Genomic DNA, 71,053 nt, shown 5'->3' on the forward strand with positions numbered 1-71,053 from the left:
AGGCTATCCACTGGTCAAAAGTTAATTTGACATTTACAGAATCACCCAAAAAAATTCCCTTTTCTCTTATTGGACATAAATATATCTATTTATTGACAAAAAAACATAAATTATCAGAGTTATCATATATCAGCTACAGTCATTTAATCAAATTCTGGAGCAATGTCAATCTGCTTCAAATAATTACATACTACCTGCAATCTGTTTGATCTCAGGTACAGTCAGATCTCGCATCTGAAAACCATCAAACTTCTGCATCGTTGAAAAAATGATCCTAGAGATGTTTAGATTAAGGCCCATTCCAATGGCATCACTGGCCACAAGAACATCAAACTCGCTACTTGCATCATTGAACATGCTTGCCTGCAGTCCTAATGAAACTTTGAACTCAGCAAATCATTGGCAGATGGGGACAATACAAAGGAAAGGTGAAACATTTATCAACATATCTTGATAAATATAGTAAGTTAATTATGGTAAGCCTATAAGTGCACAGGAAAGGAGAAGGAATTTCCCAACAAAACCATGAAATAACACTAAAACCATATAAACTGATAATAGCCAACATGAAGGTTTTTGTCTGAATTAGAAATACAAAAGACGCAAAAGAACAAAACAGAGGAAAAATATTATTGTATGGGATGTAAACGTTAAAACCTAAAGATCAAATTCCCATGAAACAAGTGTAATTCAAAAGGGAAACCTAAAACTTCTAAGAAAAAGGTGGGAGCTCAGACCTGTCTTGTTCGAGTCTCTGGTGGCAGTGAACCATATACTACCGAACAAAGATGCTTTCCTTCTCTCTCAATTCGTTTCTGAGCAATATGAATGTCCACTTTAACAAGTTAGTCCACAGTACATAAACAAAATTTCCAAAATGCAATTAAATTTGTTGAATTCAAAATAGGTTAGCAGTCTGTCTTTTTTTTTTTTTTTTAACAGCAAATTTTATTAATAATGCAACAATCCGAATATAAGACATTATCAAATTGGGCCAATACAAAAGAACAAGTACTGCTATAGCAGTAAACACCCGAAAGCAACAAAGAAACACAACAAGCACCTAAATAACAAAAAACTCCAACACAAGGCAACTCATGATGCCAATATCCACCACCATGCTGTTGCACACCAACACCAAAGAACCTCCCACATAAACCCCAAAACAAAACCACATTATGTTACAATACATCTCCCGTATTCCAATTCAAATTCCCAGGTTCCAAATCACCTATTCAAACAATCAGTAGGATCAAAAGATCCCACCCCACATAACTCTTCTCTTCTTCCCAGTCACCAACCGCCCTATCCACAGACTGATTCCCCTAACACCAATTGAGCGAAATCCCGTAACTATCAACAACAAACACCTCTGCCTCAGCAAAGACCCTCTGATCCTCATCCTAACCAACTAAACATCCCAAATCGAACTACTCTCTCCCTACTCCTCATCCTTCCTACACTCTTCAATCTTCTTCAACAACCCATCAATTAAACGCCATTCCCTCAGACACAATCATCGCCCTTTCGTGACATAGCAAGGGAACGAAACACCAACACAGTTTGAGAGTGAGTCTGCACAAAACAACAAAACCCCAGTCCGCCGGATATGACACCGTTAACAAGCCCAAAATCTAGAATTTAGAATTTGATTCCCGATCTCGAAACAAAAGCGATCGGCCCACCAAAACTCAAAAATAGATTGTGAAGGAAGTCAAGAATGGTGGTGCAGTGGCGCAATGAACAGAAACAAATCACTGAAGGAGTCCAGATTCGGTGTTACTGTTTGTCGAAAAACCAGTTCAGGCAGAAGAGAGTCACCAGAAGGAGCTAGATAAGGAACCAGTCGCGGCGGCACTGGCTACATAAACCACCTATTCAAAGCTATAAATCACCTATTCAAACCCCTATAACAGCCACCGGCTTCAAATAGCCAGATACCCACGACAACAAACAGGCCGAAAGCAACTTATAGATAAACCACCAAACGAGCTTCCAGTCTACAATCCTCCAATTGTCAAATCACGATAAAACGTGCTATGAAATCAATAGACACGGATATGGTCTGGTAGAAGAAAGCATAGAATGGGAAAGAAAGATGAACAGGAACTAATGATTAAAAGTTTTTTTTTTTTTAAGGAACTAATGATTAAAAGATTGTTGAAGCGAAGTTGAGAAAAATATTATATCCCATCATTCCATCTTCCAGCACATAGAATTCTGGCAATTTATCTATTATCTCCATTTCATATATTCATTAGCAGAAATAGCACCAGCAACATGACTACAGACACTTTAAGTTGTAATGTTCAATTAGATGCTAAAAGATTGGAGTGAATTAATTTCTGATTCTAGTTGTGAACTATATCATAGTAGAGATAAGACAATACAATCAAGTGCTAGCTAAATTTAGTAGTGGGTCGATGTTATAGAAAAAATGCAAAGTGCATAAGGAAATTTATAATTAAAGTTGCAAACTGATTATTGTTTTGAATTCAGAACACCAAAATAGCAAAAAAATAATATATATATATATATATATATATATATATATATATATATATATATATATATATATATATATATATATATATATGTTCACGTGAATTTTCTACATGTATCTCCCGTATCTCGTACTAAATAAATTAAAAAGATGTTAAAGTTCACCTTCAATTTGTATATATCCCGGCGTGAAAAGGTAACTATGCAATCACCGTTTCTTACATCAGACAAGGATCGAAGAGGAACCTTCATTGGGACTAAAGGTGACAATCTCTCATAATATTGAACCTGCAGTACATATGAAGAAAAAAAAATCCGTCGGAGAGATTCAAACTGCATTTTAATAAAACTAGTATAAAGCATCATGAGCAAACAGAGAGCCTCAAGAACAGTTTTTACCATAATGGTCAATTCATGGTGTTGAAATTTGGGGCCTAACTCATCGTCACAAAACCGGTTTGTAAGGTGAGGAGTGCCTCCTCTTTATAAACTCTTCTCAAGAGTGCTATCTATCCGATGTGGGACTAAATCCACCCCCTCAAAGCCAACACAATGAAGGTGTTGGAGGCTGCAATGTAGGCTAACCAAAGGTTGCAATTTAGGCGACTAGGGGGGACTGCAATTAAGGCGGAATTTCCAACACACCCCCTCACGCTTCAGCCCTGCCCAATGGGTCTGAAGCGTGGACGATGCGGGAAGCCCAACGATAGATCTAGGATAGGCTCTGATACCATGTTAGAAATGGTGGTTGGGCCTAACACAACCCCACAAATTGCCTCCTCTATATAAACTCTTTGGGCTCTGATACCATATTGAAATTTTTGGGCTCTGTTGGGTCACTGAGGGGAGCTAGGGGGACCGTCCACATCGAGGCTAGAACAACCGCACAAGTGAGAGAGACGCCACACTCTTACCAAAAACCTTAAGGTTATAGGTTTATGGGTCCTCTTACTTATAAAGTGTTCATCCTTTACTTTTCTATCCGATGTGGGACATATAACTCACACTTGTACACAACACATGGGAATGAAGTTACTATAACTAATAATTTATCTAGTATTCTAGTTTATCTGTCCCATTCCCACCCCCTTATCCCAAAAAAGATAATGTTTTCATAGATTATTCCGAGACTCAATGGAGAACATAAGTTTCAATACCTCAAGCTCATCACCAGTAATATCCAATATCTCTTGAATAAGAGGAACAGCAGCTGGATCACCACAGAGGTGAAGTTCATCGGCAGCAATGCCTAACAAAGCACGTGTAAAAGAATAGCCCCTTGTATTACACCCCAACATCTAAATGCAGAAAGCAAGATAAAGATTAACATAGAAAATTATTCACAATAACAAGCATAAGGTGAAAAACCTATATATGCTTATATTTTCATAAAGTAACAAGATATGAAAAAATGACCAGCAACGCTCACAAAGCCATCTATGTTTTCCACAATGCAGATGCTTCAATCATGAATAAATTATTTTAACTCTAAACTAATAATAGTAATACCATTAAAATAGAATAACTGATGTGACATGATTATGATAAGAACAAGATGTTTAAGATGTGAAATAATTATGTTGGCTCATATAAAACCAAAAAGGAGTCTCAAAATGAAAATTTAACTTGCCTGAATTTCATCAATAACAGCACATTTATAATCAGTTGATACATCAGCCATTTCAACTGTAACAGCCTTATGATGTGCACCCTCAACTTCATCTCTCTCCTGACCTGTTATGAGATCACAAGGAACATTTGCCTTGTTCAATCGCTTTGCTACCTCCCAAGCCAACAATCTTAAAGGGCCACAATATATTCCTACAAAGCAAAAAACGAAACTACTAAATTACCCAGCTTACCATATTTTCATCAACATTACAGATTAACCATTGCCATTTCAAAAGATTGAGAAGCAATTTACCAGAAGCACTCGACTGAAGTTGCTTCAGAGCTTGATATGTTTTACCACTATTAGTGGGACCAACATGCAGGAAAACCCTGCGACGTTTCCTCCTAGCCAACGGATACCATGTATGAGGGCAACTAAAACAAACAGGAAACAAACATCAGCTTTCACAACCATTAAATGTAAACAAAAAATGACGATATAATCATGACCGTTGCATCACATCTTTAGCACAATATACAATATTAAAAATTACCCATAATCTCAACTTATAGAAAGCAAGCATAGGCAAAAAGAGATTCCATCTGAAAGATAACACACTTCAATGGCAATGAAACATGTCTCTAAAGATTTACAAGTATATCTAACTTCATATAACAACCTTTGACATAAAGAAAAAACAAACTAGAGTTGTGTTATTTGAACATCAAAATTCAGACACCAATGTGACACAATATATGTTTATCTCTCTATCTCTTACTTTTTATCTTCTACAACCTATATGCATTAATATACGGTATACATAAAAACTAAAGGACAACGATTTGACATGAAAATATCATTTCTCTTCAAACTAACATAACATGGCACATTGAATACCTATGGAACATGCATGTATATATACATACTTACGTCATGTCGGTAATTTCATTTCGGATGGAACCGGAAGCAGAACCATAACTGCGACTATATGGATGTAAACTGTTTAAAGCAGCACCTAAACATTCAAATTTGGCTTGAAAGTACGGGCAAAATTGCTCCTTATAATTACCTGATATACCAACATAATAGCAATACGTAAGTATTCGTCGGAATTCAAACATAATAAAAAATATATATAAAAATTGAGAAAAATTGATTTGACGGTGAACTTAGGAGCTCACCGGTAAGAGAACGAGCGAGGAGGTTGGAGTTGCGGCGAAGAAGAAAGGAAGCCATTGTTGTAGGAAAGGGTAAGAAGATTGAAGTATAATAGAGTCAAATAGAAGAAAAAAGGGAATGAAATAATATCATGCGATAACGGTGCCGCCAGTGGTGGTGGTGGTGGTGGTGGGTGGATTTCCGAACCTCACTCTCCGCCTCTTCAAGCAACGTTAATTGTTTTTGGTTGGACCAAGCAACATTAATTAATTAATTAGCAAATTCATTTTTTTTAGGGGTATTAGCAAATTATTTTTTCTTAAAGAATAATTAGCTAATAAATTATAAACTAACATGTTATCAATTGATCACTGACATTTTTTTTTGGCTTAAATGCTATTTTGGTCCCTTAATTATTTAATTGATATCGCTTTGGTCCTTTAACTAAAAAAATATTGTTTGAGGATTTTAAGTTTTTTTTAGTCTCATTTTGGTCCCTTCTGTTAGGTTTCCGTTAGGGTTTTTAAAAAAAGTTAACTCCTGGACACGTGGCACCTTGTCATTGACTCTGAGTTTTTCTTTTTACAAAGCCAATGACAAAGTGACACGTGTCCCAGAGTTAACACGTGTCACCTTGTCATTGGTTCTGGGATTTTTTTTAAAAAAATAAAATATATATATTATAAAAAATTATTATTTTTTTATATAAAAAGTTTATATTTTGTAAAAAAAAAAAAAACAGAGCCAATGACAAGGTGACATGTGTCCACACTTAACGTTTTTAATTAAAACTAACGGAAACCTAACAGAAGAGACCAAAACGAGACTAAAAAAAACATAAAATCCTCAAACAATTTTTTTTTAGTTTAGTTAAGGGACCAAAGCGATACCAATTAAATAGTTAAGAGACCAAAAGAGCATTTAAGCCTTTTTTTTTTATTTTTTTTTATAAACCTGTCAATTTGGATTTGAGCTTTTATATAAAACAGTATACGCAAATAAATTAGTTTGTATGTATTATTTATAAGTTTGTCAAAGTAATTTTGGAAAAACTATTTTATAAAAATATAATTTTTCATTAGTGATAATTAATGAATTAACATTAAAACTTTTTTATTTGTATTAACTATTTTTCATAAACTCAAATAAGTCAATACACATTGACCCTAATACTAGTAGTACTATTGGTTTGAGAGTGTTCTTGTTCGTCTCAATATCTCACTTTCAAATACTAAATTTCTAAAATAAAATGGGTCTTGTTAATAAGTGTTTTGAGGCACTCTTTAAATATTCTAAAATAAGAAATCATTATATAAAAAAGTCCAGTATTTCAATTTCCACTTGATTAAAACAAAATTCTAAAAAAATAATTATCACTCGACACTCTTTAAACTTATGAAACTTATGAAAAAAATAATTCTAAAAGCCCTTAATTTATTAAACTTATGAAAATAGTTTTTTTAAAATCAAACTTTTTGTTCTTATATTTTTACATTTTTGTTTCAGGCACACGATTTTTGAAAAAAGATTAGACACTATTTAATTATTATTTTTTCTAACTTTTCAGCTTTTTGAGTGCGGGTGTAAATATTGTATCTAAAAATTCTACGTGCATTATCATACAAAAATAAGCTCTCTTTTTTTTCTTCTTCTAAAAACATGTATCCATATGAACATAATTGTGTTTACATGCACTAAAGTAAAAAACAAGCATTTCCTTTTAAAGACAGCAGGGAAACCGAGAAATTAAGGAGAAAAGAAGGAACGTGGACGGTTTAATGGAGAGGTACAAATAGAAACAAATAATAAGACCTTCCTCTTCAATGGGGACAATACGCCAATAAGCAACTATAGCAACGCAATGGCACACGTCACCAAAAAGTTTTTGGTGGGGTATTTGACTTTCCAGCACATACCATCCATATACTATAAATATAGATGCACCGGACCCTACCAACCCCCTCTCAATTTGAATTGCATATTTGCATCAAAATTTATTCAGTTATCACATTAATTTGATTTAATTGGTATCAAAATGGAAGCTGATCCCATTCCTCTTCTTACACCTTACAAGATGGGCAATTTCAGTCTCTCTCATAGGTACCTATTATACTTTCAATTTCAATGTTATGTTTATTTCACTTTCTATTCAATTTCAATATCAATATCAATGCTTACCTTGTCTTGCTAATTAACCTCCCATTTTCAGAGTTGTTTTGGCACCACTCACTAGAATAAGATCATATGGCAACGTTCCTCAACCTCATGCTGTCCTCTATTACTCACAGAGAGCATCCAAAGGTGGTCTTCTCATAGCTGAAGCTACCGGTGTCTCTGACACTGCTCAAGGGTATCCAGACACACCAGGTATATGGACTAAAGAGCATGTCGAGGCGTGGAAACCTATTGTGGATGCTGTTCATGCCAAAGGTGCTACATTCTTCTGTCAGATTTGGCATGTTGGAAGAGTTTCTAATTCTAGTATGTATTTATTTCCTCATATAAATTTGAAGATTATTTTAGTTCGATGTTGTTTGTTATTGTTGGATTTAGATTGTGTGTCAGCGTGCATGCAGTCAACCACATCAAGATCGGCTGTCTAGATTTCAATGAAAATTTTGACTTTTTTAAATCTAAATTAGTGAGCTTGAAATCCGGACTGTCCAATATTGATCGGACGTGTCTGAATAAATGCAGTCACAACTCCTTGATTATACACAACCCAAATCTGTTTTTTTTTTCTTTTAGTATTACTACTATTAAGAGGCAACTGCTTTCTGATTTTTTAAGTAATATATATGCACACATTTATACAAATAAAATACTTACTCTGTGTGTCCATGTTATTCTCAACAGGTTTTCAACCGAATGGACAAGAACCGATATCTTCTACAGACAAGTCACTGACAAGCAATGATTTTGAAAAATTCTCACCACCGAGAAGGCTAAGGACAGATGAAATTCCTAATATTGTAAATGACTTCAGACTCGCTGCAAGAAATGCTATTGAAGCTGGTAAGTTTGTGGATCTGTACAAATTTATTCCAAACGAAATGTGATTCAATCATAGTACAATATTGATATTTTTCAGAAACAGGACTATTTGTTGCTTTAAAGGGCAGTGGGACATTTTGAAAATCAACTAACATGCTCAATGTGATGCAAATTGCAGGTTTTGATGGTGTTGAACTTCATGGAGCTCATGGCTACCTACTTGAACAATTCATGAAAGATAAAGTGAATGATAGAACAGATGAATATGGTGGATCCCTTGAGAATCGTTGTCGATTTGCATTGGAAGTTGTTGACGCTGTTGTGAATGAGATAGGAGCAGAAAGAGTTGGAATTAGATTATCACCTTTTGCGGAACATTCAGAATCTAGAGACTCCAATCCCACAGAATTGGGACTTTATATGGTTAATGCCCTCAATAAGTACAATATTCTTTACTGTCACATGGTGGAACCAAGAATAAAATCAAATGATGAAACGATTGAAAGCCCTTACAGTCTGGTGCCCATGAGAAAGGCTTTCAATGGTACTTTCATGGTTGCGGGAGGTTATGACAGACAAGATGGGATCAATGCTATAGCAGATAATAGGGCAGATCTTGTTGTTTATGGTCGTTTGTTCTTAGCGAATCCAGATTTGCCGAAGAGATTTGCACTAAACGCTCCTCTCAATAAATATAACAGGGAGACATTCTACACTTCTGATCCGGTTGTAGGTTATACGGACTATCCCTTTCTTGAATGAAGAAAACAATGTTGTATTGTAGCATCCAAGGTTGGAAGTGGAACCTCCATATTTAATAAGTTTTTTCTCCTTGCAAATTTGTTCACTTAATTAAGAATTTTGTTGCTTATAGTAGCATTTTTTATCCATACTAGCTTCACTGCTACGACACACAGTGTGTAAACTATTATGTACCTGATATTTTATACCATATGAGCTTTGTGTTTGATAGGTTCCTGGAATTAAAGAGAAGAAGTGTATTAGAAAATGGAGAAAAACTCATAGTAGCCATCATTTATTTTTCTAGCATTGTTTATACATCTAGTTCGAGCATAATAGTAAAGGAATAGAGACGAGTCCTTAGCAGTTTATCCTAATTATCTTGGTGAATTGACAAAAAAGGAGTAAAAGCTCAAATTTAATTTTCTCTTCAAAGTTCTAAAGTAAATGGAAGCTTTTCATTTTCTCTGCAAAATGCCACTAGGCAATTGCTTGTTTGCAAAATCAGTTTGAAGCAGAATGTGTAATGAGAAGTAAATTAAAAGTACAGGTTAAAATACTACAACTAAGAGTAGTTTACTACTACCTTGATTTAAATAGGAGCTGAAAAACCAATTTTTATATAGTATTAGTTTCACCATCCTTAAGTCATATATACGAAGTCTCATGGAATTTCTTGTCCAATTTGAATATAAATAAAAAACAAATAGAAATCAGAAGAACATTTAAATTTGAAAGAACTGTGATTTGTGAACACATTTGTACATTCGATGGTTCTTGTCGATGCCATAAATTACTTACATGTTATATTTTATGAAAAATCATACAAAGAAATATTATACTGTAACAGCAAATGAAAAAACAAAGAAACATGCACTGAAGATTATCTATTGTTCACAATGAAAAATATTTATGAATTAAAGTAACACTAATGACCATTTTACAAGGGAGAATTGTTGTTCCCACGTGTGATAAGGCTGTGCCACACTAATAAAATACGATTTTACCCCCTCGGCAGTTAACTGCCGAGGAATTTGAATTTCGGCTGCAGTTAATTACCGAGGAAATCCTCGATAGTTAACTGCCGAGGAAATGTTTCATCAGATGAAACAGCCACCTGCTCCCCCTACACACTATTTTCTTCATCAACTTCATTTCCACCTCCATTCAATCCCAAAATCCAATTTTTCTTTAATCAATTCTTGATCCAAAATCATTCAAGCATCAAGCATAGGAGGTATCAACACACTTTTGACGTAAAAAAACAGGTATTGTGCATTTTATTCGATAATGTATCAAAATATTTCTTGGAAGCATCTTGCTCTTGGTCAAGTCACGTACAATATTCTTGTCGTCCTCCTTTAATCTACCGGCAAGAATGTGTCCTTCTAAAGCCGGCTCCATGGCATGGTTGTGAACTCCATTAAGAATGTTCAATCCCCATTCCTTTGTTTGCTTACTTTGATATCCACTAATCATGAACAAGCACCCACATTTTCTTGAGCCCGTTCTCGCATGCTTCGGTTTTTTTTTCCGGCACTTTGTGAGTTCCACTCCTTTCACACACTAGCCGGAACATTGGATTGATCAAGCTTGATCTTTGTGTGACAATTGTAAATCCCGCCTTATTTGCTTGATGACGCACCCACTCAAGCAATTCATCTCTATCTTTCGATTTAACGTCGTCTGAAAAAAACCTAGCCGTGTCGACCTCGTGGGCTTGAAGTGGGAGGACACCGGAGCCGCCAACATACTTTGAAGCTTCAACATGGACGGAAACTCCATCAATGTTTGGTTTCGCTTCAACCTTAGGCGGTTTGACATCTCCGGAATTTTCGACAAAATTTTGTTTTGTCTCTTCCGGAACATCTTTTGCGTTCTCTACCATTACTATAATTAAACAACACATAAATATGAATTAACAACTAACTAATGTATAAACATCAATGCCATAATGAATTAAAACAAAAAAAACAAAAGAAATTTTTTTTTGAAAATCTGGCAGTAGCTGCCATTTTTTCGTTGTGAAAATTTTTCACCAAGAGTTCCTCGGTATCTTACTACCGAGGTTTTCCTTAGCACTACACTACCGAAGTTACAAAAGTGTGTTGATACCCATAAAATAGGCAAAAAATATTTTGATACGTGACTTGACCAAGAGTTCCTCGGTATCTTACTACCGAGGTTTTCCTCGACACTACACTACTGAAGTTACAAAAGTGTGTTGATACCCATAAAATAGGCAAAAAATATTTAGATTAAAGGAGGACGACAAGAATATTGTACGTGACTTGACCAAGAGCAAGATGCTTCCAAGAAATATTTTGATACATTTGAAGAACAAAAGACCACATTGCATGACAAATGTGACACAAGTGTACAATGAACGTCAACAAATATGGAAGGAAAATAGAGGTGACAAGAAGCCGTTGCAATATCTAATCTCGAAGTTGGAGGAGCACAACTATACTTATTACTCAAGAACACAAAGTGAAAGTACTACAATCGAAGATATCTTTTGGGCTCATCTAACATCCATTAAGTTGTTTAACAATTTTCCAACGGTTTTGGTTACGGACTCAACCTACAAAATCAACATGTATAGGATGCCAATGTTTGAGGTAGTTGGGGTCACTTCGACCGATTTGACATATTCGGTTGGGTTTGGATTTATGACACATGAGAAAGAGGAAAACTTTGTTTGGGTTTTAAAAATGTTGCATAAACTTCTTTCGTCAAAGATGAATATGCCTAAGGTGATTGTTACCGATAGGGATATGTCTTTGATGAAAGCGGTTGCAAATGTTTTTCCCGAAAGTTATGCAATGAATAGTTACTTTCATGTGCAAGCAAATGTTAAACAAAGATGTGTCTTAGATTGTAAATATCCTTTGGGTTTTAAAAAGGATGGGAAAGAGGTGAGCAATCGCGATGTTGTCAAGAAGATAATGTAGGCATGAAAAGCTATGGTTGAATCACCCACTCAAAAGTTATATGCAAATGCATTAGTGGAGTTCAAAGATTCCTGTAGTGATTTCCCAATTTTCAAAAATTATGCCATGACCACCTTGAATGAAGTGAAGGACAAAATTGTGAGGGCATGGATAGACCATGTGTTGCATCTTGGTTGCAGGACCACGAACAGGGTCGAATCGGCTCATACTTTATTGAAGACATACTTGGATAATAGTGTGGGTGATTTGGGTACTTGTTGGGAGAAAATACATGACAGGTTGTTGCTTCAATTCACTGCTATACAAACATCCTTTGGTCACAGCGTTAGTGTGTTGGAACATAGATTCAAAGATGTCACTTTATACTCGGGGTTAGGTGGTCATGTGTTTAGATATGCTTTGGACAGCATTGCTTTGGAAGAGACACGTTGTAGGAAAACATTGTGCATGGACAATGACATTTGTGGTTGTGTTCAAAGGACATCTTACGGGCTACCATGTGCATGCGAAATTGCTACTAAGCTCCTTGAAGAGAAGCCAATTTTATTGGATGAGATATACCACCATTGGCTTAGGTTACGTATGGGCGAAGAAAGTAACGAAGTTGCTTTTTGTGTCGAGGTTGAGTTGAAGGCTATTGTAGAATGTCTAAAGAAACTCCCTTTCCAAATGAAGCTTGAGGTGAAAGAGGGTTTGTGGCAGTTGGCATTTCCTGAAACCACCTTGTTGTCTCCACCACCACGAAAAGTACCAACCAAGGGAGCAAAGAAAAAAGTCGACATTGCGAGGTCTAAAGGAAAAATTACATCGACTAGTCGGATCCCTTCTTCGTGGGAGGTTGTTGATTCCCAAAATCCGGATAGCCAACCATCACCATCACCATCACCAACAACATCATCGTATAAAAGGAAAAAAGGTGCTCGTCTTGGTAAAACATCACTTTCCCCACTTCTACCACCTACTCGGTATCCAAAGCCTAAGGATATCCCGATTATGAGTCCTATTGATTATATGCCACGCTTCATGCTTCCATTTATTGAAAAAGTGGTGGATGTTATCGGCGATGGACATTGTGGATTCCGGGCTATAGCCGAGTTCATGGGCTTGACCGAAAAAAATCATCTCATGATCTGTACACATCTTATTCAAGAGTTGATAGATCATAGAGATGATTATGTTGAAGTATTTGCGGGTGAGGATCGTTATAACTACATTTTAAACGGCTTACATCCTCCCGCAAATACAAAAACTTGTGCACATCTTGTTGATAAGTGGTTGACTTTTCCGGACATGGGGCACATTGTTGCTAATTATTACAAAATGTGTGTGGTCGTGTTGACAAATCTTGAAGTTGGAAACTCAAAATCTTTTTTCCCACTAAGAGGGCCACCACCGCCGGGTAATAAAAAAACTCCCATCTTGTGCCTTGGGGAAATTCCGAATCATTTCGTGCTTATTTATTTGAAGAATGGTTGTCCACTACCTCCATCATCTACGGAGTGGCACAATCACAAGAAAGAAGATGCGGTGACTTGGGAAGATGAGTATTTGGATCAACATGAGTTGTTCCGAAAGCTCATGGCTATTGAAAGTGGAAACAAACCGCCGAAACCACAAAAGGAGTCAAACAAAGCGGCGCCTATTTTGTTGGACACTCCCGAAAAACCAAAGCAACAATTTGAAGTTATTGCGGAAGATGAGGAAGATTCTATGTCATTTGATCTTCTCCAATCACTTGGTCTTTAATGAGTGATTTTTTGTCGGTGTTAGTCCTTTTTTTTGGTAGAAATTACACCGATGTATATTTTGGGGTCGAAATTGTAACGCCAATTTTTTGTGGCCAATATATAACTAACATTATGTAATTTATATATATATATATATATATATGATAATATGACTTTTATGTGGTGAAACTAATGCAATACTTATTTATAGCTTATTAATGTTTATGCATTTGATTTATTCGTTATTACATTCCATTTAATTTTGTTCTAATATATAATTCTTTTCTTAAAGCTTTTTTCAAGTGAGACATGTCTGAGGTTGCACAAATTGAAGGGTGCGTTAGATACTCCGCGTTTAAAAAGACGGTTAAAGTTATGATAACGCCGACAGACTCTCTTGACGATTTGAAGGCACGATTTAACACTTATTTTGAGCATCTTGGTAAAAATTAATATACACGTCACTTGTTTGGTCAAATGCCATGCATAGACCTAGGAGAAGATAGAGATGAATACGCATGGAAAACGGCAAGCTATATGCCTTTGCTTATTCGCGACGACGGCGACATCGGATTTATGTTTGGAATATGGTGGAAAATAATATGTTATATATGTATGTTCGTACCATATGCAGTTGCGTTGAATGTAAGTAGGGATTTAATTTAATGATATGTAATGAGTTGTTAAATTATTGACACTTAATTATAGACACTTTGTAATGTTTTGATGAATTTCAAACGTTTGTTTAATTTTAACCAAATGTCGGTTTAATTTAATTATGGACAATTGTAAAAGATATTGTATTTATCGTGTTTATGTCCGAGTTTCAATCTTGTATGAATTATTTTGCCTTTGAAAATGCTCTGGTTTAATTACAGGTAAAAACTGACCCAAAAAATGGCTTGGAAATATTTAGGATTATGCAGAACTCACTGTCTGCATAATCAGTTTTCCTCGGCAGTTAACTGCCGAGGGGGTAAAAGAGTAAAATACTCGTGTGGCACAACTTTATGTAAAGTGTAAACATCAATTCTCTTTACAAGGAGATTCAAACTCAATACCTTAAGGTTATAATTCTGAGTTCTTGCACCGAGCTAGAAGAACCTCAAAGTGTATAATTGTCATTTTCGCCCCTTAGGAAGTAACAAAATAAAACAGCACGGGGATCCATAGCATGACTATACTTCTAGTGGAAAAAAAATAAACTAATTGTTTATTTTTCTAAATAGGTAGAAAGTTTTCCTTAAAAATCATTATTGGGATGTGCACTCTTCAATTCTTTGAGTGCTTAAGTTAAACCAAACTAATTCATCGTCGTTTTTTCTAAAGAATATATCTTCCTTCTTACCGACTCCAATAGGATGCTCAACACAATCCAACAATGAAGAATTTGGTCCAAGATTCCGTCACTTCAACTTCATCCAAAATTGATATGTGTAAAATAGTTGAGGTAATTTTGAAAGTACGAGAAAAGCAAGATCATCATGTACATGTTTATTACTAACCTTTCCATTTGTCGCAGTCACTGATTTCCCCATTGAGATTTGAGAGAAACCGCCGATGCCAAACAAACCTAATCAAGCTGCTGCTACAGGTGTGGTTAACTTGTAGAAATTGGATTGAATTTATTCAAAATTTAAGAGATTTTTTTGCTCCTATTATGGCAGTACGCGGAGTTTATGCCTGAATTTTTAGAAATTGATTTTTTCTTCATTTTTTGGATTTCTTATTATAATGTAATGAAAAGATTTCTTGCTTCCAATTAGCTTTTAACATCCTTAACAAAACGAAGGCTTAAATATGCATTTTGTCCTGTAATTTGGGTGTGTTTTGATTTTCGTGTTTGTAAATTTTTTGTTTTAAAAAGATCCCTGCCCAACTTTTTTACTGACATGGGATGGTTTTGGCCACATGGCAATTGTTGACTGTGCAACTTTTGCCACGTGGCAGTCCACGTCATTTTACTCATTTTTTAAATTAAAAAAATAAAAAAATCATGAAAAAATTCCAATTTTTTTTTTAAAGATAGAAAAAAAATTGGAAATTAGTTTTTCGAAAAAAAAATGTAATATATAATTTTCAAAAATTTAATTTTCACTTTTTTTTCAAAAATTTTAATTTTAACAGTTTTTCCGAATTTTTTTTATGATTTTTAAATTTATTTTCATATTTTTTTAATTTAAAAAAAGAATTTTCAGAATTTTGAATATTTTTTAATTATGTGACATGCCACGTCAACGACACGTGATAAAAGTTGCACAATCAGCAACTGACATGTGGTCAAAACCATACCAAATCATAACTGAAGTGGGATCAGAGACCTTTTTAAAACAAAAAAGTTTTTGGAGGGATATTTTTAATTTTTGTTTTTTACAAGGACGAAAATCAAAACGCGCTCATATCACATCCACGAATTGCATATTTAAACCTAAAATAAAATTAAAAAAAGCTTTTAACATAGGTCGAGTATAATTTTAACAGTTTTTGTTCATATTTTTTTTTTTTTAATTTCGTTTTCCACCTTCATCATACTTGTTAGAGGGCCCTTCATTTGATTGGATTTTCTCCTCCAATGCTATTGAAGTCCGTAAATTGATCCAAATTTGAAAAATGCTTCAATCACTGTACAATAATATTTTCCCGGAAACAGGACTAATTAATTGTTGTTAAGGTCATCTAACATGCTCAATGTGGTGCAAATTTCAGGTTTTGATGGGATGAAATCCATGCAACTCATGGCTACCTACTTGAGCAATGTGTATAACCATTTAAACATCCATTATTTTCATATAATCATTCAACATCTTATTTTTTCAATGTCTCCTCCAATCGCATCATCGACATATTATATTATATGATATTTATATAACCAATTTATGACAAACTTTTGGGACAATCTTATTTTTTTTTTCTTTTTAAGAGTAATAGTCATTTTAGTCCTTAAATGCATAACAAGTATCTACAACAGTCGTATCAAAATTTTAAAATAGTCTTTGCACTTCGTTTGTCAAAATAGTTACTAATGTTAAAATGTTTCATTAACATTGTCATATTAGTCTTTTAATATACAGTAAAACTTAGTCTTGAAAATATAAGTTTTACTTTTTTCTTAGCAATTATTACACCAATTTTCGATACAAACTTACTTTTTTTAGTACTTTAACTAATGCCCCAAGGGCAATGGTTATAAGTTTTACTTTTTTCTTAGCAATTATTACACCAATTTTCGATGCAAACTTACTTTTTTTAGTACTTTAACTAATGCCCCAAAGGCAATGGTTAACATTCTTCAAATAACTATTACCCCTTCTTTTTATTTGTAAAAAATAATAGAGAGAATAAATTTAAAAGAGATAGTAAAAACACAGTGAAATATAAAAGAGTTATTCAATTGTCCACAAACTATGCCAAAATGATTGTACAACTATCATTTCAATATCTATAAAAAGAGGAGAAAAGTTTTTTTTGACAACCTACAAGTTGTGTCATTTAATAATAATAATAATAATTTTCTCCTTCCCTTAATCAAATTCACATTTGTTTTAGGTGTATTTTCACACATATCTCAATAGTTATTCTACTTGTTCAAATATCACACTCTCAATTTCTTTTCTTCAAAAGTGTTAATGAGTGTATGCGAATGGGGTTCAATTCTTTTATTTTATTTATTTCCTTGAAAGAAAATTTATTTTTTTAACAAAAAGAAGTGTGAACACAAAAGTCTTCATATTTTAAACCACTTCCTTTTAAAGATAGCTAGGACATTGACCAATAGTAATACTTCTAAATGAAATGGGAAAAGAACGAACTTGGACGGTTTTAATCGACAGGTACATACCTGATACCTACCTATGCAATGGCACACGTCACCAAGAAGTAGCACAAACGTTGGGATTTGACTTTTCACACCTTACTTTATCAATAAGACAAAAAAGTATTTCCACTTCTAGAACATACCATATAGTATAAATATCCATACACCAAACCAACCCCCTTCATATTGAATCACATATTTTTCATCAAAAGAAAAAAAATGGAAGCTGCCAACATCACTAATTCAATTCCTCTTCTTACACCTTACAAGATGGGTAAATTCAATCTAGCTCATAGGTACATACTACATAGTATACCATTTCATTTTGTATTCTATTTCATTTCAATTTTTTTTTGCTCTTGCTAAATAATTTCACATAATTTCAGAGTTGTTTTGGCACCACTAACAAGAATGAGATCATACAACAATGTTCCTCAACCCATTGCTGTCAAGTATTATTCTCAGAGAACCTCTAAAGGTGGTATTCTCATAGCTGAAGCTACTGGTGTTTCAGACACTGCTCAAGGCTATCCAAACACGCCAGGAATATGGACTAAAGAGCAAGTTGAGGCGTGGAAACCTATCGTAGATGCGGTTCATGACAAAGGCGGTATATTTTTCTGTCAGATTTGGCATGTTGGAAGAGTTTCAAATTCAGGTATATCATGTTTATTTCATCATATCATTATTTATTATGAAAATAAAAGTTGGAGTGAGCTGAAGGTCTAACCATCAATGTCAACCCAAATTGGTTAAGATCATCAATTTTTAACATAGACCTAGCATAATTTTAGCATTACCTAGCTCAAATATAACATGATTTTTAAGCATCAATCAAATAACTTAGGTCTACCATCATTGACAGTAAACCGAAGATGATTTGGGTTTGAGGTTGTTATTATTGAGAATTACTATCAAGGTGTAACCACTTTCTAATGTTTTAAGGTCTACTCACATTTATGCAAATAGAATACTCACTCAATGTATGTTCATGTTTTTTCCTTGTGAATCGAATAGTTTATCAGCCAAATGGACAAGCACCGATATCTTCTACGGACAAGTCACTCACAAGCAATGATGTACAACAATTCACGAAACCGAGACGGCTAAGCACAGATGAAATTCCTCATATTGTCAATGATTTCAGACTTGCTGCAAGAAATGCTATTGAAGCTGGTAAGTTTACAGGTTTTTACAAATTTTGTCTAAAATTGAAAAATGCCATAGTACAATATTGATATTTTTTCAGAAACATGACTATTTGTTGCTTTAAAGCACAAGGACATTTTTCAAATCTCCTAACATAATCAATGTGGTGCAAATTGAAGGTTTTGATGGAGTTGAAATCCATGGAGCTCATGGCTACCTACTTGAACAATTCATGAAAGATAAAGTGAATGACAGAACAGATGAATACGGTGGATCCCTCGAGAATCGTTGTCGATTTCCTTTGGAAGTTGTTGAAGCAGTTGTGAATGAGATAGGAGCAGATAAAGTTGGAATTAGACTATCACCTTTTGCAGAATATGCAGAAAGCGGAGACTCCAATCCCAATGAATTGGGACTTCATATGGTTAATGCCCTCAATAAGTACAATATTCTTTACTGTCACATGGTGGAACCAAGAATAAAATCAGCTTCTGAAACGATTGAAAGCCCTTACAGTCTGGTGCCAATGAGAAAGGCTTTCAATGGCTCTTTCATGGCTGCAGGAGGCTATGACAGACAAGACGGGATCGATGCTATAGCTGAAAACAAGGCAGATCTTGTAGTTTATGGTCGTTTGTTCTTAGCAAATCCAGATTTGCCAAAGAGATTTGCACTTAATGCTCCTCTCAACAAGTATAATAGGGAGACATTCTACATTTCTGATCCGGTTGTTGGTTACACTGACTATCCCTTTCTTGAATGAAGAAAACAATGTTGTATTGCAGCATCCAAGGGTGGACCTCCATATTAATAAGTTGTTTTTCTTCTTATACATTGGTTTTGCAGTGAATTTGGTCACTTAATTAAGAATTTTGTTAATTATAGACATAGTTATATTTTTTATTCATTCTTCTCATACTAGCTTCTCTGCTAGGACACACAGTGTGTAGAACCATTATGTACCTGATTTTTGTAATACCATTTGAGCTTTGTGTTAATGAAAAGGATTGTTGTAGTAACCAAATTTTTTTAATTGCTATGCTATGGTAACTACCGTGATACTAAGAATTGACATTGTTATTGATTTTGAAAATATCTGTAGTGAATTTGATTCCTGATTTACTCGGTTGAACCACAAAATCTTCAAATCGAAGCCTAATTCAAGTACTTTCAAGTATTGTTTCAACTTGAGATATAATTCAGGTACTACTGATTGTTTCGGTTTGATAAGAATCTTATCAATGTCATGGTAACACCGCTAAACGGTGGTTGAAGCTTCGCACCTATGGCATGGTAACAAAAAATAAGAAAAAGAACAATCATGGAAGGTTTACGATCCCTTTCTTCGAAGGGGAAAATATGAAAGACCTGTGCTATTATAATTTGTTATGAAAAATTTTGGTTTTGACTGACTGTAGAAGAGTCGTGCCATGTAGAATTTTTACATTTCTTGTCCAAGTCTAACGATAAGAATTTTTCAATATGAAAACGATATATACCAGTAATGAAAGGAAAGGTCAGCAAAAAGCATAAATGCTGATACTACTTTCCAGTTTTTATAGTATATAAAAACATATCCTCCAACTTCGTATTCAAGTGTATAAGAAAAGTGTATATTTTCCTCATTATATATCAGTATCAGTTCATAATTGATTAACTAATCAAATGGAAATTATGGTTGGTGATCCCATTCCTCTTCTTACTCCTTACAAGATGGGCAAATTCAATCTATCTCATAGGTATATAATATGTTTTAATTCCATTTATTATGCTTGCTTCAAACATATATAAAGTTGTTTAAAATATTCACTACTCATCCTATTCATTTGATTTTAGAGTAGTTTTGGCACCGTTGACCAGACAAAGATCATACAACAACATTCCTCAACAGCATGCTGTCCTATATTACTCTCAAAGGGCCTCTGAAGGTGGTCTTCTCATATCTGAAGCTACCGGGGTCTCTGAAACTGCTCAAGGGTAACTTGCAATTAATACAAACCAATTTCATAACTATCTTTAACAAACTTCAACTAATTAATTCTAATGTTATATATGTGAAGGTCTTCAAACACACCTGGCATATGGACAAAAGAGCAAGTCGAAGCGTGGAAACCTATCGTGGATGCTGTTCATGCCAAAGGTGCTACATTCTTCGATCAAATTTGGCTTGTTGGTAGGGTTTCTAATTCTGGTATGCATTTAGTTTAATCAAATTAGCAATTAACTAACAAATTTTTTGATTTTTCAGTATTTTTTTAGGTAGGAATTGAATTTTTGTTACAGAATGATATTGATTTATGTTCACTAGTTTAATTACAAATTTACATGTATGTATTCTACACATTTATTATACACATGTAATATTGTATTCTCATTTTCCATATAATTCTAACCAGTTTATCAACCAAATGGACAAGCACCAATATCTTCTACAGACAAACTACTCACACCACGAATTGGAGGCAATGGTATTGAAATATCACAATTCACACCACCAAGGAGGCTAAGATCAGAAGAAATTCCTAATATTGTCAATGACTTTAGACTTGCTGCAAGAAATGCTATTGAAGCTGGTAACTTCACCTATCTTTACCAATCTCTCCAAAAATTCAAAATGCTTCAATATAAGAGAGGCCGGAATAACAACATAAACTAAATACGAAGAAAAAAATCACAAAATCCGATGTCTCTAAGTTTTCATCGTTATTTTAACATTTTATATCAGGAAGGCATTTTGTGTACTAATTATGGTGCGCATTGTAGTTTTGATGGGGTTGAAATTCGTGGGGCTACTGGATACCTACTTGAGCAATTCATGAAAGATAAAGTGAATGACAGAACAGATGAATATGGTGGAACTCTTGAAAACCGTTGTAAATTTGTTTTGGAAATTGTTGAAGCTGTTGTAAATGAGATTGGTGCCGAAAGAGTTGGAATAAAACTATCACCTTTTTCAGATTTCGAAGAATGTGGAGACTCAAATCCGAAGGCATTGGGGCTTTACATGGTTAATGCCCTCAATAAATATGGTATTCTGTATTGTCATATGGTAGAATGAATAAGTAATGAAACTATTGATGATAAAACAAAATGTCTTCACAACTTGGTGCCAGTGAGAAAGGCTTTCAATGGCACTTTCATGGTTACCGGAAGCTATGAAAGACTAGACGGGATCAATGCTATAGCTGAAAATAGGGTAGATCTTGTTGCTTACGACCGTTTATTCATAGCTAATCCAGATTTGCCAAAGAGATTTGCACTTAATGCTCCCCTAAACAAGTATAATATGGAGACATTCTGCACTTCTGATCCAGTTCTTGGTTATACCGACTACCCTTTTCTTGAATGAATAAACATATGTTGTACTTGTAGCATGTAAGGGTGGCCACATTTTTGCAATAAAGTTGGTAATTGAATGTTTGAATTGATGGTGGATTTTCAGAATCATAATGAATAATCGTGATTCAGATAAAAACTACACTTTTTAATATCAACTAAATCACGGTGTTGTCACAATTTGACCTAACTCACCGCACATTTCAACATGCATTTGGCCCTTATATAGCCTTTTACACACTTTCTTACACTACAAGTAAACTTCTAATTGCAATGAATCCTAATAAAATCCTCCCCTAAACTGAATACTGCTATAGCAGATCAGTTTACACAAGCAACAACAAATCAATCTAGGAGGATTCACGTAGTGGTAAAAAGAAACATAGAATATGTTCTTACTGTGAGGAAAAATGATTGTACATTCATTGAAATGTGAAATACAAAGAATGATACTTATTTATAGTAAAGTATCTAAGTAATTAGAGTTGTCTTGCATTGCAAGTAACCTCTACTAAACAAGCCCTAATTACACTAAAACATTATTGAAACTTAAGCACAAAATATAAACCTTCTAACACTTACATCACATGAGTCAAATTGGACTGCTAATTAAGGTCAAAGGCAAGAATGCAACGTAACAGCAAACGTTAGCAAGAGCCAAGAAGCATAAAGGCCCACAACCTCTTTCATAGCCATATTATTTCAACATCAAAATAAGTGCAGTACTATACTAGGGTTCACACTTCAACCTTACACACATAATACAATGTCCTATCAATTGATTTAAGTTCATGTATCAAAAAACTAACACTTTACATGTTTATTTTTATTTCTCTCTTGCTTTTTATCTTTAAATTTTTACACATATTTTAAAATATACTCGACACAATCCTGTATTTGATAACAATATTTTTATACTCAATCATTTTTCGTCAAGTTTTAGTATAATATATTTCATTTACTTTGGTTACTTCAAAGTTCAAACATATAAAATTGTTTAAAATATCCACTAACCCTGTGTGTCTATGTCTAATAATATATTAATTTTAATTTTAGAGTACTTTTGGCACCATTGACCAGACAAAAATAGTAATAGTACAACAACGTTCCTAAAAAACATGACATCCTCTATTACTCTCAAAGGTCCTTTAAAGTCGGTCTTCTCATAGCAGAAGCAGCCGGGGTCTCTGAAACTTGCTAACAACACTCTTCAATTTCTTTATTCCTCTTCATGCTTTGATCAAGACAAAGATTAGTCTTATAAGCCAATTCCATCGCTTTCATACCTTAAAACTCAAATCCATCGCTTTCATATAGCCGGCTAAATTGTTTTTAATTACGCAATCACGTTACCAAGATGAAGCACAAACGTGGAGATTTGACTTTTCACAACTTACTTATCAATAAGACAAAAAAGAATATCCACTTCCGGAACATATCATATAAAGTAAGTAGTGATGTTCAAAATGAAACAAACCCAATATAAAAATTGCAAATCAAACTAATCTAAATCGAAATTGCAAAAAACTGCATTTGATTTGGATGTATTTTGATCACTTTCTTACTTAACTACATGGTTTGGTTTGGTTTGGATTTTATTTCAAAAGTCAATCGGACCAAACCAAACCGCATGTTTTTTTATCTTATGTTTGGATGATTTTTATTCTCAAAGCCGAACCAAACCAAACCGCGAACCGCTGGTATAAATATAGATCCACCAAACGAACTCCCTTCAACTTGAACCGCATATTTTTCATCAAAAGAGGGAGAAAAAAAATTGAACTTCATATTTTGCCTTTTGAACTGTTAGTGATCATTGTAATTTATTTAAATGGGTATCAAAATGGAAGGTACTAACATCACTGATCCAATTCCTCTTCTTACACATTACAAGATGGGCAAATTCAATCTAGCTCATAGGTACATAGTATTTCTCTTGCTATTAGAATTCATTTCAATGTTTTTCTCTTGCTAAATAATTTCACATAATTTCAGAGTTGTTTTGGCACCGCTAACAAGAATGAGATCATACAACAATGTTCCTCAAACCATTGCTGTCGAGTATTATTCTCAGAGAACCTCTAAAGGAGGCCTTCTCATAGCTGAAGCTACTGGTGTCTCAGACACTGCTCAAGGCTATCCAAACACGCCAGGTATATGGACTAAAGAGCATGTTGAGGCGTGGAAACCTATTGTAAATGCGGTTCATGATAAAGGCGGTATATTTTTCTGTCAAATTTGGCATGCTGGAAGGGTTTCAAATTCAGGTATGTATCTATTTCGTCATATCATTATTTATTATGTAAATAAATGTGACCGGAAGGTCTAACCATCTGTGTCAACCTCAATTGGCTAAGATCATCAATTTTTAACATAGACCTAGCATAATTTTAGCATTACCTAGCTCAAATATAACATGCTCAAAGGCGGTATATTTTTCTGTCAAATTTGGCATGTTGGAAGAGTTTCAAATTCAGCTATTTATTTATTTGCTCTAATCATTAGTATTTTTTTTTTCCTTTGATAAAAATAAAATTTTGATTAGGTGACACACTTCCAATTCAAAACTGGTGTGAACGGAATGTTTAACTATATGTGCCTACACCAATTGGTTCAAATCATCAGCTTTTATTTAACATAGACCTATTATGAGTTTAACAGGCCGTGTGTTATTTTTTCTAGTCATTTTTTTTGTCAAAAATACAAAATTTGAAGCAATTTGTTGAAGAAAGTAGTAATGGAAAATAGAATACTCACTCACTGTATGTTCATGTTCCTTCCTTGTTAACCCAACAGTTTATCAGCCGAATGGACAAGCACCGATATCTTCTACAAACAAGTCACTCACAAGCGATGATGTACAACAATTCACGAAACCGAAACCGAGAACAATTGCACTTTTGGACCCCTATCTTTCCAAAAGTTGCGGTTATGGACCCTTAACTAATTTAAATACAAAACAGCCCCCTATGTTTTGATTCTTTGGCAGTTTTAGACCAGATATATGGCTGCTTCTTCGATGACCAAGATATAGCACCTGAACCAAACATGAAGACATAGCCTGAAGTAGATCTCCTCCATAGTCAGAATTTGACCATCCCTAATTAAGTACTCTCTTAGTTGCAACTAATTGTATTTCAGTTGGTCTATATATAGATATATAGCTATCAGAAACATTGAGAATGTGAGATCAGACATAGTATAAATTAAATACATTAGGCACCCCACCATCTGCTTATACTTTGTTGTGTCCACTGCTCTATCGTTTTCATCTCTAGCTAGCTAGCTTGCTTTCTGGGACAATATGACTGCATACCATGTTGCAATGTTCCATGCTAAACCTTGTTAAAATCTCTTTGGCATATTTCTTAGTCTCTCTCGTTTATGAATTTCTTAAACAATTCAAAATTAATGTCTCGTTTAAAAACTCTAAAATTTTATGGTGAATGTTCTTATGTAGTTCTAACTATTCTTACAAAATTAGGGAACGAAATTTGACCTACGCTTACTCCGAACAAAATTGCAATTTTGCATGTTTTGGTTGAAAACTAAAATTAAATTTAAACTTCTTCAAAATGTTATGAAACTTTGCAAATCCTTTTTATGTATTTTTATAGTTGTCGCTGCGAACAATCAACTCAAAATTTGATTTCTAGGTCGAGATGTTTTGTTTTGATTTTTGAGATTTTAGCGCTTTAAAAATTCATAAATAATCCGACCCTAATCGAAAAATTCTAATTTTTTGTGTAAAGCCATGTTTTAATGTCCAAATCATGTCGGATAAAAATCATGAAATTGAATCGCTTTTTTGGACTTCTTGGGCTTCGTGTATATTAAATATTAAATGGACAAGAACCAACATCTTCTGCAAGCAAGCTACTTACACCACAAATTGGAGGTGATGCTGTTGAAATATCACAATTCACAATTCAAATTGATCTATACAAATCTCTCCATAATTCAAATTGATTTAATATAAGAGACAATTGAGCAAAATAACGACAGAAGTTAGAGACGTAGAAATAAAATTGCTCATTAAATTTGGCTTGCAATAAAATAGTTACTGATTTCACCTTTTCTAACTCAAAATCTTCGTTACTATTTCAACTTTTTTATGATAGTACTCCATTTTAGATACTTGTTGTGCTGCAAATTGTAGGTTTTGATGGGGTTGAGATCCATGCTTGGGGCTCACGGCTACCTTCATGTAAGCATTCATAATTAATACGTCCCTAGTCTTATTTTTTTTTTATAGACATATTTTAACGTAAACTTTTCTGAATTACGCGTATATTATAGTATAGAGTCAAAAATAAGAAGAATTTCAAATTACAATATTAAAATATGTGTTTTTTATTTTAGAGATCATCTTCATTGAGTCAATTTCAACGATTGACGCGATGCAATATGATAAGATTTATTGATTCAATTTTGAAAAATTAGTTTGTGAATGATGCAATGCATTACAACCACAAAAATTCATGACAAAATGTGAATGACGATAAGATGGAGAAATCGTACCACAGCATAATCAACATCACCACACACATACACAATCATGCTATAAATATAGATGCACCCTATCAACCCCCTCTCAAAATTTATTCAGTTATCACATTAATTTGATTTAATTGGTATCAAAATGGAAGCTGATCCCATTCCTCTTCTTACACCTTACAAGATGGGCAATTTCAGTCTCTCTCATAGGTACCTATTATACTTTCAATTTCAATGTTATGTTTATTTCACTTTCTATTCAATTTCAATATCAATATCAATGCTTACCTTGTCTTGCTAATTAACCTCCCATTTTCAGAGTTGTTTTGGCACCACTCACTAGAATAAGATCATATGGCAACGTTCCTCAACCTCATGCTGTCCTCTATTACTCACAGAGAGCATCCAAAGGTGGTCTTCTCATAGCTGAAGCTACCGGTGTCTCTGACACTGCTCAAGGGTATCCAGACACACCAGGTATATGGACTAAAGAGCATGTCGAGGCGTGGAAACCTATTGTGGATGCTGTTCATGCCAAAGGTGCTACATTCTTCTGTCAGATTTGGCATGTTGGAAGAGTTTCTAATTCTAGTATGTATTTAATTTTATCTAATGAGCAATTAATTGACATATTTTTCTAATTTTTCAAGTATTACTTTTAGGTGGGAATGAAATTTTTGTTAGAGATGATACTTATTTTATAGGTCAAAATGCATCTAAAGGTTCTTTTAAGTTTTTTCGTTTTTCCCAAAGTCGTCCTTTAAGTTTCAAAAGTCCCAAAGTGATCCTTTAAGTTTCAAAAGTCTCAAATAAGTTTTTTTAGTTTTTGAATCGTTTCAAACAAGTCCTTTTAGAGGATGATGGTGATGATACAGATGATAGCAACAAAGAGCATCCACCATTTGCCATGCTTAAAAAGATGAGTAATTTTAAGTGGGTGTTAGGAGCCAGATTTGGTACCAAGGATGAGTTCAAGGAAGCAATTACCAACTATGCTATCTACAATAGGACTTGTTTGAAACAATTCAAAAACTAAAAGGACTTGTTTGAGACTTTTGAAACTTAAATGACCACTTTGAGAAAAATGAAAAACTTAGAGGACCTTTAAATACATTTGACCTATTTTATATTCGCCGGTTTAATTAATTACATGTATTGTATATATTTATTAAACACATTTATATACATACACTCTCAATATTATATGCCTATATTACATACAGTTTGTCAACCAAATGGGCAAGCACCAATATCTTCAACAAACAAACTACTCACACCACAAATTGGAGGTGATGGTTTTCAAATGCCACAATTCACACAACCGAGGAGGCTAAGAACAGAAGAAATTCCTAATATTGTCAATGACTTTAGACTTGCTGCAAGAAATGCTATTGAAGCTGGTAAATTCATTTTTCTTAAATTTCTCCATAGTTCAATTGATTCAATTTAAAAGTATGAACAGAAATAATGACGTAAATTAGAGAGATAAAAATTGTTACAAAGGTATGACATCTCTAACATTTTTTCTACTTTGAATTTTACTCTTTAGTTTAACTTACTATAATAGGAGGACATTTTACATACTTGTATGGTGCAAATTGTAGGTTTTGATGGGGTTGAAATCCATGGAGCTCATGGCTACCTAGTTGAACAATTCATGAAAGATAAAGCAAACGACAGAACAGATGAATATGGTGGAACCCTTGAAAATCGTTGTAGATTTGTTTTGGAAATTGTTGAAGCTGTTGCAAATGAGATAGGTGCAGAAAGAGTTGGAATAAAATTATCACCTTTTGAAAAATTTGGAGATTGTGGAGACTCAAATCCCCAAGAATTGGGACTTTATATGGTGAATGCCCTCAATAAATATGGTATTCTTTATTGTCATATGGTGGAACCAAGAATGGAAATTCTTGATGAGAAAACTGAATGTCATTATAGCTTGGTGTCAATAAGAAAGGTTTTCAATGGAACTTTTATGGTTACTGGAGGCTATGAAAGACAAGATGGAATCAATGCTATAGCTGAAAATAGGGCAGATCTTATTGCTTATGGTCGTTTGTTCATATCTAATCCAGATTTACCAAAGAGATTTGCACTTAATGCTCCTCTTAACAAGTATAATAGGGAGACATTCTACACTTCTGATCCAGTTATAGGTTATACTGACTACCCTTCTCTTGAATAATTAAACATATGATGTAGCATCCAAGGGTGCCTACATTTTTTGCAATAATTGTGTCACTGATAGTTTTAGGTCCCGTGAAGGGAACTTGTAAGAAATATATATATATATATATACCAAAATATTTAGCCATTGAAATGAGAATTTTGATGCTCATGTTTTTATATGTATTCTTCTCATACTTTTCTGCTGGGACAATGCAAAGTCAATGCTATGTAGCTAATATTTTTTAATCCCATATACGAGCTTTGTGCTAATAAGAGAGTTAAATTTAGTATTGGAAACTTTTCCTTAGATATTGCAATTGAGAAAAAGTCTAATATAGTCACGATCCAAATCAAAAAGATTTAGACACATTCACATAAAATAAAAAATAAAAAAATAAATCAGTCATATCAATTAATTTTATTTTTATTTAAATTTTTCTATGTCTTGTGAGTGTGCCCAAATCATTTTGATTTAGGGTTGTGCCCATCTTAGACTTTCTCTGCAATTGAATGTTTGAATTAGTGGTGAAACATCGGAATCATGGTAAATCCTTGTTATTTTAGTAAAAAATATATATACACTAAATTTGTAAGTTGTAACCGCCACCGTACGTACTAACATTTTCCAACTAATCATAAGCATCATTTTAGTACCCAATACTATTTTTTCACTATCTTTTAAAAAGAAGTTTAGAAAAGAAAGTGCGAAATGTTTTTTAATGGTAAATGTTAGCGATTAATTTGTAAATTAATATTTCTTCATTCGTTTAAATTTGAATTCAAGACTTTCAACTATTTATCTCTTAGTTCAAACCAGTTGAGTTACCTAACTCTCTATATAACTTAAATGTGTAATTGATATTCATTGCCCCACGTTTAGTGAGACATTTGCATGTCTAGCTTTAACAAATCACAGTGAAATGAGTTTTGAGACACAAGAATCATGGTTTAGAAGTGGAACCGAACATGCCATAAATCAATAACATAAACTAAAAGGGAAAAGAATGAATCCCAGTCAACCTGAAAAAAAATTGTTTTAGTACATTGGGGATACAAATCTTTCCAAATATGAATGGAAGAGATCAAACCTAAACGGGTTATTAGAGAGGTATATATAGAAATATAATTTTTTATTTTTTTTAAGACTCACCGGTAGGTTGCCATTTGTAAATCTAAGCCGTTGAATTTTAAACTATTAAATTAATAGTAAATGAGCAAATTGAATCACTTTTTTTTTTTGAGAAAAACTGAATCACTTGTACACTCTAAATTATAAAAGCCACCCTATATATAACTTATTAAAACAAAATAAAAAGGCTGGTACATTTGTCAAGAAAGAAGAGTGGTAAATATATACAATATTTTTAATGGAGAGGTAAATAAGAAAGAGTATGTTAACTTATGTTCTAAGACACATGTTAAAATATTTAAGTTACATAAAAATTAAAAATATATAAAAAACAATTTTTGAACTTTATTAAAAAGGATGCCATACAATATTAGCAAGTATTTTTAGAGCATTGTTTAAGTCTTTAAAAGTAGTAACTTTTAGGTTTAATTGCACTTTTGGACCCCTATCTTTTCAAAAGTTGCGGTTATGGACCTCTAACTAATTTAAATACAAAACAGCCCCCTATGTTTTGATTCTTTGGCAGTTTTGGACCCCCAGTCCATTGTTGACTCGGTCAACGCTGACGTGGCACCCTAAGTGAGGTGTCACGTGTCAATTTTTTTTTTTTTTGTCTTGGGGGTCCAAAACTGCTAAAGAATCAAAACATAGGAGACTGTTTTGTATTTAAATTAGTTAGGGGTCTATAACCGCAACTTTTAGAAAGATAGGGGTCCAAAAGTGCAATTAAGCCTAACTTTTACATAGAAAATTGTGTAACTATGACTTTCATATGGTTTGACTTGTATTTTTAAGGCAAAATTTCCATTTATGTGTGTGACTTGTACTCCTTCCGTTTCCCAATATTTGTCGTTTTTGGAGAATAAATTTGCTTCACTTTACTTGTCTGTCTCTCTCAAGTTTCAATGCAACATTAAATATTGGTTTGTTAATAATATTTTGGGTTAAATATGTTTTTGGTCCTTATAAATATGTCAACTTTTTGTTTTAGTCCCTCTAAAATTTTCCTTCAACTTTTAGTCCCTATAAAGTTTTCAATCTTCACTTTTGGTCCATCTTTTAAAGTAAACTCATATGTAGAATTCATATTATTTAATAAAATTTTCCAGAAAAATTCAAAATATTATAAGAATCACTCCAAAAAAAATTCAGAATTTTTTAACAAAACATGAATTTAATATGAATTTTTATATTGTTTATGGTTAAAAATTCATATTTAATTTGTGTTTTGTTAAAAAAAAACTAATTTTTTTTAGGAATTATTTTTAGAATATTTGACACATTTCTGCACAATTTCATTAAAAAATACAAAAATTAAATTATAAATAGGGACCAAAAGTAGTGATTGAAAATTTTATAGGGACTAAAAGTTGAAGGAAAATTTTAGAGGGACTAAAACGAAAAGTTGACATTTATAGGAACCAAAAACATATTTAACCCTAATATTTTTACCTATTTATTGTAGAGAGAAATAATATAATGAAATAATAAATGATCAATAGTATTATAGAAAAACACAAAGAATTTCATTAAAAATAACAAAATTTATTCAATTTCTTAGTATGTGTAATTTTCTCAAAAGTGATAAGTATTGTGAAACAGATTGAGTATTTTCAAGGCAAAATTTCTTTTTATGAGTTTCTTAAACAATGCTCTTAAGACACTTGTTAGCAAGATACTCCCTCCGTTTCACAATACTTGTCACTTTTGGAGAATAATTTTATTTCAATTACTATCACTTTCAAGTTTCAATGCAACATTAATTATTAGTTTGTCAATAATACTCTTATTTATTTATTGTAGAGAGAAATAACATGATGAAATAATAAAAGAGAATGTTAACAAGTGTCTTGAGGGAATTGGTTAAGTATCCAAAACAAATAAGTTTTTATGAAAAAATTATGTAATCATTATTTGATTAAAAGTAACATATTATATTTCCATGACGATATTTCTATTTATAAATAATGCATTTATTTCCCTTAGTCAATTTACATATATGTCCTCAGCCTCGGTGGCTTGAATTGATTCGTACTGTAGCATCCAATTCCATCCGGCACGCATTATTAAAATAATTGACTAAAGGAAATGTCTCAGCAGTGGGTGCAAGTTGATGGTGTACGCTTTAGTCTCTCTAGTGGCGGTGGGATAAATTCACAAGTTATTCTTTTAATCTTTATGATCACACGACTAAATTGTCGACAGCGATCTACATTTTGTAATAATTAAAAAGAAAATTGTCAATCCTTCTAATTTAACTAAGGGAAATAAATGTCTCTTATCAAGAAAAGTGTTACCCTTCAAATTAAAAAAAGTATCTTTCATGTGTGACTAGAATTATCACCGATCCATAATATTTTGTGTGGTGATTTCATTAGTCACCTACTTCTACGATCAGCAACAATGGAGTAGTATTTTGTGATCAAAAGTAGTCAAATTGGACTGCGGTGAGGGACCAACTCCAATGTCAGAGAGAACATGCAACGCAATCGCACACGTCACAATCAACAATTATAAACACAAAAGCCGCCACCACTTTCCACTTATAGTCACTATATATAAATTACTTACTTCAATTTAAACTTCACATTCCATTCTGTATCACTTTAATCAAGTAATCAAGTAAAAACTAATAATGGCTGGTATTGTTGAATCTGATCCAATTCCACTTCTCACTCCTTACAAAATGGGAAAATTCAATCTATCTCATAGGTATTTTAATTATCTTTTCATTCATTTATTCCATTGCATTTCAAAGTGCATCTCAAATATATCATATCACTCACTATGTGTTACTGTAATTTACTCATTTCATTTCAGAGTTGTTTTGGCACCACTCACAAGAAACAGATCCTATGGCAATGTTCCACAACCTCATGCTATCCTCTATTACTCTCAGAGAGCAGCCGGTTCTAACGGAGGTCTTCTCATAACCGAAGCTACCGGTATATCTGACACCGCTCAAGGGTATCCAGACACGCCAGGTATTTGGACTAAAGAGCACGTCGAGGCGTGGAAACCTATTGTGGATGCTGTCCATGCCAAAGGTGCTACCTTCTTCTGTCAGATTTGGCACGTTGGAAGAGTTTCTGATACTGGTATGTTTTATTTCTTCAAATTATCCAAGTTTCTTTGCATGAAGATACATGCCTGAAATAATTTTGAAAAGACATAAAACATAAATGAGGGATTTTTATTGATTTCAACTTCTTTGATGTTGCTTGACCTGCATCTATCTGTTCTTTTCCCCAACTATAGTTTTTCAGCCGAATGGACAGGCACCAATATCTCCTACAGACAAGCCACTCACACCACAACTTCGAAGTAATGGTATTGATGTCGCAGAATTCACACCGCCCAGACGGCTAAGGATAGATGAAATTCCAAACCTTGTCAATGACTTCAGACTTGCTGCAAGAAATGCTATTGAAGCTGGTAACAATACTAATCTTTACAAATATCTCCAAAATTAAAAAATTCTTCAATGTACCATAATACAATTTTGCTTTAGAGGGCACTAGGACATTTTACAATTCTGTAACATACTCATTGGGGGTGCAAATTGCAGGGTTTGATGGGGTTGAAATCCATGGGGCTAATGGCTACATACTTGAGCAATTCATGAAAGATCAAGTGAACGACAGAACAGATGAATATGGTGGATCCCTTGAGAACCGTTGTCGGATTGTTTTGGAAGTTGTTGAAGCTGTTGCAAATGAGATAGGTGCAGATAGAACTGGAATTAGATTATCACCTTTTTCAGAATATGCAGAATGTGTAGACTCTAATCCCAGAGAATTGGGACTTTATATGGCTAATGCCCTCAATAAATATGGTATTCTTTACTGTCATGTGGTGGAACCAAGAATGAAAACTGTTAATGAAAGAATTGAATGCTCTCACAGCCTTGTGCCGATGAGAAAGGCCTTCAAAGGCACTTTCCTGGCTGCAGGAGGTTACGACCGAAATGATGGGATCAATGCCATAGCTGAAAATAGGACAGACCTTGTTGTATATGGTCGTTTGTTCTTAGCTAATCCAGATTTGCCGAAGAGATTTGCACTTAATGCTCCTCTAAACAAGTATAACAGGGCGACATTCTACACTTCAGATCCAGTTATAGGTTATACTGACTACCCTTTTCTTGAATGAAGAAACCAGTGTTGTAGCATCAAAGTGTGGAATCTCTTCACTAAATAAGTTCAATACCCCTTTGCTAATTGCTTTCTGCTATTGATTCCTCTCATGCTTAGTCTGATAATGCTTTGGAGTTTGGAGCCAGCTCACACATTTTGTAAATGGTCAGGAAAACATAGTATGTAAGAGTAAAACTACTTTTGTATGTGATAAAGTCACTGTATGCCAAAAAGAAGTTTACCTGATTTTACAAAATTACAATACGCGTTTTGTGCTAACAAGAGGATTATTTCCATTGTCTCGTCTTTGTTTCTTCAATCAATCCATGTGTCTTTTAGATGTTGATGGTATAAATAACTAAAATGATGGAAACATGATCAAAATTATTTTCTGTTTATTGGGTTAAAATACCAATGGTAAGCCGAAAATATGCAACCGATATATTCCAAATGCAAAGCTTTGCACAGCAGAATTTTGATCCAAGTCTAAAATTGTAGCTTTCATGCATATAGGAAGACATAAAATTCATACAAATACTTCAACTGCCTGGTCCTCGTTTCTATATCCCTACTTGCAAAGTTTTCAACTGTTGTATCCCTAATGCAGGAACTTGAAACACTCTAGGCAAGACTTCCACATTGTAGCAAACCAAAGTTTGAACCTTAGCTGTGATGTCTGCCACACTTCGAACCACTTTTGGCCTTGGGCCCTCTTTTGTACCAAAAAGAAAAAAGTATTGACACACAAATCCTTCCAAATGAATGGAAGAGAACGACTCCCTCTCAAAGCAAGCCGCCACTTTCCATTTAAGTGTCAATATAAAATTAGTAAAATTATTACAAATCTTCAACTTTATATAGTTACTTTTCCATCAGAAACAAATCATTCTTATGGAAGTGATTCAACATTTCCTTTGTCACAAGGTAGGTGTAATGTATCTTGTAGTCGTTCGTGTCATTGCCAACTAGTAGTATGATGTTATATGTACAATATGTTTCACCCTTTGAGTAGAATCATTATAATTTAAAGGGAAAAAAATGGTTGAAAACCCCTATTAAATCTGATAGCGTAACGACCGGATCCAACCACCACGATTTGTACAGTTCAATTATATATATTAACGTATTTCAATAGATATGATAAAAATGAAAAGGGAATAAGTTGAGAGAAGAAAAAATGTAAGAAGGAAACATAAAATGATGTGAGAGATTAAGAAATGAGGGTATGTATTTATAGTATTTATAGAATTTTTACTAAGGTGCTGTTTGACCCGACTTTTTTTCAACTTTTCTGCATTTTTAAGGAGAAGTTATGTCAAACACAATATCAATTAAATTTATGTTATTATTTCTCCTATTCAAATATTTAACAAGTCATGATACAAATTTGTATTCATGTTACATAAAATAAAAGTCATTGAATAAATATAATATTTGTAAAAAAAAAATCTTTTATATTTTAAATATTTTTACCCTTCAGAACATATTTTAAACATTTTTTTATTTATAATGTTAATTCATAATAAATTCAAAGTTTTATCCTCGTGGGCTTAGCTCAGTTGATAGGGATAATGCATAAATATATGCAAAGTTCGGGGTTCGAACCCGAACACCATAAAATAAAAATAATAAATTCAAAGTTTGTACAATATTTTGTCAAACAATTTTTAACTTAAAAATAACTCTAAAACTAAAAAAAAAAAAAAATACATAGAAAAAACCAAACAACTTTAGCTTAGAAAACTACATCTCAAGTCCCGCTTGTAGGGATGGCAATGGGTACCCAATGGGGGGTACTACAGTGTCCGTCCTCATACTCGCATTTATAAAAAATACCCGTGCCCGTACCCTCGTGGGCAACAACTTTAGTCCCCTTCCCCATATCCTATGGGTACCTAATTGCCCATACCCGCACCCATTACACGCACTTTAACTATGAAAAAACAAAAAAAAACATCACAAATGAAATAAAACTACGATCCCAATTTTTTAAAATTAACTCATAAAATAATATGAATCGTGGTATTTAGTCAAATAGAAAACATTCAAAATATCCCTAAAAAATTATACACCAACAGGCATGATAGAGTTGTTATTGTATTAAGCAGTTGTTTGGTTTAAGTTTAGGTTTAAGCTTAAATAGCTAAATTAATTAATTAATTAATTATACATAAAAAATAATAAATAAATAATTTATGATATTATATAAACATGTATATGCGAGGTTGTGGGTCTGGGCAATATAGTACTCTTATTCGTGTCCATACCCATTTAATTTTGTAGGTATTACCCGTACCCGTGCTCAGACTCATAAAAGTGGGGTTTTATCCTACCCATTGTGGGTATTTTTTGCGGGTACCTATTGAATCTGGGTCCAATTGCCATCCCTACCCGCTTGTGACATATAATAAGGGAAAAAAAAAATCAGCTTTTTAGTATGTCGCAAGGCAGAGGGGTTGCATGTCGCAAGTTGAAAAAAAGTATGGTAGAGTTGGAAGAAAAAAAATAAACTAGGGTAGTGTTATTTTTTAGGAAACAACTAGGGTAGTTTTAGAATTTTGTTTTTAAAGCAGGGTAGAAATTTTTTTCCTTCAGATTTTGGTTGTGCAATTTGTACTGTACTGTGCATGGCAACCAACTATGTTTTCAATGATAAGAAGATCTATGGTGCTGCTGCTGTTATTCCCAAATACAGCAAGTTTGCTCCTCTTAGTCGTCGTTTTGTTTCAACCCTGATGCCGCGGCTGTCCCCTCTTTTCCTCGTGACTATTGCGGTAATTACTACAATGCTATCAATACTTTCAATATACTGCTTGATCGAGGCTACTCTTCCATATAGTAATTACAATTATGTTCTTTCTACCCTTGCTAGAATGGGTTCTTCCCGAGTTGTTGTCATCCCAATTCAATAATCGTCTTGTTGTCCCAAACATTCATCATACTTTGACTATTCTCATCCAATCCATCCCACTCTAGAGCAGGTAACATGTCTTCAGCTATCGACTCATTATCCTACTACTCAAACTTTGAACGATCTTTTAGATTTTTTTTTGTCGTAGACACCAGATTCACCAAGCAATACATTTTCTTAATGATATCATACTTACAAACAGTAATCTTGTATTGAACTGCCGTAGTTATAGTATTCTAATGAGGTACCCATCTTTCTTGTTTTATGTTTGTTTGATTATATAAAGAATTGTAGTTTGCAATGGAATTTGATACGTTTCTCCTCTATTTTGGTGAGAGATAATTAGTCTTTTAAACCGATCATTCAAGACTGAAATGAGATGTTCAGGATTTTCTCAATTTCTTTAGGATAACAGTTTCAATTTCATCCATAGAAACACAAATTAACATTTCTATAGGCTCCTAACTTGCGGTCTGCCCTATTTCCACCCCTAGTTTTAATGCATATATACAATTTAGCAAATCAGTATACTACTTTTATAATGGACAAATATATTTTATCAATTCAACATGCCAAGTCCGTGTTGACCTCAATTCTCTATTTCCTACTTTAATACTTAAAGTTTAGATGTTCAATAAACAGCTTACAGGGCTGTGGGAACTAACCCTTATCATACAAAATCTGTCTCCAAGTCTGGAGTAGTTTCTTAGTTAATGTTTCATTCATGTTTTTATTAATTTTGAAACTTTATTGTTTCTTATTTTATGCTTTGCACATAAATATTATAGGTGGATATGAAATTTCCTTGGAAGAGAATAAGACAATATAGTTAGTTCTAAAATTGTTTTGGTTCATCGCATTGAAGGTATGAAGTTTTTTTTTTTTTTTTTTTTTTTTTTTTGAATCTGAATCATGTTCTGAAATGTTCCCTTATTACTAATAACTAATAGAGGATAAATTATAGATCCAGAGTTGGATTGACTAACCCTGTCTTGGTTATAAAAAACCAACAGTATCTACTGCACTTTCCTTCAATAACAGGTTAGAAGTTTTTCAGATTGAAATTTTTGCCATTAGAGCTGCAGTAGCATTGTTATTAAAATCTTGATCAGAATTCTGAAATACTACGATTTGTTGTCTTGCCGATCTTAATCCTAAGTAGAATTGTAAACTGCAATATCCGTTCGAAATTGTTTATGTTTAAGCGATTTTGTGTTGCCTTATAATTGGCGCGTCCGTGATGTGACGTAGACTTGTAGTTTTTAGAATTTGAGTATTTTGTATACTTGGTTGTTTTGTATTTAAGATTTAAGATTTGAGATTTTAAGTCGATTATGTTTAAGCTTTGCCACTAGTTTGTTTTATGTTTAAGATTTGAGATTTGGTTGTTTAAGTTTGCTTTAAGTTTTCAAACTCTTTAAGTTTATTTTTTTGTTTTGAGAGAAACTCTTAAGTTGTTTATGCACTTTACGGTATATATTTAATATTATTCGAGTAGAATCTTTTGATTTTGGTTGCGATCTTGCTATCGCCTTTCAATTCTACAAAATCAATTGAGTAGAATCCATTAATTTTGGTTGCGATTTTAGGTTTTGCGATTTAACTATCCTCTTTGATCAGAAGCAAAATCTTAATTTTAACGTTAGTGTGTATATGGAAGCCTTTCAACGTATGTGACATTGGGAGGGTCCTCAACAAATCAGAAGCTTCATGTAGATGGTAATGGAATGTGGTTTGAAGGCAGATGAAAAAACATCTACTATTACTTCTTCTTTTTTTGAAAGAAAACATCTACTATTACTATTACTATATATATGCCTAATTAGAAAATATAGTAATGCAATGGGATTTTAGTTTACGTGAATCTTATGATTTTTCTTAACAAATGTCTAACTACTTTTACTATATGCCTAATTAAAACGCCAAGCAACAACGTTTTGCCTTAATTTACCATTATCTGCAATCGTCTCTTCTTTTTTTTTAATATAATTAGCTCCAATATCTCGCAACCACCTTAAGCACACCAATCAAGTTCCACCAAATGCACATCACCAATTATTACTCTAGCATACAAGTTTGGTCATGGAAAAACCAATCCATCTATGGCCAACAATACTCAAGCAACATAAATACATTATATAGCAGATTCCACAAGAGTCGTCGTCGCTAATCATTTGTTGTATATTTTAGATCACCGTCTCCCTCTATTTCAGGTTGTTGTTGTTGAAAGACTACCATAAAAAATTCATCAAGGTGTTTCTAATATCTAATTTCTAATATCCTTAATAAATAAATCAACTTTCATATGTTTAGTCCGCACTAAAGTATATAAAATAAAACATTGTTCTGTATTGATGAAATATAAACTAGTTCCAAAGGTTGCTATAATTAGTAATTCAATGATCAGCACCAATAAATATATTTCGTAAAGAAGACTTCGTGATCACATTAGTCAAATTGGACTGCGGTGAGATACTAACTATCTCCAAGGTGAGAGAAAGTACAACGTAATACCTCACGTCACCAACAAGTATAATAAATTAATAATAAACCGCCATCACATAAGTTTCACTATAAAATACTTCAACTACAACTACAACTTCACATTCAATTTCAAATTGTGCATCACTTAATAACGTAATCAAGTGAAAATGGCTGGTATTGTTGAATCTGATCCAATTCCTCTTCTTACTCCTTACAAAATGAGAAAATTCAATCTAGCTCATAGGTATTTTTATCTTTTCATATAATCTCATATTCAATTTCAAGTGCTCAAATGTTCACATAACAATTTACTCATTTCATTTCAGAGTTGTTTTGGCACCACTCACAAGACAAAGATCTTATGGCAACGTTCCACAACCTCATGCTATCCTCTATTACTCACAGAGAGCCACCGGCTCTAACGGAGGTCTTCTCATAACCGAAGCTACCGGTGTCTCTGACACCGCTCAAGGGTATCCAGATACGCCAGGTATTTGGACTAAAGAGCATGTCGAGGCATGGAAACCCATTGTGGATGCTGTTCATGCTAAAGGTGCTACCATCTTTTGTCAGATTTGGCATGTTGGAAGAGTTTCTGATTCAGGTATGTTCTATGATACATGCAAAGAAACTTCTATCTCTTCAAATTATCCAAGTTTCTTTGCATGAAGATACATGCCTAAAATAATTTTGAAATGACATAAAACATAAATCAGTGATTTTGTTGATTTGAACTTCTTTGCTTTTGATTGACCTGCAATGCATCTATCTGTTCTTTTCCCCCAACTACAGTTTTTCAGCCAAATGGACAGGCACCAATATCATCTACAGACAAGTCACTCACACCACAAATTCGAAGTAATGGTTTTAATATTGCAAAATTCACACCGCCTAGACGGCTAAGGACAGATGAAATTCCTAACATTGTCAATGACTTCAGACTTGCTGCAAGAAATGCTATTGAAGCTGGTAACTTTACTAATCTTTACAAATGTCCAAAATAAATAAACATATAAAATCTTCAATGTATCATAGTACAATGTTTGTGATACATAGATCTTTTTGCTGCTTTAGAGAGCACTGGGACATTTTACAATTATATAACATACTTACTAGGGCGCAAATTGCAGGATTTGATGGGGTTGAAATCCATGGAGCTCATGGCTACCTCCTTGAGCAATTCATGAAAGATAAAGTGAATGACAGGACAGATGAATATGGTGGGTCTCTGGAGAACCGCTGTCGATTTGCTTTGGAAGTTGTTGAAGCTGTTGCAAATGAGATAGGAGCAGAAAGAGTTGGAATAAGATTATCACCTTTTGCGGAGTATGCAGAATGTGGAGACTCCAACCCCAATGAATTGGGACTTTATATGGTCAATGCCCTCAATAAATATGGTATTCTTTACTGTCATATGGTGGAACCAAGAATGAAAACTGTTGGTGAAAAAACTGAATGCCCCGACAGCCTTGTGCCAATGAGAAAGGCCTTCAAAGGCACTTTCATGGTTGCAGGAGGTTACGACCGACATGATGGGATCAATGCCATAGCTGAAAACAGGGCAGACCTTGTTGTATATGGTCGTTTGTTCTTAGCTAATCCAGATTTACCAAAGAGATTTGCACTTGATGCTCCTCTGAACAAATATAACAGGGAGACGTTCTACATTTCTGATCCAGTTCTAGGTTATACTGACTACCCCTTTCTTGAATGAAGAAACTGATGCTGTAGCATCCAAGTGTGGAATCTCCTCACTAAATAAGTTCATTATCCCTTGCAAATTGATTTCTGCTATTGAATTTGTCACTGAAATAAGATTTTGAGCAATATGTATGTTATTGATTCCTCTCAGGCTTTACTCTTACTAACACTTTGGACCCAGTTCACACATTTTGTAAATGGTCAGGGAATATAGTAAGAGCAAAACTATTGTTGTATGTTACTGTGATAAAGTCAATGAATGCCAATAAGAAGTTTTCGATAAAAACTATGAACCTGATTTTACAAAATTACAACTTGAGTTATGTAGTCATAAGAGGATTATTTCCGTTATCTCATTTTTGTTACTTCAGTCAATCCATGTTTTTATAGATGTACTTATAAGATCTAATTAAATGTTTAAATAACTAAAATGATGGAAACATTATCAAAATTCCTTTCTGGTTATTGGGTTATGTAAGAGAGTATGGACAAGATACCAGTGGTAAGCTGAAAATATAAAACCGATGAATTCCATACACTAAGAACTGCAAAACAGAATTTTGATCCAAATTCAAAATTGCAGCTTTTATCATGTGGTAAATTATTGGTAAAAAAACCTTTACAAAGAGTCTAATGAATTTCAAGACACCTAAAGCTATGACCTCAGCATGAATATCAGCTTTGATGAAGTACAACTTGCATGCTTTACCCAGCACCAATATCTCACAACCTCCTTAAGCACACCAATATCAAGTTCCACCAAACGCACAACACCAATGATTATTATTCTAGCATACAAGTTTGCTCGTGGAGAAACCAATCCATCCGTGGACAACAATACTCAAGGTCTCAAGCAACATAGATACATTATATAGCAGACTCCAAATCACAAAGTGACACCAAACTATTAAAACCATCATGTCTCGACAATGGTTGCTACAAACCATCGCCAAAACGAAACATAACATTGTTTAATAAAGAACTTCAATGGAATAAATTTCCAACCACTATACATCTGAAATTTCATGAAAAATAACCAGATAATGGACAGTAACAAAACTAAACTCAATCACTATGAAACACTAATATAGATACGAACATATCGGACAAGACACTATTGCTATCAAATTGACTCCCATAATAATTTGAGAAAATGACATAGTTGCTTGTGACCCAATGTGTCAGACTGTCAGTGTCGGTTTCAGACACCAACATTCAAGATTGGTTTCAACTTGCTGAGTCTCGGAATCAGTTTTGTGGGCGTCAACAAGCTAACACATGTCGGAAGTATGTTTGTTTAGAAATGCTGGTGCTAACCAATCAAAAACAATTAGAATCAAAAGCCTCCAAACCAGACCTTACAATTGAATAAATTTCCAATCACGGTACACCTGAAATTTCATGAAAAATAGCCAGACAATGGACAGTAACCAATCACACTATAAAACTGAGACAAATTCTAACATCGGACACAACACTAATTTTTTGCAAGAAAATGTTGGTTGGAAAACACTGCTAATTCTACTCACAAGAAAAACACTCACTACTATAAACATATAAAAAGCAAAACCACACGCACGAGGTACTCATTGTTCTGTTCTGTTCTGTTACAAACAGCACCGTGAAACTCTTTCTCTTTCTCTAACCTCTTTTCGTTTCACTCCATGGATGCAAACCTCGCTGGCTTTTCTCATTATCCCCGCACTTCTCTTCGTTTCATTCATTTCACTCTTACTATGTTTCCTTCATCACCGCCGTTCCAACACAACGCCACCACCGACGACTGTTACCGAAGCATCGGTAATTATCGACCGACTCCCTCTCTTCCGTTTCTCCACGCTTTTCACTCTTATTGCATAAGCAGATGGCTCAACACGAATTTGTCTTGTCCTCTCCGATTCCAACACCGACCTCTTGGCCATTCTCCGGTCACCTCCGTTTGACAGTATCACCGTCCAAATAGGAAACGTGAGCCTCGTGCGGGAAACCACCACCGATCTCGAATCCGTTTGACGGAGTCGTCGGAAGTTCCGTTAAGTGCAACGGCGTCGTTTGGTAGCAGTCGCAGGTTTGAGGTATTTGACAGAAATGGTGAAGAGATAAGCGTTTCATTTTATTTGATCTTGCTTTACCATTAAAACTGCAATGGAGCTTTCCATTTTCATTTTACTGTTTGATTTGATTACATGCAATCCCAATTAGAACTCAGATTACTGCCACGTCAGACAAATTGGTGCAAAGGAACTTTTGATTTTTCATTTTTGAAGTATTTTGGAACCTTGTAAATGGCTGAATTTTGGTGGTAATCACATCTTTGTCTTTATCTTTAAATATAAATGCTAGATAGTCTGCGGGTAGCCCTAGTTAACCATAATCCTTTTTTTTTATTAGCGTAAAAAATCTTTATGGAAAAAAACTATGTAAAATTCGAACTCAAGACCAAGTGCCTTCTTCTCAACATTTTGACCACTAAAATACTAACAATTTTCTTGATTTAATTTTGTTTCTATTAATTAATATCCAATATTAAATCTCTTTTTCGTTTCCCACTATCACATTATCCATAACCCACTAACCACCTATTAATTTCTACCCACACAGTTTTTTTTCTATTATAATTTCTACCCACAGAGTTATTATTATCAACATCACAACTTCCCACTAACCTTAATGCATGACTAAACTTTTTGACAAATTATCTCGTCATTAATCATTATTTCAAGATAGCTGCTTATAGCATTTTTATAAGCAATATATGTTTGATTTCATTTTTATTCTTTATTTTTTTTTATGAATGATATAGTCCATTAAATGAATGATTTAGTTTTTTTAAAACATTATTGTATTCCATTAAATGTTTTTAATAGGCCAAATACCTCCCGGGTCTTTTAAATTTTATGTTTGTCTCAGATAGATCCTTTAAGTTTCTAAGGTTTCGGATGGTCATTTAAGTTTCGAGTTTGTTTCGGATAGGTCTTTAAGTTTATAAGGTTTCAGATAGGTCCTTTAAGTTTCAAGTTTGTTTCAGATAGGTCCTTTAAGTTTCAAGTTTGTTTCAGATATGTTCTTTCTATCAACCTCTCTTAAGCCAAAGTTAAAGAACCTATCTGAAACAAACTCGAAACTTAAAGGACCTATCTGAAACCTTAGAAACTTAAAGGACTTATAAGAAACAAACGTAAAACTTGAAGAACTTGGGGAGGTATTTCGCCTTTCTAATAATATAGTCAATTTGATAACTATACATGAAATTGTAAAAAACCATTAAAAAAAATGAAACTCTAAAAAACCCATGCTCGCACGGATTAAAGTCTTAGTACACTAGTAGATGACTATCATTATTTTAAGGTCATGTTAACCGATCTCTCTGAACACCGGTTAAGGATACAAAAAAAAAAAAAAATTATCAAAAAAGATTTTTTTTTTAATTTTATGGATCAATTAAACAATTTTCAATACAATAATTATTATATAATTTTTTTTTTTAAGTATCATTAACGATTGCAGTTAACTTTTCCCTTATTTTAATTATTTGTTTCATATATTGAAAAATTGAAAGTATTAGACTACCGAATTGTGAAAGATATGTCTGCACATTTGGAAGCATATGTAATTGGAAGAGAACGAACCTAGACGGATTATTTGAGAGGTACATAACAACATATATAAAACCATAGGCACTTTCCACTTTTAGTTTCTAACATAAAATTAGTTACAAAGCTTCAACTTCAACTTCGGTACCGAAAAATGGCAGGTATTGTTGGATCTGATTCAATTCCTCTTCTTACTCCTTACAAAATGGGTAAATTCAATCTATCTCATAGGTATATAAATATATTTTCACTCATCATTCCATATTCAATTTCAAAGTGCTTAATTGCTCAAATATTCACGCACACCATGTGTTTGTGTTATTTACTCATTTTCATTTCAGAGTTGTTTTGGCACCTCTCACAAGACAGAGATCCTACGGCAACGTTCCACAACCTCATGCTATCCTCTACTACTCTCAAAGAGCCTCTAAAGGTGGTCTTCTCATAGCCGAAGCTACCGGTGTCTCTGATACCGCTCAAGGCTATCCAAACACGCCTGGTATATGGACTAAAGAGCAAGTCGATGCATGGAAACCCATTGTGGATGCTGTTCATGACAAAGGCGGTGTATTTTTCTGTCAAATTTGGCATGTTGGAAGAGTTTCTGATACTGGTATGTTCTATTTCATCAAATTATCACGAACCAATAAGCAAAACTACCGCGAGTTGGCACACAAGTATTGATTCATAGTTCCCTTGTGGACTGAGTGAATCATGTGACCAGGAGTTCGTTTTTCTTTGCAACAGTCGTAATATAGATTTAACATGACATAAAATATAAATGGGGAATTATGTTTATTTGAACCTATTACTCTGATTAACATTCCTTTGTCTTTAGTCAAATTGTAATTGTGGAAAGAATTGGTGTAAAATGTTGTTAACAGAAAAATGATATGATATATACTAGGACAGTAGGATGCACATATTACCTTAAGCGAGGAAAATTGAATGATCAATTTGTAAGTAGTGAGCAGCGCAAGCTAAACTGACTTTTGGTTAATAAATGTGTTATGTGTCACGTTGCCTTTGTTTTCAACCTGTTGTGAAAATATACTTATGGCATCAATCAATTAAACTGCTTACATTAAAATGGGTTTGAATGGAGTGTGAGATTGTTGTTATCGAGTATTATTAAGGGGAAACTACATTCTGATTTTTAACTATCACACATAAATGTTCTCATGCTTGTGATGTACACACTCATTGTATGCTAATTTTCCATGTTATTCTCAACAGTTTATCAGCCAAATGGGCAAGCACCAATATCTTCTACAGACAAGCCACTAAAACCACAAATTCGAAGTAATGGTATTGATGTTGCAAAATTCACACCACCAAGGCGGCTAAGGACAGATGAAATTCCAAACATTGTCAATGACTTCAGACTCGCTGCAAGAAATGCTATTGAAGCTGGTAACTTTACTAATCTTTACAAATGTCTCAAAAATTAATAAATTATTTAATGTATCATAATACAATGTTTGTGAGACGTAGAGATTTTTGTTACTGGCACTAGGACATTTTCCAATTATGTATCATACTTAGTGGGGTACAAATTGCAGGATTTGATGGGGTTGAAATCCATGGAGCTCATGGCTACCTCCTTGAACAATTCATGAAAGATAAAGTGAATGACAGGACAGATGAGTATGGTGGATCCCTTGAGAACCGTTGTCGGTTTGCTTTGGAAGTTGTTGAAGCTGTTGCAAATGAGATAGGAACAGAAAGAGTTGGAATAAGATTATCACCTTTTGCAGAGTATTCAGAATGTGGAGACTCCAACCCTAAAGAATTGGGACTTTATATGGTTAATGCCCTCAATAAATACGGTATTCTTTATTGTCACATGGTGGAACCAAGAATGATAACTGTTGGTGAAAAAACTGAATGCCCCGACAGCCTTGTGCCAATGAGAAAGGCCTTCAAAGGCACTTTCATGGTTGCAGGAGGTTACGACCGACATGATGGGATCAATGCCATAGCTGAAAACAGGGCAGACCTAGTTGTATATGGTCGTTTGTTCTTAGCTAATCCAGATTTGCCAAAGAGATTTGCACTTGATGCTCCTCTAAACAAGTATAACAGGGAGACATTTTACGTTTCTGATCCAGTTCTAGGTTATACTGACTACCCTTTTCTTGAATGAAGGAACCGGTGCTGTAGCATCCAAGTGTGGAATCTCCTCACTAAATAAGGTCATTATCCCTTGCAAATTGCTTTATGCTATTAAGTCTGTCACTGAAATAAGATTTTGAAGCATATGTATGTTATTGATTCCTCTCATGGTTACTCTTGCTAATGCTTTGGACCCAGTTCACACATTTTGTAAATTGTCAGGGAACATAGTATGTAAGAGTAAAACTACTGTTGTATATGTGATTAAGTCACTGAATGCCAACAAGAAGTGTTGGACAAAAACTATAAACCTGATTATACTAAATTAAGATATGACTTTTGTGCTAATAAGAGGATTTGATTATATCGGTTTTTCTCTTTAAAATGGTTCTCTTAGGCATGCTGGACTACTTATTTTGGTAGGGATTAAGTGAAAAAAGCAAGGGAAAGGTAAACTTAGGAATTGCGACATAGGTAATCTCAGCTACGATTTTGAGGTTGTACTTTCTGATTTGTGATGTATGTTATTGGCATTTTTAATTTATTTAGGATGATTAGGCATATCTTCTAAGGTTCTATTTGCAGGAGCGTTTATTGCAGGTTTCCTTTAGTTTTTACTTTTCAAACATGTTACTCCTGGTGTTATTGTTTAATGTGTTAAATTAATAACCTGCAATTTTATCTCGTAAAATAAAACAAAATGCCAATATGAAACACCTTTCTGTCTGGCTCCTGACCTATTTCATTATTCTCTTAGAACTTTAGGGTATGTTAGGAATTGGATTTGTTGTATCATGCCACTTAATATTTCTGTTCAGCTGAGATTTGGAGATGCCTACAGGCACTTCAATGTTTCTGTGGATGACAATAATCGGATTCATCTTGACATGGCTCATTTGAGGGCTAAGATAAGGTCTATTTTTTTATTTTACTGATGATGCAAAATTCACTCTGAGCTATGTTGATGAAGATGCCGAGATGGTGAATCTTGTCGATGATAATGAATTTATGTGTGTGGGAATGGAATCTTGCCATTGGAATTCTCTCTAAAGAAAACTTTGAACCTGATTTTACAAAATTACATGAGTTTTGTACTGTTATTAAGATTATTTCCGTTGTCTCATCTATTTGTATCTTCAATCAATCCATAGGTTTCTAGTTATTGATAGTCTAAATAAATAAAATGATGGAAACATGATTAAAACTCTTATCTGGTTATTGGGTTAAACTGGTTTCGAATGTTAGTACAGACCTATACTCCAAATGCAAAGCACTGCATAGCAGAATTTTTACCTAAGTCTAAAATTGCAGCATTTATCGGAAGGAAGGTATAAAATTCATACGAATACTTCAATTGCCTCCTCATTTCTTTGAAGGAAACATCAATGTATCCACACCTTCCAAGTTTTCAACTGCTGTAGCCTAATGCAGGAACTTGAAAATTGAAACACCATCTGAAAAAGCTTTGCTTTAAGGAGTTCGGGCCTAGCAACGGGGGGTTGAGTATAGCCGAGGATAGACTTCCCTATTGCGGCGAACCAAGGTTTATATCTTAGATGTGATGTTCGACACACTTCAAACAAGATTTTTTCCCGTTGAAGAAACTCTTTTTTTGGCCAAAGTGTGTCGTTAAACCCTTAAAGAAACATATGAGGAAGAAAAAAAACCTGGGTCTATCCATGTTTTAATTTTCAGTCAAGATCCCATCCTTTGCTCAAAAGGAAAGGTCCCATCCTAAATCCGACATAAAATGACAACAGGTGCTCAATGGACACCTCAAAATTGTTCACTTGGTTGAAAAAATTGATCGAAAATTATTCGATCGGAAGCGAAATTGAGATGTCTCTTGAGCAACTTTCTTATTTATTTTTGGCCTATCTCCCAGCAATCTCTGGCCCATAAACATTTGGAAACTCCATGATGGCCTTGTCCAGCCTATTTGAGAGAATTCCAATCTATCTACCGTCGTGGCAAAAACAAAAACAAAAAAACTTGTTGGAAATTTCATGCAGAGGCATCTTGGATCAGTAAGTGGCCAGTTAGTGGTAGTGCTTGATTGATTATGTTTGTATTGCACTTTCAAAATCTTAACTTGGAGTGTGTAAATTGATTTTAGACTATGATGATAAATAGCAGTACTTGTTTTATATTTTGGAATAGGAATATCAAGATTGTGGCGTGTTTAATATCGGAGCACAAACTATTAAGAGTTTTACAATGGATGAGATAAAACCCGACAATATATTTATAAGTGGTGACATCTTAATCTTAAAAGTTGATTTTGTAGTAGTTGAGTTAGACCCAATATAAATTCTAACTCCAACCATTTAATTCTTTTGGTAAAAATAGTTCTTTTTTACCACGAGTTGAGTTAGTTGAGTCTAAGATTATATCTAGTCACCTATATTTTGTACTTGCACCAACAAAATACCTAAACAACTAAACTTCATGTAACTATAGCAAGTGTGAACTGTGAAGTGAATTATTATGTTGTTGAACTGTAGTACCTACCATTACCCTATTGCCCAATGACGCCTTTATGATTTTTTACCCAAAGGCAACAAATTTTTACCCTGTTTTGGAAAAGATGCACATATCCAGCTAGCACAGATAAGTGAACAAATGATATGGAACCAAAGACATTTATTAATTTGAGCTATCAAGCTTTTGGGGGAAACTTGAGGACAACATGAATTGATCAAGAAGATCATCATTATACAATTATATGGTGAATGATTTACCAGCATTGGCAGTATGGTGCAAAATGGAATTACTCTAATGTTACACTTCTTGGCACAACCATGTTGTCTTAATAATTATGACAAACTTTTTCACCTTGTAATCTAAATATTATCACATTAGTGAGGAGCCATAAACCATTAGATTTTTATTTACATTTTAAAAAATCTAATTAAAAGAAAAGATAAGTGATAGATCATTCCTTTAACCTTAAATGAACTTTTAAAAAATGTGCTTATAATAATACAAGTGGGATGTCTACATTAGAGGTATACTCTCTTGTTCAATTTGATTGGGTGTGAATACCTTGCTCTTTAATGCAAAAGATAGTGATGGATGAGGAGAGTTTTGTCATATTTTGAAAACTAAAAAAAAAAGGTACACCAAACCCAAAATCCATTCCATTAGGAAAGTAGAAAAAGGAGAGACACAATGTAGTCTCTCTCTCTCTCTCACACAAAGTAGAAAAAGCAAGAAAGAATCAAACTAGAAGAATCAATTGCTGCTCCCATTGACTGCCTCGAAAATTTTACCCCGAATTTTATAAGGTGGATTAAACAGGAAGACATAAAGTAAAAGCATGAAGCAGATCTTCTTGCACTTCTTTTTTGTATTTTATTAACTTTTTTCTATCACTTTATATCAATTAATTTGGGGTAAGATATATATTAAGATTTTTGTTTTTATTATATATGTCTCTTAACATAGTATAACCTTCCTTTGTTTTTATTTAGTTTTAAACATATTGGCTATAAGTAGGGAAACTAATGTTATGATTAAGATTGCAATTATAAAACACCAACATGTGTTAGTACGTTATGAATGCAAATATGGTCCCAAGTTCCAACCGTAGAATGTTGTCTAAATTATTTGTTCAATTGTGGTCAGTGCTATCCTAGCAATCAAGATGCAATCGTCTTCACAATCAATATTCAATATGTCATATAGTCTTATATAGTAACAGTTAACGCCCCTTTGAAACATATCCTAGTATAATGAATGAGTGCTTGTGTTAATTTCAAATTCTTTTTACATATATAGCAAATGGTTATGCAAGATACCGTGTGGTTGATTCAATCTTTACGTGAAAAATATTGCAGATTCATAATCTATGCGTTGAATAACCCAATAGTGTTGTCTTAAAAAAGAATAAAATAAATCAACAGTGTTCCTCTTGATACTACTTGATGATATATAATTGGATTTCATTGCTTTTTAATTAGCAAAATAAAAGTGTGGTAGCTTCTTAAAGTGTTCTTAATTAGCTAGTATAATTGTTCTACCAACCATGACTAGGTTTAGCAAAAGGGTCTAATCTCCCCTATTAGCAGTCAAAAAGACTACTCATTTAATAATAGATATTGAGTCCAAGAGAATTGCTAACCTAGCTACAGCTTTGGTTACAACTTACATACCATCTTAATTTTTATGATTTAAACTTTTTTAATCCTAACCTATGTAGGCCCATATTATTATATATTATTGAAAAATGTTAGTAAGTATATACTTAATTTATGACAATCTAATTAAGGACCTCACTCAACAAGTGTTTTTTCATATGCATAGGTAGGAATGAACTCAAGATTAATGCTTAAAAGACTTGATTATCTATCAATTGTGTCTCAATATTTTAATGTAACATATACAGTTTAATATAATATACCGATGCTTGTTAGGTCTATGAAACTTTTTAAGTGACCTAAAATATGACATTTGGAGTTAAATAAACTTATAAGAAAGCAATATAATATTTAAGATTAAAAAAAATTCAATTTGTTCCCCCACAATTTTTTTCTCCGGTCAATTTTTTCATGACAAAAAATAAACTCAAATTAGTTCATGACACTTTTATACATAGGATAAATTAGTCTCTCTTGTAATTAATTATGATCTAATTTGTCACCCGTATAAATATGTTAGATATTAGTTTTATAGTTTACTTTTTATCAAAAACTAAATTGGAACGGGAGAAAATTTTTAAGAACCAAATTGAGTCTTCGCTCTATATTTAAAAAGTCGGATGAGTGCGAGGGAGGCTAGGCCATAAGCTCCATCCGACAGTCCAATCTATTTTCATTTCTATTTTATTTTTATTTTTTAGAGGAATTTTCATTTCTATTATAAGTAACATACCTTTAATGGTATTTTAACATGTTTTAAAATCAAATTAATCAGAAAAATTTCACAAACTTTGTATCTCAACCTTAGAATGATATGTCAAAGAAAATGCTTATCCAAGTAATCCCATTTCATGATATCCTTATTGAATCCAAGAATGTTGGTTCCGCTTAGATACCACTGATGAAGATGCTATATCTTGTAGGTTGTCAATACCCAAATATGGAAGACACAATTAAATAAAGACTTTACATATCCTAAATCGTGGGTCCATTTTTCTTTTTTTGCTTAAATTTAGAAGATACACGCAATTACCATGTGTGGCTCAAAACTCTTCAGTATTGGCTACTATACAATTCTTTCCTTTACGAGTATATTTTGACTATTCAAATATATATTCCCATTTTTTCTTTCCTCGTTGCCTCAAATCATTCCAAAGACCCACACTTAACGACGTATAAACAACGTAACCATGTTCTTAAATTCTTTCAAAAAGGAAAAGTATAATGCATCATCATCAACACTATTCCATGTTGGTAAGCAACGAATAGATCATATTAGAGAAATTAGTGTGATCATGTCAACACTAATAGTCTAATACAATCTGAACTCTGCAATAAGTGTGTTTAAGAGTAGTTTTATAAATTAAAGGTGATATTCATTAATAGATACATAATATATTTTAAATCTACCAATAAGTTGCGTCGAAATAAACCACCAATACGATTGATCCAAGTGATAAGAGACTCAATATTAAACAAAAAAATTCATAATTATAGCTTCAAATTTAAAATATATTTTTTTTTAAAAAAACTATAACAAACAGAGGCATAGATATTAAAAAAAAAAACATATCACTTGCGTATAGAGAAACACTGATTAGAAAGAAATGATTTTTTTTGTAAGGTTGTTATTCTAATATTATTCGGTCACAAACATGAAAGTCTACTCATTACTCATATCTTTGAAAACTTCACAAGGCAAATGGGGTTCTAATTAATTGGCCATGCATGCCCATTTGTGTGCTTTAATCCTACTTCTTTCAATTCAACCATGTTGCTTTTATCATGCATTTATTTCATCCTCCACAAAATATATTCCCACTGATTTGATTAGACCTGTTATTTATTTTGTCCTTTCCCTACCACTATCACTGTTCTTGCATCAGTTGCTGAAATTATGAAATTCAAATTCAAAGGTTGTTATAAACTCGTTAATAACCTTTGACCTCAGCTAGTGTTTCAGGCCTCAATGTACTGTACCTAGTTCTTTTTTTTCTTTATGCTATGTATTATTACTTTTTTTTTTGGTACAATGAATTTATTAGTACTATGACACAACACAATGTGTTAGAAAAAGCCACAATATTCTCCTTCTCCATTTGGTATGTGACACAAAGGTGCTAGAAAAGCCCTAAACAAGATAGTTAATTCAAGTAGATGCTACTTGCTTAGTGGAGAAATTTATGAAGCCGCTAATAGTTTCTTCTGAATGATGGAAGTGGAATATTAAAAATAGTTTTGATAATACTTGAGACCCAACAAACAATCATTAGGAAAACAAAAACCCAATTTTAATTGACAAAAACAAAATCCCTTAGTTAGGATATTGTGGTCAAATGAGAGAGCTCAAAGACCAAACTTGCTAACCAAAGCTAAAAGTCCATTTTGTTTTACTTTTGGCAAATATAGTTCATTATTGGAGATGCATAAGTTATTGAATGCTCGAGGAATTCAAAGGTAGGATGGGTACGGCGCATGAGACTAATGAAACATTTTCTATTCATGGAATAGAAACCCCAAACAAGTTTTAACCTCTAATAAAAACTAACCCTGTGTACAAATAAATATACCAAATGTATGTTTGAATTGTCTATAAATTTGATAAAATCACGATGATTCCTCGTGAGTCTGGAAATCCAACTATTTGTTGAAAATATATGTTCGTTTTCACATTTGGACCACTTAAAATCATTCTTAGTTAGTCAAACATGATCTGAACACAAATTTATAGTGATTGGCTCATTCTAGTTGGAAAAGCAATTCTACTTAAAATGTAAAATTTCTAGCTTATGAGGTGTGTGTTTGGATTTAGCAAAAATCATGGTGAGAATGCTTTGGAAGCGAGAATAATGGACTTAATGTGGATTCAAACACATACTATAAGTGGTAATCATATATTATAAAACCAATTGTGATTCAAACTATCTAAACATAAATTGATAAAACCACTTTTGTAAATGTATCAAAATGTAAATTACTCATTTTCAACCAAAATCAATTTTCGCCGCGGTATAATTAAATACACGCTAAATTCATTGAGCAACTTCACAAAGCTGGAAGTAACTTCTTTAGGTTAAAGCAATGAACATAGTGATTGAAGTCCCAACACCACAAATTTGGGCAAGTACCCTTTGTTTCCAAAGACAATGAGAGTAGGTAAGTAGCAGTTCCAAAAAGCATTGAAAATTGATTGGCAAAAACACCCCAAAGTCCGTAACATGCATGCATCTTACCCTTTCACCAGTATATGGAACCAAACATCACATTGCTCCCTAAAATATGAAGTACCACTAATTGAAGAAGATGACAAATATAAGAAAGACAAAAGTCAGTTTTTGAAGGGATTCATTCACATATCCAAAATAGGACACAACAATATTTTTTACCCTAAAATATTTTTTACTTTGGTATGAGGTGGGGATGAATCATCCTCCAAAGTCATAACCATAACCATTATGGAACATGTATGTTCCAAACATTCCTTATCCAACAAAAATAAAGAATAAATAAATATACATAGAGATTATATGTGGTAAGAAAAACATTATATGTCTACAACAACTATTCCTTTAACTTTTTTCCATGTTAAATGCTTTTTGCTTTGATTGGAAGACAAAAACTGGGAGAAGAATAGAGCTATTGGATACCATACTATACTATACTATACTATACTGTATCTTTTACTCACTTTGCTGACTATAGGGGGCAGCCTTTGTTTATCTGACCACAACGTTTTATGTTCAGAAATGGTTAAAGCTAACCTGCCCGTTGCCCCCTCATGTTTGCCTGCCTTGTCTTCATCTGAGGTTGCTATTTTTTTTTAGAGTTGTGTTATTTGAACATTCATAAATGTGACAATTAAAATTTTACAAAGAAAATGAGGTATTGGCACAAAATCCAAAGCAATATAGAAAGAAAGTAAAAAGATAATGTGAATATGAGAGAGAAAGTTGTCACAAAAATTGTAAAAAATAATTGTTCAAATATCATTTCTCTTCATTTTAACCCAATAATCCATCACTTCATGCCACCATTGATACTAATTTTACAAATTAGTTGTAGGGATTAATTTTTATTACGGTTTATTTTCATACACATCGATCGATCAAAATGTAAGAAGTTAACATATATTTAGATAGTGTATGTTTAGATTGACACGAGTTTGATGGAAGTGGGATCCAATAAATTTTGATAGTGAGATGATAAATATACACCCTCTTTGTTATCAAACATGAGAGGTTCCAAATCCCATATATTTAACTCGTGTTTGAACTATTGTCGGGCAAGGGTTTTATAAAAAATGTAGTTTTTTTTTTGTCGAAATCATAATGATAATACATTGAGAGGCTAGAATTATGAATCTAACATAGATCAAATCATAGACTTATTTCACATTTAGATTGACATATTATATGTTTGATATCACGGATGATGTGTCAGAATTACATTGATCCACAATAATTTTACAAAAACTACAAAGATGAGCTTTTGAAAAATCACAATAGATCATTGTGATGCAAACACATCTATTGTGATACCAAATATAGTCATACTTAGAATCATGGTAACTGCAAGATTGTGTTGTCACTTTGATTTTGGTAAACTCTGCATGATTCAAAACATGAAATTGAAGTAAAATGTTTTTTTTTATTCCAACTTTTTTACTAGACAATGTCATTTTGTATTTTTGCTTAACGGATTTTTTAATTTAAGAGTGAAGACTCACTTTAGTTCCTTACGATTTTTGAGGGACCCAATTTGGTCCTTAATGAAAAAATAACATCAAATTAATCTAATGTGAAGCTCCCTCCACCCCTGCTCTTGCATTTAGCTTAAGAATTCTGCTCTTCACTCAGTACATTTCGCTCGCACCTTGTAGCCATGTCTAAAATACCTCTGCGCTAGTTAACTAGCGCAAGTTAAGCAGCGTTGTGCATGTTAAGTGGCGCAAGTGTAAACTAGTGCGAACGTTAAGTGACGCAAAGTGCCTACTTTTTTTTATTCATTCAATACGATTCAATAAATTATTTTATTTACTTTATTCAATATGGCGCAAAGTCTAAAATATTTTATTTATTCAATATGATTCAATTAATTATTTTATTTAGTCATTATGACGCAAATTCTAAACATAAATTCTATTTTATTCTAAATTATTTGGTCATTTTATTCTAAATTATTTATGCACTTAAAATAAATTTGATTTTATACTGATTCAATTTTCATTCTAATTTATTTGTTCATTAAATACAAAATTAGAAAATAAAATCGATTTTATTTATTCAATACATAAGCGTAAACATAAAATAAATGCAAAAATAAATACAAATAAAAAACAAAATTAATAAAAATAACACTCATTTTATTAATATGATTCAAACATTACATTATATAATACATATATTTTACCCTCTTCGGTATATGTCAATAGCTCTTGGGAAAAATAGTGATTCGTCATGTTGGGGAAAACGATATCAATACCCCTTGAATTAAATTTAAATTTGGTTCCTTTTATACCCCTCATGATGATTCTTTTTACTCACGGTAAAAAGATTTTGGGAGTAAAAGGAACCAAATCTAATTTTACGTCAAGGGATGATGTCTTTTTCCCCAACCTAACGGACCACTACTTCCCCCAAAAGCCACTGGTATTTACCTAAAGGGGTATAAAGACCCTAGAGACTATAGAAACAAAGAAGAAGAAGAGAAAGAGGGGGAGAAAATGTGAGGAAAAGAGGAAGTATGTGAGGGCTTTTATAGGTGGTATAAGGTATATGTCATTTAATGAGGTCCAAAAACGTGTGAAAAACTTCAGAAAAACGTGTAAAATCCAATCAAAACCATTGACTACCGTCCAAGAAACGTTTGTGCTTCAGTTTTTACCACCGGTCAACTTGCGCAAGTTAACTCGCGCATAGGCTCAGTGGTGCGTGACTTAAGTCACGCAGAGCTTGTGAGGTGCGTGAGTTAAGTCTCGCTGCGTGACTTAACTCACACAGGGTCAAATTTGGAAAAAGTGCAGGGCGCGACAAAATGTGCAGGGTGAATAGCAGAATTCTTAGCTTAAACATGTGTTAAGTCCAATTGTTGTTGGGGGACGACTTGGGGTGCAGTGTCATCCCTCCGAAAAGATTCAAGGATATTATTGTAAACTAAAATGAAGCATTATATTTTCTTTTTTATGGTGGCCGGGGTTGAATCTCGGACCTTGTATATATTATACATTGTCCCTACCAACTGAACTAAGCTCATGAGGGCAAATGAAACATTATATATTGGTAACATTGTAAACTCTAATTCATCTTAAAAATAAAATTATAATTGTTTTATAGTCACGAATACTAGTTGTTCTAATATTATATCTCACTCATTATAAGAAATGAGTTAATATCCTCTTCATTTTACAAAATAAATGGAAGATGCAATTTAAAAAGAGATAGACACAAAATAGATAGTGAATTCCATCATCATTAACTATTGTTTATTTTTTTAAAAGATTGATTTTATGTGTTTTTATCTCAGCAAATAAAAGAAATAGAAAAAGACATGAATAGAGAGGATTTAACTCATAAGAAATAGATTAATTTATCAAAAATATTAGAGGTTGGTTTGAGTAATAATTATTTTTTTGTTCAAGACTATATTGAATCGTGCAAATATTGTGAGATCAAAATGAATTTAATAATAATTGAATAGTAGTCTCTCTCATTGCGCTTTATTCAGTTGAAATTCGATACTTTGCTGTTGTTGCAGAGAACAAGGACCTATGTTTCCAAGAGAGAGAAACTGAAACATAAGTTGAAAAAACCTCTCTTTATTTCTTTCTTTGCCCTGTCACAATGTCTTGTTCTACTTCACAATCTCACCATTATTAAATTCAACACTTTAAAGGGCTTCTCTTCCCTCACTTTCTTCTAACTTGTTTCATTATTTCCTTACTTAGGACTTTGTCTTTAATCACACAACAACTTATGAGACCACCTTGTTCTTGTTTTTCTCTTCTCAAAAAACAAAGCAAAAAGTGTTGAATTTGGTTTCTTCAATTACCAAGTACTACTATTTTGTTGATAACACTGAGAAAGAAAGAAAGAAAAAAAAAAAAAAAAAAGCATTCTTGAGGAGGTGTATGAAGTAAAACTAAAAGAGATTCACAATGAGAGATGAGAATACCAAGAAAAGCAAGGTTTTTTACTTTTTCTTAAACATGAACAAAATTTCTTATGTGAAATGAAATTCAAAATTTTGACTGTTTTTATGTGTTTGGTGTACTTAATGAAGCTCTCATGGTCAAAGAAAATGGTCAGAAAATTCTTCAATATCAAATGCAAAACTGAAGACACTACTCAACAAAGGGACGGTTTTGCTTCTGGAGGTTAGTATCTTATTTTCTTCCTTTAAATTAAAAATTCACTTTTTATGAACAAAATCAAAGGAACCAAGATGCAAATGCAAAAGGGTTGTGTTGTGTATAATTTTTTAGCTTTTTTTTTTTGTGAATTTTAATCTGATGAATTGAAACATGTTTCCTTTATCAGGAGGTGGCTTGGAATACAGAAGCAGGAGTAGTTTGTCTGAGAGAGAGCCAAGCACAATCAAAAAGAGCAAAACAGGTACATACACACTTTACCAATTGAATTGCCTTATTTTCATTTGAAAATGATGACATTAATTAGTACAAAATCTTATAACCCTCAATTATAATTTTACAGAGAAATTTAGCAGGAACTCGAGTCAGGTTAGGCGAGCGAGGATGAACCTTGACCATCCTAGAATTATAGATGTCCATAACTATAGGTATGCTGCTTGTTATCTTAATAAAATCTTCTTTTTTGTGTGTTTAATTTCTCATGATTGCTTCTGTTCTTCGTTGTGAGCAGCATTTTTGTTGGTACATGGAATGTGGCCGGAAGATCCCCGCCGAGTAATTTGAGCATAAACGATTGGCTTCACGCCTCACCGCCTGCAGATATTTATGTTCTTGGGTAGGATTTGATTCCTGTTAACATCTTTTCAAAGCAAACATAGAGCCTGATTAGATTGACTTATTTGAGTTTATTTACTGACATAAGCACTTGTGAAACTGTTTGAGAGAGTTTATGTTCATGAGTTGTTTTTAGCTTATTTCCATAAGCTCTTCATGATATGTTATGAAAACAGCTTATTTTAAAACAATTTGACGTTATTTTACCTTTTGCTATATTATATATAAGCACTTATATGATAAACACTTAATTAAGTTGTTTATCCAAACAGGGAAGAGTATACTAGTAGTACTAAGAACACGTTTCTAATTTTGTATTGCAGATTTCAAGAGATAGTTCCCTTGAATGCTGGTAATATCTTAGGGGCAGAAGATAATGGCCCTGCCAAAAAATGGCTAGCTCTCATTGGAAATGCTTTAAACAGTCTTCCCGGTACTAGTGGAGGTAATGGATACTACACACCTTCTCCTATACCTCAGCCAGTGGTAGAATTGAATGCCGATTTTGAAGGATCAGCTAGGCAGAAGAATTCATCATTCTTCCATCGGCGATCCTTCCAAACAACTTCTAGCAGCTGGGGAATGGACAATGATCCTTCAACCGTGCAACCACGACTAGACCGAAGATTCAGCGTCTGTGATCGGGTGATTTTTGGCAACAGGAAAAGTGACTTTGATCCTAGTTTAAGATGGGGTTATAGGCCTAGTGACTATTCAAGGGCAAGTGACTCTCGACCGAGTGACTATTATACAAGGCCAAGTGACTCTCGACCGAGTGACTATTATTCAAGGGCAAGTGACTACTCTCGACCGAGTGACTATTATTCAAGGGCAAGCGACTACTCTCGACCAAGTGACTATTCAAGATGGGGTTCATCTGAAGATGACAATGGCCTCGAAGATTCTCCGAGTACAGTCCTGTTTTCACCAATGTCTTATGGAGGACCTGCTGCATCGGGTGAAGATGGATACAGCATGCCGGGGCGCTCAAGGTACAGCCTTGTTGCAAGTAAACAAATGGTTGGAATCTTTCTTACCGTTTGGGTGAGAGGTGAATTGAAGGATCATGTTAAAAACATGAAAGTATCGTGTGTTGGTAGAGGATTGATGGGTTATCTCGGAAATAAGGTGAATTTTAAATCAAACCTGATATGAATATGATTGTCCTTTTCTTGTTTAACTTATCCTTTGAAAAATGTTCGTGACAAAAATGCCAATTATGTATTGTATTTGCAGGGATCCATCTCAATTAGCATGTCTCTGCATGAAACAAGCTTCTGCTTTATTTGTAGCCATTTAACCTCAGGACAGAAAGAAGGTGATGAACTAAGAAGAAACTCTGATGTATTGGAGATTCTTAAAAAGACAAGGTTTCCACGTGTTCATGGTTCTGACAGTGTGAAGTCTCCGGAGACAATCCTTGAGCATGAGTAAGAATTTACCAGCGGCATACATTAAAATGTCTAATATTTTTAACGTGTCTATGCAATGTAACTTGAGACCCCCATTGCATTTCTTAATATATCATCATCTCCTTGTCTAGATTTCTTACATAGAAAGGATACAAGAACAAATTTTAACAGACCGTCCTAATTTTGAATTTGTTTTCTTCAGTCGAATTATATGGCTTGGAGATTTAAATTATCGAATAGCCCTCAACTACCGTTCTGCGAAGGCGCTTATTGAGATGCAAAACTGGAGAGCATTGTTAGAGAATGACCAGGTACACCTTTTAGACCTATTCTATATAACCACAAAAACAACCAATACGAATGAGTACTTATGTATTTATTCACATTATTACTGGCAGTTGAGAATAGAGCAAAAGCGAGGCCGTGCATTTGCAGGATGGAAAGAAGGGAAGATTTATTTCCCTCCAACATATAAGTATTCAACCAATTCAGATAGGTATGCTGGAGATGATATGCATCCAAAGGAGAAAAGGCGAACACCTGCTTGGTAAGATCATCACTCACTTAACCATAAGTATTAGGAATTTAGTAGTAAAAAAGAGGACTTGTGCTGACAATTCATAACTTATGGCAATGTAAATATATAGGTGTGACCGTATTTTGTGGCATGGAGAAGGTCTACGTCAAATATCTTACGTACGCGGAGAATCGAGATTTTCAGACCACAGACCGGTTTATGGCTTATTTTGGGCCGAGGTTGAGTCAAACCATGGAAAATTGAAGAAAAGTATGAGCTGTTCTCGTTCCAGAATCCAAGTGGAGGAACTTTTACCATATTCTCACGGATACACTGAGCTAAACTTTTTCTAAGGGCAGGAGGACTAATTGTGAGATATGTGCAGCCGTGTTCAAGTAAGCTCTCTATCCTATTCATGGATGCTCGCAATTTAAAAAAATTCAGGGCTTTTTGCTAAAAATATGACAGTTAGAAGAAACTTAACTATACGAAGGGACTTGAATTCTCTACGGTCTTTTGAACCTCACCTTTAGCGCTCGATTAATCTAACTGTTAAAAATATGACAATGGTTTTGATATCCTTAGTGCACTATATTTTACTAAGCATGGCCATTCTCTCTCCCAAAGGGATGTCTTGCTGCCTTTTTCTTATTATATTGTTGGTCAGACCGAAAGTACAAGGTTAATAAGCTGTAATTAACTTATAGGAGTATTATATAAGACTAATCAATAATCAAATGCATACTGTATTTGCTACAGTTTAAAAAATGCTGCAGTGATTGTAATTAACAAATTAGTACTGTCATTGGATGAAGATTAGATGATTAGCATTCTGACATCATGAAATCATATTCATTCATAATATTAATTGACACGGTTTATGACCTTTAATTGAGTACTGTTATATAGTATAATAAAGCATATCACTGATTTCAACAATACGTTATCACAGTAATACAGCATAGTTTATATGATTTGCACTGTTTATTTTTACCCTTTTATCTGAATTAGAAAACTTACAATTACATGCAACTTTTACTATTACTATTCAGCAAGCGGGAGTACCTTTGAAGTTTGATGAAAGAGACAAAGCATTTCCCAAATACCAAGAAAGGTAACATTTATTTTTTGCTTTACTTACTTACTTGCTTCTGCTTTTTGGTCACAACCTCTTATCTATATATATTGTCTACTAATTTCAACTTTACCTTTTTTTCTCTTTTTCATCTCAGGTGCTAATATGTAATTTCACTTAACACTCATGCCTTACCCAACAACAACACATGATCAGTAGATTCCATCAAACATCATAATCATAATCATGTTGTTGTGTTAGCTAACTCATGCCAGCTTCACTTTGTTCATAATTTGATACCTTATTAACAAACACTCAACTTTCTATTGTCTCAATGCTCCGTACCATATCCTGCACAATCATTATTAGCCAGGTACTATAAAAATACTTCTCACATTAATGTTAGTTACTAGTGATATAAGCATGCTGCACGCATACTCATGATCAAATTATTTTATTGTTATTGTGCAGGAGTGGTAAAGAAGACATTATTTAATTCATGATTCTTTAATTATTTTTGGAGAAACATTGTCAAAATCATCATATGGAGGCGTGTACTACTAGCTTTTACTGTTTTTTTGTTTTTAGTTTCTAATGTTGAAAATTTTGATGTATACTGATTATTGTACAAATTAAAGAAAAAGAAAGAAATTTATAGTTAATTAATTAATTGATTAATGATAGAATTCCAGAGCCTGGCTCACACTGCATATGATTAGTGATTTTACTGATAAAGGTGGTTTTGTCATCATCAAGTAGCATGCTCTTTCTTCTTTTGATTGCTGAGTGTATTAACAAACCAGTACTAGAAAAGGCTAAAGACAGGTTAGCATGTTTCAAAGACATGTTGGAATTTCTGAACTGAAGAATATCTTTGGACTATGGTCACTCTAGTTTATTACTACCTCCGTTTCTTTTTAATTGTCACATTTTAACATTTTACACAAACCAAGACAATCAACAATTGATACTACTTTTGATGCAATAAACTATATTTTTACTATAACGACTTTATTCATTTAATATCTCATTTCATATATTTCTCTCTCCGCAATAAATAACTAAGGACAATATTGGTAAAACAACATTTAATGTTGCATTGAACTTTGAAAGTGACAGTTAAATAAGAACAATTTTTTTTCCAAAAGTGATTTATTATTATTATTTATTAAGAAAATGCTAATAAGTGTCCAAAGGCATTGTTTAAGCATCTAAAAGTAGCAACTCTTATATTAGAAATTGTACGATTATGATTTTAATATATGTTTAACTTATATTTTTAAGATATAATTTCTTTTTGTGGGTTCCTTAAACAATGCACTTAGAGCATTTGTTAGCACCCTTATTATTATTATTCGACAAGTATTCAAATTTGATTTAAGTTAGATCAAAATTTTGTTGGTGAGTTTTTAAATGGGCAAGTTAAGGTAGATATCTCAAGCTCCCTTTGATATTTTTTATGTTTGTATTGAAATAAATTCATCAGAAAAGTTGTACCAAAAAAAATCATCAAAAAAGAAACAGTAACAAATCCAACTTTATTCGGTTCACTAAGATGGCAGGAATGCCTCTTTTTACTCGGTTATATTGATTATATGGTTTGTTACTGTCTGATTGATTTGGAAGGAAAGCAATAAACGGGTTTTCCAAAATACCGCATCCAATCCTCTAAATCTCATAGAAAAAGTAAAGCGCGATTCTTTCTTATGGTTGCGGTCTAAAGAGGTGGTTTTTGCCTATTCTTAGTTCTTACCATGATTGGTGGACACACCGCATTCTTGTATGGGTGTCCTTTTGTAATTGTTTTTGTTTTGGTTGGTGCTTTATTGTTAGCATCAAAACTTTGTAAATATTCTTCGGTGTTTCTCCTTTCGCACATCTTGTGCGGGGTGTAACATCGTTGTTTTCGTAATTTAATTCCATTTTGATTTGTTAAAAAAAAAAAAAAAACAAGTCCAATTTTATGTTTCCGTAAAAAAAAAAAAGTAAATCATCAAATTGGTTCTTGTCTTTTTAACATATTTTTAAATTAGTCCATGATTTTATTAATATTTCAAACTAATCTATGTCTTTTTAAAAAAAATCAATTAAGTTTATGTCTTTATGTTTTTGTCACATGATTAAGGACCAAATTAATTTTTTTTTTGACAAAGACACGTACTAGTTTAAAATATTAATGAGATCATAAATTAATTTAAGAGTTGCTTACAAAGACATCAATTAATTTGATAGTTTACTAAAAAAATACAACTTCATGTCATCAACTTAAAGTACTCGTATATACTTCGTGCATGTTTGATAGTTAGATGGTAAAATGTAGCTTTTATAAAATTATGGTTGCTCATTGCAAATTCGGTAAATCCATTGTTATACTATAAATAAATGCATTTCATGCAATTAATTTTGAGATTCTAGCTATCTTTTTTGGGTACAATATAGTATTAGTAGCTACGTTTTAGCATGTGTTTTCTCAAGTATTTTTCGTATAATTCTAACTAAAAATACACATTTTTTTTATTATAAAAAATTATCATATAAAATTGCATCGTTGTTGGCTCACATGCATTAACGGAATATGTTGTCTTATCATTATTGTCAAAAAGACTTTTGATATAATGAATCGGTCACTTTTTGTCAAACCATTCATTATATCATTTTGACAATAGCCTAAACAATGAAGATCATCATAATAGACCATCGGCAACCACAAGAGTGATTTAGACATCATATATTCACTCAAAACTTTAAAACCTTTCTAAATAAATTGTTGTTCAACATCTATTTTTTCACCAATGTGAGACTCTTACTCACACTTAAACACAAGCAAAAATATATTATCATACAAAATTATACTTACGATTTCTAATAGACATTGAAATATTTGATAAGACTCTTACTCACACTTAAACACAAGCAAAAATATATTATCATACAAAATTATAATTACGATTTCTAATAGACATTGAAATATTTGATAAGACTCTTACTCACACTTAAACACAAGCAAAAATATATTATCATACAAAATTATACTTACGATTTCTAATAGACATTGAAATATTTGATAAACAATTCAAAAAATACAAAATTGTAAATGTTAAGCATATTATGAATTTTTTGTTTTAAATGCAAAATTTTCGGTTGGATTTTTTTTATAAAACGTTGAAAAATTGTAGATATTGTTACCAACTTGGATTGAACTTGTATGTAGAAGATGCATAAGACACTTATCAAGTTTCCTAGTTTGATGTATTATGTACGTGAATGTTCAAATTGTTGTAACATTAAACCTATTAAATCATGTATCACTGCTAAATAATATTTCTACTGTCAAATGACAAGTTTGTAGCAATTACCCAATTGATGATGATGATGATGATGGCGTTCTTTTGCTGCCTCAAAAATTAATCATATAGGGAGCGAAAAAGACTTAAGTTGTATGATAAGTTAGAGCGCCTACTTGTGACTAAAGACTCTAATTATGATGTGTTAGTAGGTTGCAAATGAGTCGAACTTTGGTTCAGCTTGACTCGACTCGTTAAAAATTGAATTGACTCCAAACTTAACTCGTTAAAAATTAAATTGGTTCCAAACTCGATTCGAGTTCATTACGAACTTTTTTTTCAGGTCAAACTCAACTCGATTCAAGTTCATGAACAACTCGATTCAGCTTGATAGCTCGAATCAAATGAACCAAAAAAAAATACAAACCCAAAAACAAACTTTTAGTTTAATTAACACAATACTTCCATCAGTCTCAAGACCACATAAGCTATATTATAAATTGGTCATAGCATTATTAATCTTTTGTTACACAGCACGTTGAGTCATAGGCTTCTATTTTATAGACATTTATGCTCCCTGCTATCCTCAAAGCTTCCGATGTGGGACTAATTTTCACGCTATTTCTCTCTCTTAGAGCTAGCTAACCTCACTGATGTAAATGTGCTGTGTACAAGAAAGAATAACTTCCACGTTTTTTTAATTAAATAATAAAAAATACAGAAGAATTATATATATATATATATATATATATATATATATAATTATTTTGTATTTTTTATATCGAGCTGGTTCATGAACCAAATAAATCGAATTATGAATAGCTCAAGTTCAACTCATTTATTTAATGAACTTATTTTTAACTCAAGTTCGACCCATTTAGTTTGTGAACTAAGTTCAACGAATTCATTATCGAATCGAGTCTTGAACTTTTTTTAAGTTGGTTCGGTTCATCGTCAGCCCTACGTGTTAAGCAAAGAAAACTGAAATGAATCTATTGTCCAATCTTTAAAAATAAAAAAAATTGAGCAACATGTCTTTTTTCTAAAATTCTACGGCTTTTTTAAAACATAAAAAATATAGAACCTAAGTGACCAAATGACTCATTAATTGAGTACAAGCATAATAAGATGCAACATTTAATTCTCAATACATGCCAAATCATAACTTCAATCTACAAATAAGATCAATAATTCTCAAGCGAAGATACAAAAATAACAATAACAATAACAAAATAGGCTTTTGTAGCCGCCATAACAGAGTTTTTGCAAATACTTTTGAAATTATAGCATATAAACTTGCAAACTAATCATATCCTGCTTTATCACAAAAGCAAAGCAAAATCCTTCATTGAATTATTTATTCTTGATACCTCCAGTTTCCTCTGCAGTTGAACCCGATGTGGAACATATTTCTACAATATAATTATCTGCTATCATTTGATTTTCTCGACATTTAAGAGAGCAAAATGCAGAAAAGTCACTGCAACGTTAAAATTAATGGGTCAGTTGACATACATGCATATAAGAAGTTTATAAACACCACTCATCAATATGATTGTACGTGTATCTCTATATAATCATGTTGAAGACAATCACACGCACACACACACACACACATATATATATATATATATATATATATATATATATATATATATATTGGTGTTCACTTCACCTTTTAGATATATGCATGACTAATTTTGTAAATCTATAAAATGTGGGAAGAAGAAAGAGAAGAGAAGCAAAACATACCCATACATATACATGTCCTTATCAATCTTTTTCCTACACCATCGACAAGCATGTAGGAATCCCTCTGGCAATGTTGGTGATGTCCTTTTGGTCGGAGCATCGAAGGCTGGAAAACCCAGTGAGAATAATCGTTGACCTAGTGGCGTGTTAACAAAGTTTGAGGTTGGTTTTGCAATGATTCTTTGATCATTATTCACGTGAGCAGCATTTGCATCTGAAGACAGATCATCTAGGCAAATGGTTGACTGTGACTTGTAAAATCGACGACGTTTGGGGCCGTTCTCCATTAGAGTTTAGAGTTGAAGGTAGATCGTGAGGAGTCCTCAATGAAGGAAGAGTTGGGTGTTTGTGATGATAAATCTATGTGTTTTCAGCATGGTATTTATAAACTCAATTGATTCCATTTCTTTTTAGATTTTCAACAAATATTATCATTAATGTCAGATTGACCTACGCGGTGCAAATAATATTTAATATTGTAAAACTTTTCAAATTTAATTTTTATTTCAATATTAGTATGCATTTGGTTTTTTTCTAAGTAAAATTAAATATTCTTATATTTAATCAAATTAAATAAATTATTAAACTTAAACTTTTGAAATTAAAGTATATTAAAATGCACAAGTCAAATAAAAAGAATATTTATTGAGTTAAATTAATTTTTAAATAAAAGTATTAATTATGGTATTCTCATATCATTTTTTATTTTTTTTTATTTTTTCAAAAAAAAAATCATATTTTTTTGAATAAGCCAAACTAGCTTATCAAAATTAGCATTGCAGAGAATCGAAGACCTTGAGAGAAACATACTCTAAGGTCCTAAGAACGCCACGAGGCCAACCCAAGTGGACTTCTCATATCAATTATGTGAGTGAGTGAAAATAGAGGAACCAAAATTATAATAAAGCCTAAAATCAATTACATTGAAATAGAATAATCTACAATTTATCTTAGTTAATTTATTTTTAAAATAATATTAAATTGTTTCTACATAAATAAGTATATTTTTTTAGAGGGCATAATACGTATATATTTACTCTTTTGCTTGATAATTATTTTAATTAAAAAATTGTAATAATTAACTTCCTTTTAATCATTCAAAAAAAATATTCCTTTTAAAAAATTATAATTAATTCAATTTCTAAATATGTGTGTATTAAATTTTAAAAGAATTATAAGTTTGTGCATGAACCAAATTAAAAAAAAAACAAACATAAATTTAATAATATTATACCATCTCTTTTTTTTCACCCCGTCTTCTTTTGAGGAAAATATTAATAATATTATTTTATTTAACGAGTACATATTAAATTTTAAAAGAATAATAAGTTTGTGCATGAACCAAATTAAAAAAAATAATAAGAATAATATACTATATTCATTCACAAAATAATAATAACAATAATAATAATATGTCATATGAGAAGGTGTATTTGCTTAAATGAGAACATATTAAGTTTTAAAAGAAAAATAAGATTGTGCATGAACCAAATTAAAATATAGAATTATTAATATATATTCAAAATATATAATCTATACTATATATAAAGAAAATAGTCTTTTCAAAATTACCGTCAACTTTCAACACAAATAACACATATAACAAATAGATATGAGTAAATTTAAATATTAAAATAAAATGGTAACAAACACAATATGAGAATATATATGTCCAATTTTTTCCTTTATCCTTTAAAAAGTGTAACAATGTAACAAACTGGATGAATATATCTCTACTTTCTTTTTCATTATCCCAATTATACTCTTAAACAACTTTTTATATACTAAAGATTGTTGTTGGTGGTGTCATTAAAAATAAAATAAAAATTTAGATTATATTTTTTTCTTATATTGTTGGTGTCATTGAAATAGATAATCATGGGTAGTTTGATTTTTTATAATTTGAAAGCAAAAATCATTTATATTTTTACTTTTAATCAAAATCAAAATAATAAAAAAAAACATCGTTCATAATTTTCAAACATTAACGCAATAAAAAGAACAAAAAGAAGGGCACGTGAGTACCCGTCTTTTCGCTAATATAGGATAATACGAACAAATAAACGTGTTGGTAGTTGATCCATTCACCAACTTAGAACCCTTATTGATCTCTACAATGTCTATTCTTCATTTTATTATTTTTTTTAATTTACTTTCACGTCTGTACGCGAGTTCACTGAGATATGCATGTGAGGAGTGTTTGTTTGGTTATGACTGATTAAGGATGGTCCACCTTATTTGGTTTTACCACGATGTATTCTCGATATAGGTTGTACATGGGTCATGTCTAATGCCCTAGTCTTTGTATCTCTTTTTTATTTGATCTATTTATCCTTTATGCCTAAAAAAAATTGTTACTTGCAAAGTTGAAGCCTAAAAAAATTAAGATAATTATGATTCAAAACATATAGATTATTAATATCAAATCTAAAAACATATTTTAATTCAAAACGACTTAGACCAATGATCATTATATTTTTTAAATGAAAAATGTATTGTTGTAACAAATCATATATTTTTGAAAATAAATCTAAGCATATAATTCTATCTAGGTCTTTCTTGTAACACTATTTGAAAAGAAGAGATATTGTGTCAAGTGGATGAAGTGTTAGCCTAGTGATAAGTTTGGTCCTACAGTGTCAATGGATAGTTAATCATAATAGTGGATTTTTATTTTTTATTTATTTTTAAATAGCAATGAGGTCTAGCATTCTAACTTGCTAATTTTAAAATTGTAAATTAAGTTAAGTTTTTTTTTTTTTTTTTAACATCAAATCAAGTTTAGTTAGATTTTTTTGAAGGATCAAGTTAAGTTAGATTGCCACTAAAATTAAAATGCATATTCGCGAAATAACTTACATGTTTCACCGCATGTGTAAAGATAGATTGTCACTAAAATTTTAGTCAAAAGCAATTATTATCTTTAAATTTATTAGGGTTTAATAAGTTTTTAATCCCTATAAATATATGAAATTTGATTTTTAATAGCAAACAATGATCCTTCAAATATTTTTTATCAGGATTTTTAATACTTATTTTTAAGACAACTAATTTGCACCTTTCAGATTTTTGAATTAGTTTTTTAAAAACATGATTAAAATATTATAAGAACTTTTTCCAATTTTTTTAACAATGCATGAATTGAATATGAAATTTTAAGCATAAAAAACTTACAAACTCGTAGTTTTTTCATCTCTTGCTAAAAAATCCTAAACTTTTGCAAGGGATATTCCTATAATGTATTAAACATGTCTACAAAAAATAATTTAAAATTTTAAAAGATACACATGAGTTGATTTTGAAAACAGAAACAAAAAATATTGATAGAAAATTTGTCTGCAATCATTTTTTGAAAAATTTTTCGAGAAACTAAAAACAAAATTTGATATATTCTTAGCAATCAAAAACTTATTTAATTCAATTTAGTATGTAATTTCAAGGCTTAAATGTTCTTTTAGTCTCTTAAGTATTTAATTGGTATCGCTTTGGTCCCTTAACTAAAAAAAAAATTGTTTGAGTACTTTAAGTTTTTTTTTAGTCTCGTTTTAGTCCCTTCTGTTAGGTTTCCGTTAGGTTTAATAAAAAACGTTAAGTGTGGATGTAACACCCCGTTTTCCAACTTAAAAATTTCATAAACATTTATCAGAGTAAACAACATATAACGGAATGCTACACTTCTAAAATCGTAAAACAGATAATTAACAAATTATTTTTCAACATAATTATTTCAAAACTTCGCAGCGGATTAAGTTCATCTTCGTAAATAAGTCTTGGCACGCAGGCCTCGTAAAAACCATCTCATAAGTTCAGTTAAGCAACATAATCATCGCATATACGCAAAGGAAAGAGAAATAACCACTAAAGATCCCCTCCCGTTACGCATCAGAGCAACCTAAGACTCAGTGAGGAATAAATCAATCACGACAGCAACACCAGCAACCTACTCTTGATTACCTGCAAGTTACTCATACGAAGAGCAACATTTCCAATCAGAAGGGGTGAGATTTCACAAAACAATAATATTAACATATAATTCAACAATTATATTTAACAACATAAAAACATCTTATTATTCATCATAGATGATAATATATCATAAATCACTTCGTTAACAATTCATATAAGTAATCACAACTTCACAACTTATCATCTTCAACTCAACAAATGC

General features: G+C 32.8%; 7 protein-coding genes and 1 pseudogene across 13 annotated transcripts in view; 7 read left to right on the forward strand and 1 right to left on the reverse strand.

Annotated features, from left to right (window-relative positions):
* The window catches only part of LOC11438666 (DExH-box ATP-dependent RNA helicase DExH16, mitochondrial), an 8,859-nt gene extending 3,317 nt beyond the window's left edge, over positions 1 to 5,542 (reverse strand). The window contains exons 1-8 of one of the 2 annotated variants that reach the window (XM_003610709.4): positions 5,296 to 5,541; positions 5,045 to 5,183; positions 4,427 to 4,548; positions 4,133 to 4,323; positions 3,660 to 3,800; positions 2,668 to 2,790; positions 738 to 815; positions 195 to 363 (exon numbers count right to left, since the gene is read on the reverse strand). In XM_003610709.4, coding sequence (XP_003610757.1) covers positions 195 to 363; positions 738 to 815; positions 2,668 to 2,790; positions 3,660 to 3,800; positions 4,133 to 4,323; positions 4,427 to 4,548; positions 5,045 to 5,183; positions 5,296 to 5,350 — 1,018 coding nt within the window. In that variant the 5' untranslated portion in view covers positions 5,351 to 5,541. Of the gene's footprint in view, positions 1 to 194; positions 364 to 737; positions 816 to 2,667; positions 2,791 to 3,659; positions 3,801 to 4,132; positions 4,324 to 4,426; positions 4,549 to 5,044; positions 5,184 to 5,295 lie in introns of both variants that reach the window. The other variant, XM_024785259.2, reaches the window with a different exon arrangement.
* A 1,668-nt stretch (positions 5,543 to 7,210) lies between these two features.
* Positions 7,211 to 9,313, forward strand: LOC11441096 (putative 12-oxophytodienoate reductase 11). 2 transcript variants are annotated; one of them, XM_003610710.4, is made up of 4 exons: positions 7,211 to 7,372; positions 7,482 to 7,753; positions 8,129 to 8,287; positions 8,445 to 9,313. In XM_003610710.4, the coding sequence occupies exons 1-4, from the start codon at positions 7,308 to 7,310 to the stop codon at positions 9,026 to 9,028; spliced, it is 1,080 nt and encodes a 359-aa protein (XP_003610758.1). In that variant the 5' UTR covers positions 7,211 to 7,307; the 3' UTR covers positions 9,029 to 9,313. The 2 variants fall into 2 exon arrangements, with proteins under 2 accessions (XP_003610758.1, XP_024639103.1); XM_024783335.2 differs by having other exon boundaries at positions 7,482 to 7,750; positions 8,126 to 8,287.
* An 8,370-nt stretch (positions 9,314 to 17,683) lies between these two features.
* LOC11441455 (putative 12-oxophytodienoate reductase 11) lies at positions 17,684 to 19,670 on the forward strand. Its single transcript, XM_003610711.4, has 4 exons — positions 17,684 to 17,798; positions 17,889 to 18,160; positions 18,520 to 18,678; positions 18,831 to 19,670. The coding sequence occupies exons 1-4, from the start codon at positions 17,722 to 17,724 to the stop codon at positions 19,412 to 19,414; spliced, it is 1,092 nt and encodes a 363-aa protein (XP_003610759.1). The 5' UTR covers positions 17,684 to 17,721; the 3' UTR covers positions 19,415 to 19,670.
* Positions 19,671 to 20,228: 558 nt separating this feature from the next.
* LOC11437610 (12-oxophytodienoate reductase 2-like) lies at positions 20,229 to 22,301 on the forward strand (annotated as a pseudogene).
* Positions 22,302 to 23,719: 1,418 nt separating this feature from the next.
* On the forward strand, positions 23,720 to 34,261 carry LOC11444738 (12-oxophytodienoate reductase 2). Of its 5 annotated transcripts, none has more exons than XM_024783280.2 (4): positions 23,720 to 23,907; positions 26,804 to 27,075; positions 27,708 to 27,884; positions 28,089 to 28,835. In XM_024783280.2, exons 1-4 carry the CDS (start codon positions 23,819 to 23,821, stop codon positions 28,670 to 28,672), a joined length of 1,122 nt encoding a protein of 373 aa, XP_024639048.1. In that variant the 5' UTR covers positions 23,720 to 23,818; the 3' UTR covers positions 28,673 to 28,835. The 5 variants fall into 5 exon arrangements, with proteins under 5 accessions (XP_024639048.1, XP_039690721.1, XP_003610763.3 ...); XM_039834787.1 differs by lacking the exons at positions 26,804 to 27,075; positions 27,708 to 27,884; positions 28,089 to 28,835 and adding exons at positions 32,606 to 32,883; positions 33,044 to 33,220; positions 33,354 to 34,261 and having other exon boundaries at positions 23,743 to 23,907; XM_003610715.4 differs by lacking the exon at positions 23,720 to 23,907 and adding an exon at positions 26,385 to 26,694 and having other exon boundaries at positions 26,804 to 27,024.
* Positions 34,262 to 39,398: 5,137 nt separating this feature from the next.
* On the forward strand, positions 39,399 to 41,306 carry LOC11441456 (putative 12-oxophytodienoate reductase 11). The gene is made up of 4 exons (XM_003610719.4): positions 39,399 to 39,560; positions 39,643 to 39,920; positions 40,109 to 40,285; positions 40,447 to 41,306. Exons 1-4 carry the CDS (start codon positions 39,484 to 39,486, stop codon positions 41,028 to 41,030), a joined length of 1,116 nt encoding a protein of 371 aa, XP_003610767.1. The 5' UTR covers positions 39,399 to 39,483; the 3' UTR covers positions 41,031 to 41,306.
* Positions 41,307 to 44,613: 3,307 nt separating this feature from the next.
* On the forward strand, positions 44,614 to 47,091 carry LOC11443465 (putative 12-oxophytodienoate reductase 11). The gene is made up of 4 exons (XM_003610721.4): positions 44,614 to 44,841; positions 44,952 to 45,223; positions 45,847 to 46,023; positions 46,173 to 47,091. Exons 1-4 carry the CDS (start codon positions 44,765 to 44,767, stop codon positions 46,754 to 46,756), a joined length of 1,110 nt encoding a protein of 369 aa, XP_003610769.1. The 5' UTR covers positions 44,614 to 44,764; the 3' UTR covers positions 46,757 to 47,091.
* A 10,475-nt stretch (positions 47,092 to 57,566) lies between these two features.
* LOC11443157 (type IV inositol polyphosphate 5-phosphatase 6) lies at positions 57,567 to 62,561 on the forward strand. Its single transcript, XM_003610723.3, has 13 exons — positions 57,567 to 58,047; positions 58,143 to 58,236; positions 58,400 to 58,474; positions 58,574 to 58,658; positions 58,742 to 58,846; positions 59,169 to 59,973; positions 60,082 to 60,275; positions 60,460 to 60,568; positions 60,656 to 60,804; positions 60,905 to 61,169; positions 61,827 to 61,888; positions 62,007 to 62,222; positions 62,321 to 62,561. Exons 1-10 carry the CDS (start codon positions 58,018 to 58,020, stop codon positions 61,125 to 61,127), a joined length of 1,869 nt encoding a protein of 622 aa, XP_003610771.1. The 5' UTR covers positions 57,567 to 58,017; the 3' UTR covers positions 61,128 to 61,169; positions 61,827 to 61,888; positions 62,007 to 62,222; positions 62,321 to 62,561.
* Positions 62,562 to 71,053: the final 8,492 nt, after the last annotated feature.

Source organism: Medicago truncatula, chromosome 5, assembly GCF_003473485.1.
Source record: "Medicago truncatula cultivar Jemalong A17 chromosome 5, MtrunA17r5.0-ANR, whole genome shotgun sequence".
NCBI lineage: Eukaryota > Viridiplantae > Streptophyta > Magnoliopsida > Fabales > Fabaceae > Medicago > Medicago truncatula.

What these genes read in the sequence shown, in the direction of transcription:
- LOC11441096 (XM_003610710.4), top strand. Translation starts at nt 7,308, where the DNA reads ATGGAAGCTGATCCCATTCCTCTTCTTACACCTTACAAGATGGGCAAT. An exon ending in AATTTCAGTCTCTCTCATAG is followed by an intron (nt 7,373 to 7,481) that starts GTACCTATTATA and finishes TCCCATTTTCAG; the next exon opens with AGTTGTTTTGGCACCACTCA. An exon ending in AAGAAATGCTATTGAAGCTG is followed by an intron (nt 8,288 to 8,444) that starts GTAAGTTTGTGG and finishes TGCAAATTGCAG; the next exon opens with GTTTTGATGGTGTTGAACTT.
- LOC11441455 (XM_003610711.4), top strand. Translation starts at nt 17,722, where the DNA reads ATGGAAGCTGCCAACATCACTAATTCAATTCCTCTTCTTACACCTTAC. An exon ending in AAATTCAATCTAGCTCATAG is followed by an intron (nt 17,799 to 17,888) that starts GTACATACTACA and finishes ACATAATTTCAG; the next exon opens with AGTTGTTTTGGCACCACTAA. An exon ending in TGGAAGAGTTTCAAATTCAG is followed by an intron (nt 18,161 to 18,519) that starts GTATATCATGTT and finishes TGAATCGAATAG; the next exon opens with TTTATCAGCCAAATGGACAA.
- LOC11444738 (XM_039834787.1), top strand. Translation starts at nt 23,819, where the DNA reads ATGGGTATCAAAATGGAAGGTACTAACATCACTGATCCAATTCCTCTT. An exon ending in AAATTCAATCTAGCTCATAG is followed by an intron (nt 23,908 to 32,605) that starts GTACATAGTATT and finishes ATTTCATTTCAG; the next exon opens with AGTTGTTTTGGCACCACTCA. An exon ending in AAGAAATGCTATTGAAGCTG is followed by an intron (nt 33,221 to 33,353) that starts GTAACAATACTA and finishes TGCAAATTGCAG; the next exon opens with GGTTTGATGGGGTTGAAATC.
- LOC11441456 (XM_003610719.4), top strand. Translation starts at nt 39,484, where the DNA reads ATGGCTGGTATTGTTGAATCTGATCCAATTCCTCTTCTTACTCCTTAC. An exon ending in TGGAAGAGTTTCTGATTCAG is followed by an intron (nt 39,921 to 40,108) that starts GTATGTTCTATG and finishes CCCCAACTACAG; the next exon opens with TTTTTCAGCCAAATGGACAG. An exon ending in AAGAAATGCTATTGAAGCTG is followed by an intron (nt 40,286 to 40,446) that starts GTAACTTTACTA and finishes CGCAAATTGCAG; the next exon opens with GATTTGATGGGGTTGAAATC.
- LOC11443465 (XM_003610721.4), top strand. Translation starts at nt 44,765, where the DNA reads ATGGCAGGTATTGTTGGATCTGATTCAATTCCTCTTCTTACTCCTTAC. An exon ending in AAATTCAATCTATCTCATAG is followed by an intron (nt 44,842 to 44,951) that starts GTATATAAATAT and finishes TTTTCATTTCAG; the next exon opens with AGTTGTTTTGGCACCTCTCA. An exon ending in AAGAAATGCTATTGAAGCTG is followed by an intron (nt 46,024 to 46,172) that starts GTAACTTTACTA and finishes TACAAATTGCAG; the next exon opens with GATTTGATGGGGTTGAAATC.
- LOC11443157 (XM_003610723.3), top strand. Translation starts at nt 58,018, where the DNA reads ATGAGAGATGAGAATACCAAGAAAAGCAAG. An exon ending in GGACGGTTTTGCTTCTGGAG is followed by an intron (nt 58,237 to 58,399) that starts GTTAGTATCTTA and finishes TTCCTTTATCAG; the next exon opens with GAGGTGGCTTGGAATACAGA. An exon ending in ATAGATGTCCATAACTATAG is followed by an intron (nt 58,659 to 58,741) that starts GTATGCTGCTTG and finishes CGTTGTGAGCAG; the next exon opens with CATTTTTGTTGGTACATGGA.